Below are 72,089 nucleotides of genomic sequence, written 5' to 3'. Positions count from 1 at the left end.
AGTTTGGCTTTTGATATTTTCAGCTAATGATGGGTTTACCCAGATGGAGGCTTACTGTGAGTCGAGACGTGCACTCAGTACTTATCCTTTTGCACTATCTTAAAGCCACAAAAATCATCTTGAGTCCAATATCCACAGGTCGCCTTACCCACATGTGCTCCCCCTGCCCTGTGAGTTGAGAGGACTTAGACTCAATGACCCTGTCCTGGCAACAAGCACACTTAGCGTCCAGATTTTGGTTCCTATTACCATTTTCCAATCAAAGAAACCAGTTTGGAAAAATGACCAGTTTAGGACTGAAGCAGGAAATGAGCCAGATGAGCCTGAAGCATCTTGTTATACCAGAAAGGAAGGAAGGAGCTTTCCTTTGCTATACCCGTACAAAAAATTTATATAGCAAAGGAATGCAGGCGTCCACTGAAAAAACTCCCAATGCCTAAAGCTGGAATGTTTTGCATAACAAATTAGATAAAATGATACTGAATTGTAACCCAAAATGTAAAATAAATATGTGTGAGTCCAAACTAATATAAATAGAGAAAAGAGATATGTTTCAAAGAATATATTTATGTATATTGCCAAAGAATTTAGAATAATTTATGTAGATAAACTTCCTTCAAGGGGGTGGAGCATAACACACCACCCCTTAGACGTGGGCTGCACATAGTGAATTTTTCCAAAGAGTGCAATATGAAAAGAGAGGAAAAGGAGTAAATTTATAGTGTATAAAGCTAACATACACCACCCCCACCAGATGTTCAAGGTCAACATTAACAGGGAGAATAAGTGTTGATGGTCTGTACGCTTAACCTGATTTGATGAAAACAACAGTTGGCCTCTGTGTCTTTTTCCCTCAAATCCATAACCCCCATCTAATTATGTGAAAACATCAGAGAAGTTCTAGGTGGGACATGCAGGAACGTTCTACAAAATATCTGACTCCTCAGAATTGTCAAGGTCATGAAAAACAAGGAACATGTGAAAACCTGTCCTAGCCAAGAGGAGACTACGGAGATACTAAAACTAACCAGTGTTTTATCTTGGAGCAGCTGCTGGAACAGGAAAGAAACAGTAGGTAAAACTAAGGAAATATGAGTAAAGTACGCACGCAGCCTTGGTTCAATACCTATGACAAATGGATCATACTAATGACAGGTGTTAACAATAAAGGAGACTGGGCATGGGTACATGGGAACTCTGTTACCTTTGCAATTTCTATTTAAATCCAAAACAGTTCTAAAAAATGAATATCATTTTTAAAATCATAAATAATAAATAAAAGTGAAAAATTAGTTATGACCCTTTGCAATGATTTAAGTTCTAGAAATGTATCTTGAAGAAATCACTGCGCTATATCTTATTGCAAAGCAGTTTTGATAATAGTACCCGCAGCACAGGTGCGTTGTGAGTTCAGCCATATAAAGCAGAATAAGTAGTCAATACATGGTAGTGGGCACTGCTGTCATTCAAAGCTGACTCTGACTCAGGCACAATCCTTAAAGAATAGATAGTGTAGGCCGGCACGTGGCTCACGCCTGTAATCCTACTACTTTAGGAGGCTAAGACAGGTAGATTACCCGAGCTCAAAAGCGAGACCCCATCTCTTAAAAAAAAATAGCCGGGCGTTGTGGCGGTCACCTCTAGTCCCAGCTACTTGGGAGGCTGAGGCAAGAGAATCACTTGAGCCCAAGAGTCTGACATTGCTGTAAGCTACGTTACCATGGCATTCTACCCACACGGCAACAGAGTGAGACGCTGTCTCAAAAAAAAAGAAAGGAAGAAATGAATTGACAGTGTAGTACAGATAAATAAGAAGTTGAATATAATAAAGTATATAAGTAACAATAATTGGCTCCTTATTTACTAACTGTATGACCTTGGCAAATGAGCTAATACACACAGCAATAATGATGATATTGATATATTAACCTCAACATTAACGACAAGATGAAGACAGAATTGTGGTGGGCACAGTGGGAAACAGGGATCTCTTAACTTTTGCTGGGAATGTCTGTGTCTTACTAGTAAAGGTAATAACTAAAGTGTATGTTATGAACGAATATTAAGTAATTCCTTTGTTCATTCAACAAACATTCATTGAGTTTCTGTGTATATCTAGTTTGCTATGTGTCAGGCCTTGGCAGGAGTCCTCAAACTGCAGCCTGCGGGCCACATGCAGCAGGCAGTGTGATTGTATTTGTGCCCGTTTTGTTTTTTTACTTCAAAATAAGATATGTGCAGTGTGCATAGGAATTTGTTCATAGTTTTTTTTTTTTAACTATAGTCCAGCCATCCAACGGTCTGAGGGACAGTGAACTGGCCCCCTGTTTAAAAAGTTTGAGGACGCCTGGGAGGAAAAGACAGATACCGCAACGCATATTGTGATTTCAACACAAGGAAGGAAGCACGGTAAGTGGCTAAGAGCTCAGAAGCCGTCCTCATCCTCCAGCCAGTGTGGAAATGGAGGAAGACTTCCCAAAAGGATGATCTGTGTTTGCTGGTTGAGAATGGACTAATATTTCATGCAGTGGAGACATTAAAAGCCAATCCTAGGGGTGAAAATAGCATGGTGTGCAGACAGAGCAAGAAGCCTCTGAACATTGGTTAAGTATTAACTTCAAGACAGGGAATACTAGACCGTAGATTGCAAGGACAAAGTCCTCAGGACTTCATGTTAAGGAGCTTGTACTTTTGCTACACCATCAATATGAGGGATTATAAACATAACAGTAACCAGATTACACGTACATTTTAGATGATCTGGATGTCATGTTTTTCACAGAAAAACCAAGAAGCTTTTGCAATAGTGCAAGGAAAAGATTATGGTGCAAACTCTCCAGGGTACATTGAGTTTACTCAAAACCTTCAGTAAATAAAATTCTATCGAAAGACTTTACTATATTTATTCTATATATGTTGCTGTCAACATTACTGTCATCAAGGAAATCAAAAGGAAGTAAACTATTTAAATGTAATTTATTACAGCGACATGATTATACTGTTTCTCACTCTGAAGACTTTGATATATACACTCTTTAACAGTGGTTCTCAACCTTCCTAATGCTACGACCCTTTCATACAGTTCCTCATGTTGTGGTGACCCCGAACCATAATTTAACAAAAATAATTTTATGGTTGGGGGGTCACCACAGCATAAGGAACTGTATTAAAGAGTCACAGCATAAGGAACTGTATTAAAGGGTCACAGCATTAGGAAGGTTGAGAACCACTGCTCTATGAGGTCCAGTCTCTTTTCACCTATGCAATCAATTTGCACTTACGACCCCCACCCATCACTCCCACCCTATTTCGCACAACCCCATCACTTTTTGATATTTAATCAGGAGTGATTTACCCACCACATTGCTGTCTTTCCAACTGTTTTTTTTTTTAAATAGTTTTCATCAGTCAATTTCACATCTGGGGCCAAATATCTTTCAGAGAAATTTTGTTTTGTGAATTGGAAAATGTCATCCTACCCAAAGCACACATAAAATTAAATTGCCGGGGTTGGCAGTGAAATAAGACCTAAATGATGGTAAGGTTCTCCCTAGATAAAAGCCAAAGTAGAAGGTGCGAGGAACGCTGGGTCCTCGTACCCGGCTGAGAAGATCATTTTACTGAGAAACTATAGTCTGTAAGTAAGGAGGTCTGTCTGGCAGAGCTAACTTAACTGATCTGTAAACGCACAGATTTTTATTTCCAAAGACTAATTAGATTCAACAGCATTTATGATACTATTCATAAGGTTTTAGTCAGAATAATTCAGAAGATTTCCAAATAAGGGATGACATGAATTAATGTCGGGCATGAAATTGTGAAATAATTGGTCTCAGTAAATTTCTGATGGAGAGAATTTATATATTTTTTGATCTGAAATAAATAAGAGTATGACTAAAGGAAAACAACACATTTTTATTCCATTTCTTTAGATCCTTGTCAGTAGATTGCTTTCTTTACTGCTAGGATTTTCCGTCAGCATTTTGTCTGCAACAGATCGTAGATTCTATAAAGGAAAGTATTGTGCTGGAATGGAAAGTATCCTTGACCATGAATCAAGAGACCTGAGTTCTATTCTAATCTCTGGCCCGAATGTGTGTGGGCATGGACAACTCTCTATTTTCAATTTCCTTATCTGATAAATGAAGATAATGCATTCTCTATCTACTTCATATACTTGTTGTGTGGATCAAATGAGATAATGATTATTAAAGTACGTTTAGAGCATGGCATTTTTTTTTTTTCTAACCGCTGCGATTGTTCACTACCAGTAAATTTACTTAAACGAGTTCTCCACTGGATATAGAAATGAGCTTTTAAAAGATATTGTGATATTTATATCTTCATGAATAATTGAATTTAGTAATCATATATAATGTTCTAAAATTTACTTTGTATTACAAAAGGGAAACGACCATTTATAACTATTTCTTTTCATGAGGGAAAACTTAAATTCATCTAGTATATTCTCATATTGAAAAAACTTTTCCCTATACCAAGCTAATATAAAAGAATTGTATGGGCTCGGCACCTGTGGCTCAAGCAGCTAAGGCACCAGCCACATACACCTGAGCTGGCGGTTCAAATCCAGCCTGGGCCCACCAAACAACAATGACAACTATAACCAAAGAATAGCCGGGCATTGTGGCAGGCTCCTGTAGTCCCAGCTACTTAGGAGGTGGAGGCAGGAGAATCATTTGAGCCCAGGAGTTGGATGTTGCTGTGAGCTGTGATGCCACAGCACTCTACCCAGGGTGACAGCTTGAGGCGCTATCTCAAAAAAAAAAAAAAAAAAAGAATTGTACGGATTTTGTCATCACAAATGTAGTTTAGATAGCTTAGAATTGCTTTGTTTTTATTGTTCTTAAAAAGAACCACATGAACTATCTTCTCTAATATTTGATTGGCTATTAGACTAGTATTTTCTCTCTCATAGAGCTATTAAGGAATGTACTTACTAGGAAAGGAGAATAAAACTTTCCCTAGAAGTTTTAATCTGTTCCCTGGCAACAGATTCTTCTCTTTCTTCTTCCTATATCGTGTTTTCTAATCAGATATTTCCTAGCAGGTGAGAGAAGTATGTAATTACTTTAACAAGTGGTCTTAAAAGGAGAGCCCCAAGCTGCTGCGTAGCAATTTTCAGCCTCTCAGGAAAAGCTGACTTGGAGGCAGGTGCTGTGGCTGGCACCTATAATCCTAGCATTCTGGGAGGCCAAGGAAGGGAGGATTGAGCTCAAGAGTGTGAGACCAGCCTGAGTAAGAGCAAGAAGCCTCCACCTCTACTAAAAATAGAAAAATTAGCTGGGTGTCATGGCGGGCACCTGTAGTCCCAGCTACTTGGGAGGCTGAGGCAGGAGGATCCCTAAGCCCAAGAATTTGAGGTTGCAGTGAGCCATGATGACAACACTGCACTCTAGCCAAAGTAACAGAGTGAGCCCCTGTCTAAAACAAAAAAATAAGCTGACAGAGATAATGGCCCCCAAAGGAACCTTGATTTGCTCCAGCATTGAGGGGGACAGCACAGACAGGTGTTCACTTTTGGACATTGCCTAGGAAAGAAAAAAAAGAAGGCCTCCGGGGAGAAGTAATTCCTATCCAGTAGTAACAGTCATTGGAGGGAGGGGTTGTATCCTGTTCATCTTTGTATCTGTGATACTAAGAACAATCTGCCAATGAATAAAAGTTCAATGTAGATGACGAATGAGTGAATAAATAAATGAACAGATGGATGAATAACTAGGTGCCATAAATTTACATAGAATCATAATAATCAGTGGGATAATTTTCATCTTGTATCTAGGTGTTTGGCCACTTTGGAAAGACTGGAAGGTTGGTGATACTTAATGCAGCACATATGCTCCAAGTTGCCACAATTCGCCCAACCGTGCCACGCACCTGGCTTGCCACGCATCTTCTTTGGGGTCGTCTTGATCTCTTCTTGTTCTGATGTAGTCCTGGCCAGTTCTGGGATGTCCCTGCTCCACTCTCTCCCTCAAACCTGGGCAGGTGCAACCTCTGCCCTGGGCCCTAATTTTCACAAGCACACCAACAAGTGAATGAAGAAACACACTAGAATCTCTGCAGCTGGTGGCTGGTGCTCTGCTGGTGCAGCCTGTGACCCCCTCGACACCCACTCGTAGGCTGAGCCCCATCCAGGTTCCTAGGAAATGTTCTCCAACCTCTCATCCTATGTTCTGTGAGACGAAAGGCATCCGTGTCTGTGAAGTCTGTGGGTTGTGCAAGCGGGGAGCTGACTGCTGCTTCAAGGCATAAGTGCTTAGGGAGAGAAAAGACGGATCAATTAACATGCCAACTTCTTCCTCTGATTACCATTTTCAGTAGGGTGACGTATCCACTTTCTTGCTTCTCTTTTCAATTGGGGGGTCTTAAAGGACTTCATATACTCATGCGGTGTTTGCAACAGTTCTTGGCAACTGAAGAAAACTGGCATGTGGGATCATGCACACTACTGTCCAGTATGGCTGCTGTGGGCGCGTGTTGCCTAGTGGGCACCAAAAACACAGCTGGTCCAGCTGAGAAGTGCTGTGAGTGTAAATATGCTTTCATGTATTTCAAATTTTGAAGACTTAGAATGAACAAAGAATGTAAAAGACTTCATTACTTATTTTTATATTGATTACATGCTGAAATATTACAATCTATTAGAGTAAGTAAAATATATTATTAATATTAATATTAACCATTTTTTAAATGTTTATTTTTAAATTTTTCTAATGTGGAAGGACTTTAATGTAAAAAATTAAAAGTATGTGGCTTGCACTGAATTTCGCTTGGGCAATGCTAATCTAGGCCACATATATAAAATGTGATACTGATTTTTACATTGACAACCAGATGGACATTCACTGCTAGGTTTTTTTTTTTTTCTGTTCATATTCTTGAAATAGACTTTTAAGACAAAAGTAATGACATTTGGTTCATTTTCACAAATTGCACACTAGGTGACATCATACAATTACTGAGGGAACTGTAGGCAAACAATCTGGTCATAGGAATTTGTTTTGTTTTGTTTTAAATGAAAAAGCTGTGTGAAATGCATAGCTTTGATTAAAATTACAGATAGGGTTCCCTTCTCTGTAAAACTCCAGAATGCTGGCAAAAGGCAGTGCTGGCAAAGTATTAATGCACATGGAAATGCTATTCTATGTTGGCTTCCAGAAGTAGCCCTAGTAAATTCTATGCACCAATGCATTGGCTAATAATGATAATTTCAGTTTTACTATAAATTATTCTAAATATCACTTAAGTACTTAAAAATTAGCGCTTGCTCCTTTCTAGAAGCTGTCTAAGGCAGCTGATGCGTAAAGCACCTCAACTAGACTTTCAACTAGTCCAGCAGTTCAACATGTGCTCCTCAGGCCACAAGCATCGCCCTCCACGCCCCTGACTGCACGACTCTCCCACTGGAGATGTTTCGTATTCATTTCTGCCTTGTAGCAGGCAGCCCGGGAGAGGGAGAGAAACTTCCGAAGCACGACGGTCAAGGACGGTTCCTTGGAGTAACCTCAATTCTAAGAATGATTACACAGGTGTGGGGAGTACAAAGCCCCCGCCACACGGAAGATCAAGGAGCTTCACTCACACTGCCAGTTCTGTGGGGATGCTTCCCCTCTACATCCTCAGAAATCATGCTCTGTTTGCAATATGACCTACTGCTCTGTTGGGCAGAGTTCTCATTCACACTATGTTAACTTTCCTCTCAGTCTTCTCAGCCTTCATGTAAATTGCTTATCGTGTTTCTCTAGTTTTCACTGAACACACAGGGCAAAGGCAAAGACTGAAGCAATCATTTCAAAAACAAGAGCTCACACTAAAAACACACATGAGCATCAAACATTACAACGTAGGCTTTCTCCCGTCTTTATTCTGGGAAGGAGGAATCCTCATTATCATCTTCCTCGTCTTCATCGTTGAACGAACAGGGGGTCTCACCTCGGGACTCAGAGCAGTGAGAGGCGGCAGTGCTGGACTGGTGACTGTTTGGGGCCAGGAGCTGCCCGGTTGCTAAGGCCACTTCAGCATCCAAGCATAACCCTTGGTTTACACTTGATTGGGGTAAGGTGGCACCAGAGGTCAGGTCTAAATTTGAAACTGATTGGGTAGAGTTCAGTAGTAGTCCCTGATTTAGCCAAGAAGGTCCTGTGGAGATATCTGTGATATAACCTTCTAAAGCCTTTGGCACCAGGGACTTAGCAAGTTTCAGATCCTCCAGAGAGCACTTGCCCGATTCCAGGCCAAAGGACATTCCCATCTGCTTCAGTACTTCTATGTCATCATGGATTTCAAAGGTGTTGTCGAAATTAAAAAGATATTTAAACTTATCACTGGAGATGCTGCAGTCTATAACTGTTTTTCTGCTTGTATTGATGATAATAAATGGCAACTGGACGGTGGAGTTCAGAGCTGGAGGTCCCTGTTTCTGCTGTTCATTTTGACGATTTCTCTGTACCAGGTTTTTGAAAGCAATTTGCTGCAGGAGAAGCTCTTGCAGCTGGGCCCGCTTCTGCTTTATCCGTTCTATCCGCCGTTGCTTCTCCATCTCCAGGTTTTGACATTCCTGAGCAGAGTTGGTAGGTAGGCCAATCCACTTGATTTCTTTTTCTCCTTTGAAATTATGTTCATTGCCGTCAGCACATTTAAAGCATCATAAACTCTTCGCCTAATGTTCTTCTGATCATAAGCCGAATCAGCTGCCAAATGGTTATTTGAATTGGTGAACTCTGACACCAGCTCATCAGCTACTTCATTATATGATGTTGTGCCTTTTTGCTGAACTTTCTCACACACTTTCATTGAAAAATGTCTCAAGCCTTTTCCATTTTTATCTCCTTTTTTGCTTCGTTTACTTTCTGAAAAATCAGAGTCTAGAAATTCTCTAGCCCGTTTCCTATCACCAGGGACCCAGCCAGCAGCTTCTGCTATGTGTGTGAGTAACCATTGCTGGTGCAGGGGTGTATGGATTCCCAGTCAGAACGCTTCCTGAACTGGTTAGTCTCTATGGTGTGCTTATAATCATTTGGGGTCCAACATTCACATTTATTGGTCCTAAGGTTTTTGGTAAAATCTTCGTTGGTGAGTTGGTGCTGGGAACTAGAAATACAACAAATGAAATGTTACCTGGTCTTGGGAAGCATGCCTCTCACTCACTGCTAGGGTTTTGAATTGCTTTATTTTTATGAAAATAGCTAATAAGATTTAATTAAATTTTCAAGAAGTCAATTTAAAAATTTAACTTTATTTAGAAAATACTGATTTAAAATGTTCATATGTATGTTTAGAGTTTGCATTTTGACTTTTAATTTTAACAGGTCATTTAGAATATTGAAAAGAAAAATTACTTTTTGGAAAAATGTATGTAAAATAATTTTAATTTTATATTTTAATTTTTGCTGAAAATATATTCAAATTTTACACTCTGAGTTACAATTACATCACAGTTTCAATCCTTTAGTTCATTACTGTTAATAGAGCACAGCTTATGTAAATATCTTAATTAGAGTGACAGTGATATTTTTCTAATGAAAGTAAGAAAAAGAAATTTATGGAATAAATCAATTTATAAGTAAATTATATATAATGTACTTTCATATTACTATTCATCTAAACTTTACTGGCTCACCAACAAAACTTCCTAAAGTATAAAATAAGAATTAAATTCAAATGTCTTTAATATTTTGACAACCATCAGTAACATAAAATCATAGCTTTAAACATATATTCCAGTTTTGTTATGAATGTACCATTGTAGCAGGAGGATAGAATATATTTTATTTTATACCTTTTCAGCCTGGCATTTAAATATATAGACAAAAAATGTGTGGGTGTCCATTTACACTCTTGCCTTGGAGCTCAAGATGTTTTCTAATCATAAAGGGGACCCAGGGTTACCAGAAAGTGCTAAGTAAAACAGGCTATTCCCCCATGAGATTCCACATCACAGCTGATACTTCGTGGCTTCTGAGGCTTACAACGCTGGCATGGCCTCTCCTGGTCTGCCTGAACCAAAATAGAGTCCCTCACCCACCTGCATATTTACTCCCAATGGACGGGATGGACCTAGGAAATAGGTGGGTAAGAGAAGGAACCTGGCCATGTCCTTGAACATGTGTCTTCCTACTTCTGCCCTTTCCAGGGTGAATTAAGCAGCCTGGTTGAAAATTGCTGAGATGGATTTAAAACAAGCTCAGAGCTTCTGCAATACCTGCAACATAATAGTGGAGGTGCCAACTCTTGGTAGAAACTGGGTCAAAGGGTGGAGCAGGTAGAAGTGATGCTCTTTAAAGGTGCATCTGCCAAGTGAAGTACAATTGAAGAGCGAGACTTGGGGGAATCCAAAGGGAAACTTACACTGAGTTGTTTACTAGGTTGATTCTCTCACATGCAAAATATTGTCATTTTTGGTTTTGCTCTGTGATATTTTTCCTTCAGAAAGTCGATATGGACTTATTTGATATGGTTATATTATAAGACATACTTCTTTTTCAAATGACAGTTCAGGATTCTAAATCACCAACTATCAAATATCAAAATTGTATTAAACTACTATTCCAGAGAAATTTACTTTTTAAAAAAACCTCAGTAATAGGTTTTTAATAGCTCACTAATACAGGATGCTATGTTCTACCCTTGAACTCAGATTCCTCTTTCCCTCATTTTTAAAAAATCAGATGGTTTATCTTCTATAAAATACCTGTGTGGCCAAAATAAACATTATCATCTTACCACTGTCTGCTTTTCTTCTCTCTGTCCATCCTGTACTCATCAACAGTGTTGATGGGCAACAACTCTTCAACTCTCACTGTTTTCTTGTCCAGACTGTTTTTAGAGGAAAGGGACCCTCCTAGCCCACTTCTTTGGGTTCTTACAGAACTAGTCGGGCTGTTGAACACTCCCTGTACAGCCCTATCAGATAACACAGGGAGTGAGCTTCTGACAGGTGCCTCATCACTATCCTGGATATCCATGGTGCAAGTGGAGCTCTAAGCAGACCTGCGTTGTGCAAGAGGTTGTGCGTGGGTGGCATCTATCCTCCACCCCAGAGGAGCGCCTGGCCATGTCTGTGTGCTCAGAGGGAAAGCAATCCTTACCAAGCTTGAAAGAAAAGAGAACAATAGTAATGTGTGAAGACATTGCTTCTATCATGAAAAGTTGTGCATTTTATCATGTGAGAAGGAACTCTCCGGGTCCTATGTATTAGAATACAATAATGTATTTTTTAATCGCTAAGGAAAAGTCTTGAGCCTTTTTGCATTTAGTTAATTCGGGGCCCTCACAGAAGATAGAATTAAAAGATAATTCAAAACAGGAAAGGTAAATAAATATTAGAAAATAAAATGTTAATCATTCCTTGCCTTCTATTTAATCTTCAGAAATCATTTTAGAATTTTGGAATACTATGCTTATTATTACAGTTTTATGTTAGTTAAGTTACTTGGGAGTGTTTTTGTAGTTATACATATTCTCTAGGGATTTATGTTGACCACATTTTGAGAAATATTAATTCCAAACAGGTGGCTTCCCTTCATAACGCCTTGCCTAGAGGCAAGTGATAGCACAACCCCTAAAGGAGCTGGCTTCTTTCAGGGGTACTCGGAAGGGGGCGTCTTCAGCACAGGCACTATCAGCTGTGCTGATGATTCCAGGGCGCTGAGTGTGGACAAAGCAGCAGAGCCCCTGGGAATGTCCTGGCATTTCAGAGGAACCAGGGTGAGCCTCTGATTCATGACTGGGGCTTGGGCGGGCGGAGCCCTAATCACTTCTACATTTCCCACCAGCCTACAAGAATGGGACACAGAGTTGGATTTCAAGTGATTTCTAGATTATAAAGACATATGGTAGTTCTTCCACTTTTGAATTTGTGAACTGAGATCCTTCTATTTTATGGCTTATAACACAAGAATTCACAGAGAAAATTAATTATTAATTCTTGGCTTGAACAAGAGGTTATTTCTGTGTTGATCTTAGAATGGTTAGTCTCACAAATATGTAACAGCAGTTTTCACTTCTTTTCTTTTTCCTTTAATTGCAAAAATGGTGTAGTAAAATATACAAATTAAACTTTATTTAGAAAAGGCGCCAAAATGTTATCATTCAAACATAGCCACTATTTTAATGATGTATGTATCCTCAGGTCTGTATATTTTTGTTGACTAGTAACCCATGCTCCCGCTCTGAGGAGTATCATGGGCGCATTTCAGCAGAATTGTAGGGAGCCCAGATTCCTTCCCGCTGTCACCAGAGTACCCTGCCCAGTGGTGGCTTCTGTATTCCCGTTCACAGCCGTTAGTGGCTCTTGCTGGCCCTCATGGCCTCTGCTGCAGCTGGCTGCTGAGGGTGTGGGACTGGCTTTATGTGATTTGAAGGCTTGTCATTTGAAGATTTTCTTGTGTGTCAGGATAGCAGAGTTTCAGCTTGAATTTGGGCTGAAGCTCCCACAGCTTCAGGCCTGTCGGAGCTTGTCTGGGGAGGCTGTGAAGCCAGGCTGTTTTCCTGGAGCCTGGAAAACCCATGAGAGGGATCTGGGCTTTGCCTGCTGCTTGGGCTGCTGAGCATCTGGGGGGAATTGTGAGATACTCTGACAGAAGCCTAATTGAGGAGGGGAGGTATAGAATCTTCCCGGAGAGAATTCATCTTACAGGTGGGAGGGGGGGTCACAATGAGCTCCCCAGTAACACACCCTTAGTCATCAGAGGAGAAAACCTGTTCTGAGTACAGCTTTGTCACTGTCGCTCATTATCTGTTTAAACCAAGTCACATACACTCGTGTTTGGGTCCCAGGCAAGGTGAGAGCTGTTAGTAATACTAAGCTGAGAAGGCATTCACCAAAAACTCTCTAAAACGTTAAAGCACATACACACATATTGCACCGGTGCAACCCTCAGGTTAAAAGTTACAGAGAGGAGATAGGTAATTGGCCACAGATCACCAACCTTTGTTGCTGTGACCTTCAAAGCAACACATGCAGGGTGGTAAAGTCCTCTGTGGTCCCTGGGTAGCCGTGGGCTCTGCTGAAGAATGAGACGAGTGGAGGAACAGGAGGAGGAGGGCCTAGGAGAGCAGGGATGAGCCTTGGAGGAATAATGTGGTATCCATGGGAGCATTAATCGGGCTGGATTTGCTTCTAATCACTAGTGAGACCCTGTAGGGACGCTCAGAAATGCCAGCATCACGCAGGTAAAGGAAATAGGCCTGAAATCTGGGTAGTCTTCACGTGGGGCGAATGCACCTACAGGCTGGGGAGACCTTGAGAAACTTGCATTTCACTAGTGTATTCCTAGATCCCTCGGAGGGATATGTAGGCTCAGGAACCCACACAGGGAGGGTGCCGCTGCGGTTAGCTGCTACCTGGTCAGAAGTGTCTGACCCTTTGGGGTCTTTCCCTGTGTGCCTGACTTGATAACCTTGACTTACTATTTTTCTCTGACTTTTACTCAGCACATATTCATTGGCACATCCTCTGAGTGTGGAGGTGTACAAATGAGCAAAACATACCTTGATCTAGTACTTCTAGAACACAGACCCTGCTGTGCAAGACAGACAAATCCATTCACTGAACGGTTTTAATAAACACCTACCACAGGTTAGAGACCCCTCAATGGCTTTTGGCATAACAATGAACAAGTAAGTTAGGATGTCATTCTCCAAGAGCTTATGCGGTGGGGGAGCCAGGAAATAAACACAGGAATAAATCAGAATAGCTACAGATAGCGATGAGACCTAGGCAGGGATCTGGCCTGGAACTGGGGCTGCCGCAGGCGGGAGGCCAGGCTCGTCAGGCGCTTGACACCTGCCAGGGCTGACCCCACAGACCTGTGAACCTGCTCAGGGCAGAAACCCTTCACTGCCTCCCAGAAGCTGAGGAGCTGAGGGAAAAGGGAGGGGTGGGCTGAGACCGAGGAGGCGGCCGGGCTGCACCTTACTGCTCCCTGAGCACGAGCACGGGCAAGAAACTCCCAGGACCCTCAGACGCAGCAGAGCACCGCGGGGTTTTCGGAGATTTGGAAAGCGGGCTTAGCAGGTGGACGAGAGTGAGCCACGCGCAGGCGCACGCCTGAGACGCCATTCTGTCTCCAGAATATCTTCTAAGCCCTGGGGAAGTATTTGGAGCTCCCAGTGCGCTTTCTCATTCTGTTTACTGAACTTTCACCCCTCACTCACTGTTAGACAAATATAGACCACATTTTGCTGTATAATGCGCACTTTTTTGCCCAAATTTTTGAGGGAGAAATAAGGATGCGCGTTATACATGGGTCGTACTAATGCCATGTCTATAAAATGTTTTTAATTCTTTTATTTAGCTTATGTGTTAGAAGTGTAACTCTGGACAGCAATAATGATATCTATATGCACAAAAAATGACTGGGACACCGAGGTCGCGCCCCCCACGCCCCGGCCTTCCCGACACGGTGGCCACCACCGTCCTGGAGGGGGCTCCCCACCGACAGCGAGCGACAGATCGCGCTGAGGCCTCGCAAAGGGAGGGCGGAAGTGGCCACGGTGGCGCCCCCTTCCCTCTGGAGAGGCGCGAGGTGCGGAGCCGGCTGCTGCGGGGGGACCGGAGCGAGGCCCGGCGGCCGGCGAGGACCCCTCCAGGTCCGTCCCCATCCCACATCTGCTCTTTTCCTATTCCCTCCCACGGCCATCGGTGGGGACGTGGCGGTGGCCGCTCCGCTGAGAACCCGGCTGGGCTTGTTTCCCAGGAAGCTGGTGAGGGGCGGGGGCTGGCGCTGCACACACACACGCTCGCGCACACGCACACGCACACACACACACACACGCGCCTGCCCCTGGGTCCCACACACACACGCGCCTGCCCCTGGGTCCCACGGTGGATCCCCGCCTTTTCTGTGCTGCCTCGTCTCTCACACAGCTGGCCCCATTCTGAGGCCCCCAGGACCCAGCGCTGGGGGGAAGATCCCTGAGCGGAGGTCTGGGAGACCTGGGCTCTGAGACCCAGTTCTGCAAGTAGCCTGCTATTCTGACCTTGGGCCTCAGTCCCTGTGAAGTTTCTGTCTGTGAGGGAACCTGGCAGCGAAGCAGGAAAGCGCAGGGGTACCTGAACCCACAGACTGTAATTTTAATCCTTTGACTCGTCCAAACCCCAAGGTGTTGAGTTGGTATAATTCTGCAAACTTGCCAGTAGGAAGAACCATCCAGAATGCTTGTTAATGGGACGGACACCTTGGTCTTTCTCCTGGAGAGCTGATTCAGTGTTTTGGGTGTGGGTCAGGAGTCCCCTTTTAAAAAGTCCTCTGGGTGATCTGTAGGACTCACAACTTTGGGAACGGCTGGTGTTGCGCATTCTGATGTTACTGGGTGCCCAGGGTCTGGGTGGCTCAAGGAGGTCACGGTCTAGTCACTAAACAGAAATGTAAACGCAGAGCACCTCACTGGGGTGTCATCAGGGAAGGCTCCTCCTCACTGTGGTGTCCAGGGGGACCGCAGAATGGGGCCAGCTGTGTGAGAGAGGACGCAGTCTGGACAGGGCAGGGATCTACTATCAGGAGCCTAGAGCAAGCAGCCCCAACCCAGGTCCTGCACGCCAGCTTCCCAGGAAATAAGCCTGCTGGGGTTCCCGGTGGTGTGATGCAGCCACAGTCCCACCAACAGAAATGGGTGGGAATAGGAAATGAGAGGATGCAGGAAGGAGGATAAGCCAAGAGGGGAGAGTGGGGGAGGTCAGGCCTTCAGGTCATCTGCACCACTCTCACCTGCCACCTGGGCTTGCTTCCGGCTTCTCTGCAGTGCCAGCCCCACACTTTGCACTCTTGTGAGAGAAGGAGCCACTAGGTGGCCACTTCTGCCCTCCTTTCAAAAATTAAAATGAAAGGTTTTTTCCTGAAAGTTTGAGCCAAAATCATGGGTGTGCATTATACATGGGAGCACATTATACACAGCAAAGCACGGTGTGTGTACGTGCATGCGTGTATATATAGTTTTACATAGTTATATTAGTCACTATACATATTATTATAGTCACTATATATAATGACTAATATATATATTACAGTTTATATGCTATGGAGTAAAAGTTTGTGTCCCGGTACCATTCTTATGTTGAAACCTAATGACTAATGTGATGGTGTTGGGAGGTGAGGCCTTTCGGATGTGATCATGTCATGAGGAGATCACCCTCACGAGTGGAGCTAGTGCTCTTATAAAAGGGCCTCCAAAGAGCTGTTTTGCCTATTTTCCCAGGTGAGGACTCAGGGAGAAGGCACCATATATGAGCCAGGAGACATTCTCTCATCAGACACCAAATCTGCCATTGCCTTGGTTTTGGACTTCCCAGTCTCTAAAACTGTGAGAAATAAATTTCTGTTGGTTATAAACCACCAGTTTGTGGTATTTTGTTATAGCAGCCTGAATGGACTAAAGATAAATAATACATATATATATCATCCTTTTCTAATTATGGTAAATGTCTTTGCTCTCAAGTCTACTTTTTATAAATATAACAATACAGTTCTTTTAAATAGAACAAAACTGGAGTGTTAATATTACCTGAGTTATCTAAGGCTACCATATTCAAAACAGGATGGTATCAGAGTAAAGATAAATATATCAGCAGTACACAATAGAAAGTATGTAAGTAAATCTATATATATATATATATGGAAAACTCACTGTTAACAAACATACAAAAGCAATGCAGATGATAAAAATTTTTCAATAGGTTACATTAGAAAAATGATATATCTGTTTGCAAAAATAAATTTGGATCATTCCCTTATACATATATAAAAAACTTAAAATGGATCATTAACCTATTTGTAAAATTCTAAACATTAATACTTATGGAAGAAAATCTTTGTAACCATGGCAAAGCTCTAGGGTTTGAGTACGAACAGAGGCTTACATACTGTTTGTCTAAATAGTTAGATAATTTCCACTGGTGAGCCTGTCCCCGGCTGAATTTTCAGCTATCCATTTTGGAGTGTCAACGCTGTGAGTCTGAGGGAATTTATAAAATGCCCTTGTTTGATCCCTTCAGACAGCTGATGATAGGAAGCCCAGAAAAGTAGTGATTTGGCCAAGAATCTATGCATCTGACTGCTAGGCTAGTTTTCCAAGATCCAGAGTCCAGTATGTAAAGACAGTGGAATGAGGGGACCTAGTCTAGTGTAGCTTCTTCAAACAAAAGGCAGTGAAGCAAAGACTCAAGGAAAAACTGACGAGGTGGTAGGTGCTGGAGAATGAAGAGGACTATCCAAGGTAGAGGATCTGGGAAGGATGCCTGCTGAAAGAACCGGACGCCCAGTGGGTGGCAGCAGGTGTGCTGGGGCACAGCTAGTGGTGGGGGCAGCAGCGTGCTGTGAGATGCAGCTCCAGAGGAAGGTGGGAACCAGATGGCGTAGAGCCTCAGAGACTGAATCACAGATGCTGGGCTTTGTTTTAAAAACAATAGGAGAACACCAAGGACTTAAACAATCTGATTTATACTTTCAAAGGATCATTCCAAGGAAGGTAAAAGTAAATGTGAAAAGATAAATTGGGAAAGCATTGCTATCATCCCCGTAAGGAAGAGATTATGATGACCTCAACTGAGTAATGACAGACAACAGGAAGAATCTATATGGAGCCAAGAAACATGGGAAAAAATGAATCAGAAGAACTCAGTATTAATTTAGGAACAAAAAAAAAAACTCACATAGCAAAAATATTACCTTAACCTGTAATCGATATTTTAAAATTATCTTCTGTGTTCCCCAAAGACCATTGAAACTGAAATCTGCTATGGCTAACAGTATTCTTTTGTTGTAGGCAGCTTGATAAATGCTCATGGGGTAGAAGATCAAGCAAATTCTTCAATTTTAATAAAAAAATTATAAAAATTTTGTATAAACAAAAAATCAATATTTTGCAATATAGTTCCATCATTTTTTCATACAGTTTTCAAAATCCAATGATTTTGATATTTTATGCAGCACATTTTAAACTCGGACATTTTCACTGGAAATACCTTATTTGCATTCAAATCTTACAAAATATACAGTTGGAAAAAATAATTAATATACTTAAATTGCCCCAAGTTTTCCAATAATTACATCAGGCATCAGTTTTTAAATTTACATCTAAATGTAATTGAAATTTAATTTATTTAAAAATTCTGTTCTTCGTTTATTTTACACACATTCAAGTGCTCAGTAGCCGCAGGTGGCTAGTAGCTGGTATTGAGTTGCACAACTTCGTGGTAAAGACGTTTGGTTTTATTCTGAGGTGGACAGGGAGCACTGAAGGGTTTTGAGCAAAGGAATGACTTAATATGATTTAAGATTACTTTCCCATGCTGGAGAATAAATTGGGGTGAAGAGCAGCAACTGGAAGACCAGCCAGGAGGCTACTGAAGGTTGCATTGGGTAAATGATGAAGGTGCCTCGAACTAAATTGGTAGCAATGGAAGAGGGGAAAGTGGGGGGAATCCGGGATATCTGACCCAACCTGCTTACGAACCAGTTACGAGTTCAGGGATGACATGAAAGCTTTGGGTCTAAAAAATTGTTAAAAACGAAGTTGTCTTACAGATATTGTAAGAAGCAGATTTGGGGAAGAAGATCAGGCCCGTTCTTGTATATTTTGAATTTAGTATGTCTATGCAGCATTTAAGCGGGGTTGTTAAGTAGGCAATAGGTATTTGAGTATGGAGTTCATGAGAGAGAGCTCATTTGGAGATACTACTACCAGGTAAGTAGTATTTAAAGACAGACGACTGGAGGACACCACCAAAGGATGGCGTGTACATAAAGAAGTGCTTGGGTGAGGTTACTCAGCAGCAGTAATTTCGGGAAAATGCAAGCTTTGAGATGAAGCCCCACAGAGATCAGCAAGCATTGGTGGAATGGTAAACTCCCTGCACGCAAAAGCTGCATTAAACAATAGAGCAAAGTAAGTGATTAGCCAACCATAGTACACCACATCATTTCACCTTGCTGAGGCAGAAAAGCATAGCCAGCAGATATGGAAAAATGCATTACGTGATGCAGGGTTCATGCTGGCTGGGTGCCTGGTCAGAACTGGGAACGTGAGAGTTCTAAGCTGCAGTTAGTTTCCTCCAAATACACAAAATTAACCAATCTGTCCTGCCATGGAACGTATGTCATAATGCTGTCGTTTAGCAAATAAAGAGAAACCTTCTCCTTGGACAACCACAAAGCCACTTATCAACACAGCTTCTCATTACCAGGGAGGTGTTTTTCCCCTTAAGTGGGCCAGTTCCGGCAGGGCAATCACGCCCGGCATGTGGGTTCTGCGCAGAATTTTGGCAAAGGGGAGAGTCTTGACATAAGACAGAGCGAGGAGTCATTTATGGGCGTAAGCAGAAGCTCAGGGACTCTCAACACCGAGACTCGGAGCCGGAGGAAGGGCTGAGCGTAGTGCTGGGATCTCCACATCCCTCCGGAGCCGGGCAGTGAGGACCGCGGGGGACCAAGGAGTGGGGTGGCGGGGTGGGTCAAGGCTCCACCCACGGTGCACCTTTCAGATCCCGATGCGGGGAGCAACCGTCCCGCCCCTATTTTCCTCTCACCGAGTAGGTCCGCCCGGGAGTGGCAAAAATTCGGCCTGGTTAAACTGGAAGGTGCAGGAAAGACGGCTGACAGGCAGCCTCGGAATGCCAGAGAGCCGGAACACCGCCCTCGCAGGCGCCACATGGGCGGGGTCAAGGCCTGAGGCTCTTCCGGGGCGGGGCTCTCTAGACGAAGGAGGAGGGGCTGCCTCCTCACACGGGCCAGTCACGACAGGCGCTTTCACGTGATGAGAATTGGCCAATAGGAGGTCGCGGCGATAGCGGCGCGGAAATTCAAACCTGTTTGCGGAAAGGGATTTGGGTTCCATTTTTTCTTCTGCTTAGAGAGGCTTCTTGTAGGTGAGTTCTGCCCTCGTGGACGCACCGAGGTACCGCGGCGGCCGGTGTGTCTGCTGGCCAGCTGCGCCGGTCAGTGAGGGTTGGGGGCGAGGCAGGGGCGGCTAGGAGCCAAGTAGCCGACGTAGGGCGCAGGTAAATTAGCTGGAGGGGGAGGGGAGCACCGCTGCCTCGACCAGTCCAGGGGAGGGGCGACCCGGAGGTGTTCTGAGCGAGTAAGAAGTGGGTGTGGACCTGGCTGGAAAGAGGGAGTGATGGGGCACCTGCACACGAAATCGTTTCCCAGAAGACTGTCTCCTGTCTGGCGGGTTAGAACTGGGAGAGAAGTTGGAGGCTGCGTTCTGACAGTTAGCTTTCAAACCTAAGAAGTGGGGTGATATTTTGCTACCTACTTTATCTTCCATTTTTTGTTAAACTCGAGGACGGGGCGACATTGATAGCAGTGACTGAGTTAATGGGCTGATGTTTGAGAATCACAAAGACGCTGTTGATAGAGACTGCAGACACGTCGTTGACCAAACGCCGCCTCCTTACAGATGACCCCGGGCTCAGCACCGTACACGATCACAGTAGATTCTTGATATCAGAATAATTAAGGTAGTAAATCATGATTCTGTTACATATGCCCAAGAGCAAACCTGCTGATGCCCAAGTCATCAATAAAGACCTGTTATATTGTTCATGTTCTGCTTTGAAAGCTCCTGCAATGTGAGGGGTTACTTACATAAGACAGGTGGATAATGGTTATTCTTATGACCTAAAAGATCCTTATCTCTATATGTCACTACTGGTATCTAAACCAAACAAACACTCCCTGTTTTTAAAGAATGACTGCATTTGCAGATGGCCCAGAGAAAAATAATTATGCGAAAGGAAGGCATTCAGTGGACAAAAGAAAATTGAAAATTTAAAAGGAGCAGTAACAAACCAATAGTGGAGGCAGCAAATTTTGTGTTGTGCAGTGACTTCTGGTAGCTTCATTGACGTTATATTGGAGGAAAAGATGTCCTTGGACTATGAAACCTTGCTGGACAAATCACAAAGGCATGTCCTTTGTTTTTGTACACATAGCTCCACTGACACTACCCTAACATCTGCATTTACATGTCACAAAAATAATGCTTAGTCTTCTGGGTTCCACCCCTTCCCTTGATGTTAATAAAATAAGAATTATGACTAGTTCAATTTTTTTCTTAGAAATGGAGTCTGAGGATTTAAGTAGCAGAGAATTGACAATTGATTCCATAATGAACAAAGTAAGAGATATTAAAAATAAGTTTAAAAATGAAGACCTTACTGATGAGCTAAGCTTGAATAAAGTCTCTGCTGATACTACAGGTGAGGTTTTCTCTTTTTTTAAAAAAAATAATGATTTCATTGAGTGTCTTCTAAGGTAAGGGAATGGGATGTTAACCACTATATATTACACAATATAATCTCAGTAATTGATGTTTACTACTGCAACACAATTACCGTATTTTAATCCCTTTGTGTGGAAAATACTCCACAATTTTCTGCTTGTTTTAAAAAAAGAAAGCTAACATTTATTACACTGTGCTTAGAGGTAGTTTTTTAAACTTAGTTATTGTTAGCTATTTCTGCTGATATGCCTTCCATCAATACATAACGATTTATTCCATTCTTTTTTTTTGCTGTGAACTAAAAACGTCTTACCAATTTGAATAAAATGATATATAAATTTAACATCAAATACTCTATTTTTGATTGGAGAATCTTTCTATTACTTCTTTGGCTCTTTTTTCCTCTGTTCTCTCTTAAACCCTGTTCCAGCCACACTGGCTTCCCTGACTGTCCCGCGTGTATGCTGGACCAGCTTATTCCACAGTGCTTTTACGCTTGCTTTATACCTTGAACACTGTTCCTCAAATATCTGCCCACTCTTACCTCTTTCAGATCTTTGTTTAAATATCATCTCAGTATGGAAAGGTAAGTATCCAATGTACTCAATTCTAATGTGAAACCAGATGTGCAAATACATGTCCACACAAGAGAAAAAAAAAACAAACACAATTAAGCTCAAGTTGGGGGGAGGGGGTAGAAGGGAAGAGGGAGAGGCATTGGTGTGCTCTTAACTAACAAGCACAATTTAAGTGTATACAGCACACCTCCTGGGTGAGGAGTACAACTACAACTTGGTGTATATATATGTATATAATCACTGTGAGGCCTTCTTTAACTTAACTATTTAAAACATCAACCTGCTGGGGATGAGTTTGTGTTATTTTTCTCTGTAGTATTGATCACTTTATATATAGTTTACTTATGTGTCTGTTTATTGTCTTTCTCCTCCACTAGAATGTGAGCTCCTTTAGGGCAGGGTTTTTATCTGTTTTATTACATCCATAGAACTTAGAAAGGTGCTTGGCACTTAAATATTTGCTGAATGATGAATTGAATAAAAGTGCCCAAAGTTTAATTGCCCTAGGTTTGTGAAGTGTTAGCTCAGAAGTCTGATCCTTTACTATATTCCAAATGGCTGAGGTCATTTGAACAGTACCTTTGGATTATATCTGTAGTAACCATTAAATGCATGAAGATTGAAAAATAAATGAAAGAACTTGGGATCTACTCGTAGTGGCAGACTACATTTGCTTTGAATCAAAAAGTGAAAATGGTAATTTTGTTGACAAAGTCTTAGTAGAGTGTTGTTGTACTTCATCATGTCTATTTCTAACAGAGCTTGTGCACCAAGGTGGATGAGGTGAGTGCTTGTTTAAATCCTGTTGCTTAGCTCACTCAAAACTGTAAACATGTAACATTGTATTAATCATCATGATGTAAGACATCACATTATGTATTGAGGAAGGTTCAAAGATACTTAAAACTTCTTTCTAGATGAGAATTTATATATTCACTGGGCTACACTGTAGTGGATGTGGGGCATCAGGAATACTGGTGGTAAAGACACTAATGTCCGATGCATTGCGTAGAGGAAGCCTGGGGTGCTCAGAGACAGGAATACATCTGCAAAGCACAGGTGGAAACGTTATTTTTTAGACATTTCACAGATTAGTTCTAGGAAAGCAATCGGAGATAAAACTGGAAAATTAGGTTAAGCTCAGACAAAATTAAGTTTAAAATAAAAAAGCAAAGTTGTGATTGTACTATATTTCGGTAGAAAGCAGAAAGAAGTAATTTTGCTTGCAAAAGTAAAGATTTGAGCTTTGTTGAAGGTGACTGAAGCTGATAGGAGGAGTGATAGCTTCTTTGGGAAATCTGAATTTGATAATGCTTAGTAATGCTTAGTATCCTCAACAGACGACTGACATTCAAGTTGTCATTTAACACAACTAACATTAAAGAAAGTAAAAAGTAACATTACAGTGTGAAAGTTACGATTGCGGTTTCACAGAGAGAAAACTGACAGCCACAAGAGGTCCTATAAATTCTGAATGTAGACCAGGGTAGCTGTGGTTTTGTGGGAGCGGAGATTACCAGGGCCTCCAGAAGTGTAGGTAACTTGGAGAGAGAAGAAAATGACCCTTTCTGTTGCTTTTTTTTTGTAAAGTTGTTTTGGTTATTTTACAAGTAAGTTTGAGGTATATGAAGATATTGTTATACGGGTGAAGTTGTAAAGAAAGTTGTGTTAGGATGGGGGGGGGAATATATTTACTGAATAAATCATTGATGGAGAATTTTCCAAGAAAGTTGGTACAGGTAGTGATTGGGGAGAATTAGGTTTTCTTTGGATAGTCAGGGTACTAAAATTATAATTGTCCTGCTATAGCATGAAATCTTCTTAGATTACATGAAGTTTTTAAAGGCTACTTGTTTAAAAAAAAACCACTTATTTCTAAGTTTTTTCTTTCCTTCAAAATATATCTTTTTCAAGTAAAACATACCCTCATAAAAGATGTATATATTGTAAATAAGTTATTATATTTATATGCATTGTTAAAATTTTTAGAAAGTATTACAAGGAGTCTATGTGCAGTGATACTCAGAATATTTAAGTGCTTAACTCCAATATGAAGGAAAAATGGAATTTGGTATTTGTTTTATGTCTTCATTCTGTTGAAATATGTTTTGTTTCCCTCATTCAGATAACTCGGGAACTGTTAACCAAATTATGTTGATGGCGAATAACCCGGAGGACTGGTTAAATTTATTACTCAAACTGGAGAAAAACAGTGTCCCCCTAAGTGATGCTCTTTTAAATAAATTGATTGGTCGTTACAGTCAAGCAATTGAAGCACTTCCTCCAGATAAATATGGCCAGAATGAGAGTTTTGCTCGAATTCAAGTGAGATTTGCTGAATTAAAAGCGTAAGTATTAGCATTTTAACTACATTAAGTAATAATGTAATTTTGTTGCAAAGAGGGAAAATGAAAACATGTTGTCAGGATTACTATGAGAAAGTTAATTTTTGACGAAATACTTTTGCTTATAACTAACAAGGGGCTAACATAAACTCTTTACTGTGTAGACATTTCTACAAATGTTACATGTTTTCACTGCTTAAAGAGATTATTTAAAAATAAAAGATTTAATTTTATTTATTTTTTTAGAAACAGAGTCTCACTTTGTCGCCCTCGGTAGAGAGCTGTGGCATCACAGCAAACTCCAGCTCTTGGGCTTAGGTGATTCTGTTGCCTCAGCCTCCCAAGTAGCTGGGACTACAGGTACCCACTACAACGCCTGGCTGTTTTTTATTGCAGTTTTGTTGGGGCTGAGTTCGAACCCGCCACCCTCCGTGTATGGGGCCAGCACTCTACTCACTGACCCACAGGCACTGCCCCCAAAGATTTAATTTTATAGAGAAAAGCAATATCTCATGTCCTTTGGACAATAGAATGAAGAGTTATCAAATTAGGTGACTGTGTCCTTTTTCTTAAAATCCGACTGGAATTTTTATTACAGTATTCAAGAGCCAGATGATGCCCGTGACTACTTCCAAATGGCCAGAGCAAACTGCAAGAAATTTGCTTTTGTGCATATATCTTTTGCACAGTTTGAACTGTCACAAGGTAATAAGAAAATGTCAAATCCAAATGAAAAGCTTACCTATTATAACTTACATCTTAATACTAAATCATATATATGAAGTGGCTATTTGAGGCCAAAAGCTTTAAAGTTGATCAGATGAGAATATGAGGGGGGAAATGCCACCTACACGTCATGAAGAAAAGTAAGCCTGAGTCTGCACTATTACTTGCAGGAAACATCTAAAGGAAGGTGGTGTTTATAGGATGAAGGACGTAAGACATTTAGGCTAGAACTTAGATAAACTTTTCACAGCATGAAAGTAGACATCAAGATATAGCCATAGCATTAATTGGTAGATTTCCTTTAAAATAAAAAGTAAACTATTTATTTCTTGTTCATTTGGTTTTTCACGGTGTAGACCGTTTGGGTTAGACCAGGACAATTTTCCCTAGACATTTTTAGCCTGGCTGTTTCCTGGTCTTTCCTCTCTCTCTCATTCTCTGGGGCCTTCGGATATACGGTTAGTTCACCCTCTGGCCAGGTGTTCCTGTTTTCCTCCTGCTTTGTTTCTGTTGCAATTTTAATCCCATTTACCACCAGTGATAAACTTATTATCACTATTGGCACAATCTTCATGAGGTGCCCAAAGAAAGGCTCAATCACTGGAGACTATTCACCAGGTTTGTGGGTGGAGAAAGTAACCCAGAGGTGGCTTGAGAACCCTGAACTTTCACCTATTCAGGCGATATCTGAGTCCCAGTCATCTGAATCATTTTATCCAATCTACCTTGTGTATCTTCAGCTGACTCTTTAAAATGCCATCCCTTTCTGCCTATAAATATGGATTCTTCCTTCTTGCTTGTTAGACTAAGTTTGGCCAGGCCTTTAAGACTCTCTCCATTCTACTTAAAAAAAAAAAAAATTAAGGTAGTATATGGCCTCTCAATAGCAACTACAAATTTTATGTCTTTAGAACACTTAAGTATGGAAAATCTTAAATCGAGTTACCTATTTTAAAAAGGAGTAAACTTTATCCACACCACTGTAAGGTGTTAGTAGCCTCAAGGTCAAAATTGTGATTATTTTGAGCAAGGTCATGAGGGATAAGCTGTCAGGAAACATGCAACATCCCGGAAATCCTATGCATAGCCTTGCGTGTACTTTTGTAGGGGCGGAGGACAGTCCGTGGTTTTTATCAGATTTTTAAAGGAATCTGTGGCCTTAGTTAATAAGCTTCTTAATTATCAGTTTAGTCTAAACCTTTCTATCCTTTGCTGCCCTAAAATACTCAGTACATGAAATTCTATAACTATTCTCTATAAATGTAGACTTAACCACTATCAAATGTATTTATATTTTTAAAAAATGTGTAAACTGTCAGGAGCTAAAGGTCATCCTTTATGATGATCACATATATTCCTAAGTGCCAAGTGCATGACATAGTTCAGTGGCTCCCATAATGTTGATAACATACTCTGAAGGGTAAATCAAATGCTAGAGTTAAATTTGTACTTGAAAGAAAATTTGTCTGGTAATCTATCTGTAGTCAGAAAGGTAATTATGGTTGCTCTGTTGTTTTGCTTTCCTGAGATAATTGCTTTATTACACTCCTGTTACTTCTGAAATTGGACAGTGGTGACAAATTAATGTACAATTATATTGATTACATATTACACAAGGAAACGATTTTGGCATTGATTATTATTAGGAGAGAGTTGTTTGTGTAAGCCTTGGAATAAATAGGCTTATTTAAGTCTTTCACATTTTTCCTGGGTCCTGATGACTAAGTATTGGGGGAGGGGTGCTGGTGAAGGTTGATGCGTAAGCATGACAGTTTTTTTTTTTTCCTTTGTAGGTAATTTCAAAAAAAGTAAACAGCTTCTTCAAAAAGCCATAGAACGTGGAGCTGTACCATTAGAAATGCTGGAAATTGCTCTACGGAATTTAAACCTCCAAAAAAAGCAGCTGCTTTCAGAGGAAGAAAAGAAGAATTTGTCAGGTAACTGTTAATGTGTGCTGATACCTTTCTGTGGTAGATAGTATTGTAAGTCAGGATTTAGGATAACATTTCATAGAAAAATGTCATTTATGTAGTAAGTTCAAAATCTAAGATTAAATTGTAGGTGTCAAAAGGAGGTAAGACTTAGAATTAAAAAAGTCTTCACAGTGCTGTTGAAATTTATCCTCTTTTTTTTTTTTTTTTTTTTGGCTAATCAAACTCTCATTAGTAATGCACTAAAATCAACTCTGCACCAGGCATGGCGGCTCATGTCTGGGAGGACAAGGCAGGGGGATTGTTTGAGCTCAGGAGGTCAAGACCAATCTGAGCAAGAGCAAGACCCCATCTCTACTAAAAATAGAAAAATTTGCCCGATGTTGTGGCACATGCCTGTAGTCTCAGCTACTTGGGAGGCAGAGGCAGGAGGATTGCTTAAGCGCAGGAGTTTGAGGTTGCTGTGAGCTAGGCTGATCTACAGCACTTTACCCAGGGTGACAGGGACTGTGCCTCAAAGAAAAAAAGAAAAGAACCCACAAAACTCTAAGCAATGGCTTTTTGCTTTCAGAAATAGAGAATGTGCTCTTACTCTGAGGAAATAGTTTTATAATTAAAGAGCATTTGAAGAAATAGTTAGAAAATTATCTTCATAACATCTTCATGTGTGCATGTCTTACTTAAGGACAAATATTTACCATGAATTGACTTTTAAAATTCTTGTTTGTCAGATGACCTTTTTTGTGCCTTTCTCATCTCCTAAGAAATTTAATCAGTTTCAAAATTTTTATAGCATCTACAATATTAACTCCCCAAGAATCATTCTGCAGTTCATCTGGGCACTTGCAGAATAGGAACATCAGTTGTGATTCCAGAGGACAGGCTACTAAAGCCAGATTTTTATATGGGTAAGGAAAGTGAAACAGTTTTTTAAATGTATGTCATCTGTATGAACAAATAGAAATACATCTACATACACGTTTTCATGTAAATATGATAGCAATGTTTAACAGTGGAATGGAAATACATATTAGTATTTTTCTTTGAAAAACTGGGGATGTTTTCTTTCTGTTTAGGGAGAACATGCCCCCACAAGATGCAGAAATAGGCCTTCGGAATCCCTTGAAACAAGCTAACAGAACTAAATGGGTAAGTTAATTTTAATGTGCTTTGATTAAGGTGGTAGTAGTGAACTCTTTATTTCCAAGTTGGTTACTTAATCTTTCAAAACATTTTTAGTCATGTCCATTTGGAAGAGTCCCAATTAACCTGCTAAATAGTCCTGATTATGACGTGAAGACAGATGGTTCAGTTGTGCCAAGTTTTATAAGAAGGTATGTTGAGTTTTAAATTTTAAATTTCTTATTGGTATTTGAAGATTTGATGGCAGAATGGTCTTAAAGTCTTTTACTGGGTAATAGTTAATTATAATATGATGACATTTTTATTCAGTTTGGAAGTAAAGGCTGTCAGGAGCAGAGGAACTAGTGAAGAAAATGACTCTGCTTTTTCACTCATTAAAAGTATTTATTGAAGGAATCATTACAAAATCAGGAAGCGTGCTGGAAAAAATACTAAGTTAGCACGCACACATCCCAGGGGTGAAGCTCCTGATATCTGGGCATTCCTTGCTGCGGGTAGCTTCTCTGCTAAGAATCAATTCCTGGTGTGCTTGAGAATTTCCTTAGCAAGGGGTGGAAGGAGGTCTGGGAACAAGGGATCGTTCTCAGGAAAGAGTAGCTATCCGTGAGAAAGATGATCATTAAGTCACATGCTTCATCGTCCCAGGCTTCAGCAAGGGGGACGGGTTAGATGGAGATGGAATACTGGTCATCACATCCCGTGTCTTCCCTTTCCTCATAAGAAATAACAGTACAACATTCTAGTTCAGCTAAAGGAGACAGACTTTCTGGTCGATTCCTAACTCTGACCACCATTTATAATATTACTTATACTGAAAAAGTTTCCTTAGTTTCCAGAGAATCATTTTGCACGTAAACTTTAGGAACACAATTGATTGTTTTTAGTTGATGTCTTCTATAATTAAATTCATACTGTATTTTGGCCTTGACCAAATATTGATATTAAAAAACCATTTTGGTTGTCAAAGTTAAGTTCTAAAATCTGGTCACCATGTCTCATCTTGTGCATCTCCATTTAAATACCTAGCTGAAGAATAAAGGAGACTTCCTTCCACTCCAAAAAACAACAACAACAAAAAAACAAAACAAAAGCTATTTTCCTGGCACCTGTTATGGTAGGCTGTGCTAAGTACTGTGGGAGCCCACACGAGAGTTTATACGCGGCTTCTTATCCTTAAGCTATTTTCAATTGGAAATGTAGTTTACCCCTGTGTACTTTTCCTTTCCCACATTTTTGCCCTGACTCCAACTGTTACAGACTAAACAGCAAAGACACTGGTAGTCATCCACCACTCTTGTTACTGCCTAGCACCTAATCATTTAGCTTAGTCACTGTTGTATGGAAATTGTGTCATTTCTTTTAGAAATGTCTTTTTAAGAGATGTTTTCACAGCAAAAAAGTATGTAAATTATTAAAAAGGCAACTTTAAAATTAAAAAAATATACATTGGAAAGATTGATTTCAAAATTAATATTAAAATTCTGTTTCATGGATAAAAGACAGACCTTGGGATCCGAATGCCAAGACGTGGCTGTGTCTGGATCTAAATCAAGTGGAAATGATTCCTGTGAATTGAGAAATTTAAAGGTATTTCAATTTTTAAATCTTTATATGAAGCAAGAGTTCTTGATCTAGGATTCACGGAGCATTTTCTGGAGAAAGGGTTGGTAGTTGATGTATCTCCAGTAGTGTTCCTGATACCTGAAGACATGAGGTATCCCCTGTGGGAAGGGGTATGAAGCCCTGGACTGTGCTTCCCCAAGGTGAAATGTCAGAATGAGGGTCCATGTCTCTAGGAGGTCTGTGTCTAAGCAGATTAATTGATGGTTTTGGAATATATGGCCGGGGAGCTGTTCCCCCCCCGCCCCCGGTTTTGTTTTTTGGTATGTTTACTCATGATAAATGCATCTTTGAAAAAAATGAGTAAATCGTGTTGGGGGCAGAGGTGAGGGCATAGTAATCAGTCCTGACCTTGTGTTCGGACAGAGAAACTGTGCGGACTTAAAGAAAGGAAATAATTTTAGTTCCTGGTGTCCTATGGTTTTTAGGGGTTATATATTACTATTCTTACTGTAATTAAGTTAACCCCCTGGCATCACTATGGGGATCTTTTCAATTTTGTACTTTGGTAATGCCTCTCTCCTTAATGATCTGTGCTTTAAAATATTATTTTTTCCTAATCATGGCTATTCTAGAGAACAGTGCATGATTGTGTCAGAAAGTTTACTCTTCCAGATGTAGACTGACTACTATCTTAGGGTTATAGAAATGTTAATTTTGACTAATGCTATTATCTTTGATGGTAAAATAATCATCGTAATAAAATACTTAAATTTTTCTCTTGTCATGAGGCATATTCTGTGTTGGAGTCAAACTTACTAATCTTTTCTATTTTATTTATTTTTTTGAGACAAGAGTCTCACTCTGTGCCCTGGGTCGAGTGCCATGGTGTCATAGCTCAAGTGATCACCTTGCTTCAGCCTCTCAAGTAGCTGGGACTACAGGTGCTGCCACACGAAGGGCAAATTTTGTATTTTTAGTAAAGATGGGGATCTCACTCTTCCTAAGGCTGGTCTTGAACTCCTGAGCTCAAGGGATCCACCCTGTTGGCTTCCCAGAGTGCTAGGATTACAGGGGTGAGCCAGCCCTCCCAGCCAACCTTTTCTCTTTTTAAGTGAAATATATTTTAGCAATTCAGTGTGTCCATTGAAAGCAAATTGACAAAATTTATGGTCAATTTAAGGACCCATCCCATTGCTCTAAATTAGTGGTTTTCCACCTGTGGGTCGTGAGCCACAGGAACTGTATTAAAGGGCCACAGCATTAGGAAGGTTGAGAACAACTGCTCTAAATCAATGATTCAGGCAGTTAATCTTGCTGGGAGGGTTTGAGTCTACATGTGGTTATAACATAATTTTGCTAGCAGGCTTTTCACATAGATAAGGCTTTGTTAGTATATTAAACAGTAAGACAAATTGGGATTGCTCCTGTTTATGGGAATTTATTTTTATTTGGTATCTTTTCTTTTCATATAGTCTATTCAAAATATTCATTGTAAGGAACCTCTGGTGTCAGATGAGAAGAGTTCTGAACTTCTTGGCGATTCTATAACCCTGAAGAATAAAACTGAATCAAGTTTTCTAACTAAATTAGAAGGTAAGAGTGACAATCAGTAGACTTATTTCTTTAATTAAGGAAACCGCCTTATAGCTTAAGAAAGCAGACTAGCCACCTAAGAACTGTGTTTTGAGACTGTGTCTGTTCTGTTAACTTGTATTTCGGTTCATTTGTATGGAATGTATGCAAAGTACTGAATTCTGCAGCACGGGACACTGATTGGCCTAAAAGGTGCATGAAAGGAAGCATGGGGATAAAATACAGTGAAACCGAGGTTTTCCCCAGTCGGCTTGACAAACATTTTTGGGCATGGACACAGAAGCTGTTTTTTATGAGACAACTCACACTTTCTTTTTTTTATCAAACATTTGATTTTCCACCACCATGGATATAGTGATAAATTTAGGGAATTAATTTGATTTAGGGGAAATAAGGAAATATTTTGTGAAGGAGAAGAAGAAATTTGAAGAACAATTAGGATTTACATGGGGGAAATATCAGTAATAAGAGTATTTCAGGTGGAAGGAATAGCAGACAAAAAGATAAAATGTTTCAGAGCTGTTGTGGTATGGTGCACAAAAACACACAACAGCAAAAAGGAATGCGCTCAGCAAGATGTGGCCACACATCAGCACAGACACGGCTGTGAGACCTCACCAAGCTTTTTGTACCGTGCTGCCAAGGTAAGTGCACAGTGGTGAGTTCATGAACTTTATTGTCAGGCCTTGTGTGACAACAGCTCTGATGGTCATTCTAGAAAAAGAGTTCCAAAATTGCTTTGAGGCACGGAGTAGATGCTGGTGTTGGTGCTTCCCAAGGGGAGCACTTGGAAGGTGACCATAGTGATACTCAGCTGTGAGGTAGATAGCACTTTTTCTAGGTTGAGTTTGAGAACTTAATTATCAGTTCTTTGTCTTTTTTTTTTTTTTTTCTCCCTTTCAAAATGACTGAGGAAGAACTTTGAACAATGTGAGGCTTTTCCGAACATTTTCCTAGGACTTGGCTGATTTTAGTCTTGAAACTTTAATGTCCCAGAGAAAGCATCAGTCCCAGGCAAACAGGGACAGCTGGTCACTCTGGTATATTTCACCATTTAATTGGGAATAGATTTTTTTTTCTTCCTAGTATTTGGTGGAAGCTGTTTGTTTTGTATTTTCTTGGCATGTACTATAAACTAGTATGATTGAGAAAATCATCTTTATCAAATTGCTTTTTAGTAGCACTCATTAGACACTAATGTTTTCAGTGAATACTTGTTGAGCGTCACCACCATTATACTTTACATACAGTCAGAAAACTGCCCAAGTCCAAAGGGACAGCTCAGTGAAATACCATGAGTGAATTCACACTTGTAACCAATATCTAACTATAAAACTGGAACATTACTAGCATCCCAGGAACCTCCTTGGTCCCTTGTCAATCAAATACCTCTCCTTCCAAATACAGTCACTGTTATGACTCATAACATCATAGAATGAAGTGATACAGTGTGTGTTCCTGGGTCTGCTTCTTACACCCTTGTTTCTGGAGCTCATCCATGTCTTTATGATATCTAGTTTGTGGATTTTTATTGTCACATAATGTCCCAATGTATAAATATACAACTTGTTCATTCAAATGTCCATGGATAACATTTTTTGTCCGGTGAATAATGCTGCTGTGAACTTTTGGTGTCTTTTTGTTCACATGCGTATTCCAAGAGTGGGGTTGTTGACTCACAGGAGGACGTTGCCTGTGTTCAGCTGGGGTAGCTGGTGCCAAGTGGTCTCACCAGCATGGCGTTGGCCTTGCTTCACATTCTTGTCAATTATTGCATTGTTGGCTTTTAATTTTAGGCATTTTCATCCTGCTAAGTGGTGTCTCATTGTGCTTTTAATTGGCATTTCCCTAAAATCTGCTATTGAACACCTTTTCTTAGGTTTATTGGCCATTTGGATATCCTTTTGCAAAATACTTGAGTCTTACTGACATTTCTATTGGGTTTCCTTTCTTTTTCTCATTGAGTTTGAATAGGAATTTTAATGATCTAGATGCATGTTCTTTGTTGGATTTATGTATTACAAGTACAGTCAACTCACATTTTGTGGTAAAGACTGGATGAAAAGCAATTCTTAATTTAAATGCATTTGAATTTATCAGTCTTTGCTTTTGTGATGAGTACTGTCTTCGTCTTTAATCTTTCTCTACTCCACAGTCATATTTAGATTTATTATTTTACTTTTCATATTTAGATTTGTATTTTCCTGGAGTTTAATATTTGTGTGTGTATAAGGTCAAGTGTCAGGATTCTTTTTTTCTTCCCTTGTGAATATGTGGTTGACTTGGCATCATTTATTGGAGAGGCCCTTTTTTCCTTCACAGAATTGTTATACATTAGGTGATTCTGTGTGTGGTTTCTGACTTTGCATTCTTCCCCATTCTGTATTTATTTTTATCTGTCTTTATGCTAAAGACTATGAATACTATGCCTTCATAACTGCAGTAAGTTATGAAGTAAGTAAGAATGAATACTGCCTTCATAACTGCAGTAAGTCTTACTTTTCTGTCAGTGTAAATTTTCCAACTTTGTTCCTCTTCCTGAGTATTTTGGCTATTTTCAGCCTTCTGGATTTCCAAATAGATACTAGCATCAATATTTTAGTTACCACTTTTAACAAAAGGGATTTTTTGTTTGTTTTGAGACAGAGTCTCTACTAGCCCTTAGTAGAGTGCCCTGGCATGACAACTCACAGAAACTCAAACTCTTGGGCAACGCCCAGTGGTTCTCAACCTTCTTAATGCCGCAACCCTTTAATACAGTTCCTGTGGGTTGCGACCCACAGGTTGACAACTGCTGAGTGATTCTCTTGCCTCAGCCTCACAAGTAGCTGGGACCACAATGCCCAGCTGTTTTTTTGTTATAGTTGTCATTGTTTGGCAGGCCTGGCCAGGTTTGAACCTGCCAGCTCCGGTGTATGTAGCCAGCGCCCTAACCACTGAGCTACAGGCGCTAAATGGGATTTTAACACAGATCTAATTGAACCTATAAAGAAATTTGGAACAAGTCAACATCTTTATAGTTAATTTTTCCAGTCCACTAACCTGGCAAATTCTTTCATTCATTGAAAATATGGGGAGAATTACTTTCTTTCTTTTTTTTTTTTTTTTGTAGAGACAGAGTCTCACTTTATGGCCCTTGGTAGAGTGCCGTGGCCTCACACAGCTCACAGCAACCTCCAACTCCTGGGCTTAAGCGATTCTCTTGCCTCAGCCTCCTGAGTAGCTGGGACTACAGGCGCCCGCCACAACGCCCAGCTATTTTTTGGTTGCAGTTTGGCCGGGGCCGGGTTTGAACCCGCCACCCTCGGTATATGGGGCCGGCGCCTTACCGACTGAGCCACAGGCGCCGCGCGAGAATTACTTTCTTTGTAGAGATCCTATATATCTTTTGCTAGATTTATTCCTGTATATCTGATAGTTTTTAATATAATGATAACGAACGGTATCTTTTAAAAAAATCATATTTTACTTTTTGTTAGCATATAAAAGTACAATTAGATATTAATTAATTAATAGATAACTATCTTAGATACAGTGACATTGCTAAATCCACTGAATAATTTTCCTATGGATTGTTTGGATTTTTATAGGTACACAAGTATGTTGTTTAAAGATAGGATAGCTTTCTTTTTTTCTAATCCTTTTCATTTTTATTTCTTTTTTTTTATTTTCTTTATTATAATTGCTAAGATCTCCAGTAGAATGATGATTAGAAAGGGATGATAGGTTATACTCTTGTCTTAGGCCTTATTACAGTGTTTTACCCTTAACACATAGTGTGATTATTGCTGGAGAGGTTGTAGCTACTCTATCAAATTGAGTTCTGTTTATACCTAGATTACTAATAGGTTTTTTTGTATGTGTGTGATTGGATGTTTGGGTGTTGAATTTCATCAAATGCTTTTTTCCTGCATAATTCCTTCTCCATTCTGTTACTATGGCAAATTAAATTGTTTCTCAAATATTAATCAAACTTTGCATTTAGAAATAAACCAAATGCGGACATAGTTGGCTATCTCTTGTATGTCAAGTGCTAATTTGTTTAGGGTTTTTGCATCTAGTATCATAGAAAAGAATGGAATTTTAATATTTATAGAATATTAAATATATTGTGGTGGTGGACCTTTGAGAGAGTAAATTATAGGCTACTATAAGGTACAATTTTTGTGTTAAACAAGAAGCTTATGAAAAGTGGTGAATAAGCTTCTTTTTATTAGTAAGACTTGTTTATACCATTTATGTGTTATTAAGATTTTACTGATTTATTTATTTGTTTACGGGTGAAGACCAGGAGCATTTAAATCTAGAATGGTCTCTGAATAAGCTCTGAGTAACAATTTAGGAAGGTGACTGTGTTGCGACTTTATAAAACTGACTTGTCAGTAGCTGGCTTATAGCTTTTAGTTCCTCTCTTTGTTTCTAAAAGCAGAATACGATACAGTTTGTAACACATTCTATTGTTCAGACTTAGTTTTATTATTGCAACAAACACATTTTCAGAAACTAAAGAGCACCAAGAACCTCAAGTTCCAGAAGGTGACCAGAAACAGTGGCAGTCTAAGAGAATGTCGGAATGCTCGCACCTGAACCTTGCTGTACCTTCAAATCAATGGCAGATGCCGGAGACAGCCCGAAAGGTTCATACAGAGGTGACTTTCTTTTCCGCTAAAGTACACCATTGCTGTTGTTCAAAATACATTCCTGAAGTTTGATGATTGTGTTAAATGTTTTTTTCTTTTATTAAATGCCTATATACTATATTTAGTGGAATAGTTTATTTAAAGGATTTATTGTTTACAAATGATCAGCAGCCGTCTAGGTTCAGTGTGAGCATATGTCAGACTAAGCTCTTCTGTTTTCTATATGAAGGATGGGTGCAGGCCTTGGGTCGATCCAGTCCCCAGCCTGATTGTGTGATCAGAGAGTTGTTGGAATAAGCCACACCCACTCACTCACCATGTCTGTCTGCTGTTGTGCTGTAGCAGCCCAATTAAGCAGTTAGAGACCACTCGGTCTGCAAAGCTTAAAGTGTTTACTTTCTTGTCCTTCACAGAAAACTATGCTGCCCACCCCCCCCAACTAATGCAACGTTGTCTCCAACACTGAATAATTTCCTACGGCCATGCTCAGATAAAAATTTAAAAAGTGGATTCTAATTCCATCATTCTCAAATATTTGGGTCTTGGGACTTCTTTATACTCAGTCACCTAAAGAGCTGTTCTTTATATAGGTTATGTTTATCTCTGTTTACTAACTGCATATTAGAAAGTAAAATAAAATGTTTAAATGTTAGTTGGTTTATTAAAAATAATTATAATACACTCATGTGTATTTAAGTACATTTTTATGAAAAATAAGGATTTTCTGAAACTATAAGAATGGCATTGTTTTACAGTTTTTGCAGATATCTTTAACCATTGGCTTGAATTTGCTTTTGTATTCAATGTATTTCATTATAAAATGTCATAGAGGCTCTGGAAATTTCCAACATAAACTCATGAGAAAATAAAAGTGAGACGGGTGTATACTGTCTTAGTATTATTATAGAAATATTTTTAACCACTCAGACCCTTTGAAAAGGATCTTGGGGACCTCCCCCTTCCCGGATTTCTGGACCACTGATTTAAGGAATAGACACAGATAACAAATGTTAGATGGTAAGGATCCTGACAGGTTGACTCTTGGGTCATATTAAGTAAGTATCTCCTTTTTTCTTTTTGGAACTTTTAAGCTAATAGGATGGTAAGGAAACTGAAAACCCTTTATGGATCTTTAAGGGAATGCAGATCAAAACCACGGTTAATACCACTTCACATCTACCAACATAGCTATAATTAAAAAGACAATGACAAGTGTTAGTGAGGCTATGGAGACTGTTGGACCCCTCAGATGCTGCTTGTGGGAATGTAAAGTAGTGAAGTCACTTCGAAAAACAGCATGGCAGTTCTTCAAAAGGTTAAACATTGAGTTATCATCTGACCCAGCAATTCTGCTCCCAAGTTTATAGTCAAGAGAATTGGGAACATGTATCCACACAATTATTTATACATGAGTATTCACAGCAGCATTTTCATAATTGCATGAAAGTTAGAAATAACAAAATATCCATCATCTGTATGAATTTATAAACAAAATATGGTACACCCACACAGTGGGATATTATTTAGCAAAGAAAAAGTACTGAAGTTCACAACGTGCTCAGTGAAAGAAACTCAGCACGAAAGGTCACGTGTTATGTGATCTCATTTAAATGAAATGCTTAGAAAAGACTGATCCCAAACAGATGGAAAGTAGATTAGTGCTTTCCAGGGACTGGGAGAAGTGGGGTATGGGGAGTGAGACCACTCATGGTATGAGGTTTCTTTTTTATTTTTTTCCTTCAGTTTCATAATTTTTTTTTTATTAAATCATAGCTGTGTACATTAATGCATTTATGGGATACAATGTGCTGGTTTTATATACAATTTGAAATACTTATAACAAACTGGTTAACATAGCCTTCACCGCACTTTCTTAATTATTGTGTTAAGATGTTTATATTGTTGGACGAGGAAATATTCTAAAACTCGATAGTGGCGATGGTTGTACAACTGTGAATATAGTAAAAACCATTGACTAGTACACTTAAAAAGAAACTTGAAAGAGTGAAAAGTAGGAAGTATTAATAGGAAGGATTTATCCATTGTGGTTCTTGAGAGTATAATGAGTGCAGTTACAATAGAGAAACTAATTTAATTTCTGCGTGTACTTCTAGTAACTAAAACAGTCTCAAAATTGAAGGGAACCTTTGTGGACCTTAGTGCTCAGTTACTCAAAGTATTCAAGCAAAATGTGGTTCTCTGTTTGATGGAGATATGGTACAGCCGGGGTCCATACTTTCTGTAAAGGGCTGGCAGGCTTTGCACCATTAGAACATGAAAACAGAAACCACAGACAATAGGTAAGTAAACCGGCATAGCCATGTTCCAATAAAACTTTGTTTACAGAAACAGATGACAGGCTAGATTCGGCCTGAGTCTGCAGACAACGAGTTGCTGACCCAGCTGCAGAGGGTATTCGCTTCCCATTGTCTGGGATTTTTACAAGACGAATCCTACTGACTATCTCTCCTAAGGAGAATGCAAAATAGGCATTTGCCTTTCCAAATTTTGCTAAATAGTTTTTGGCAACATGGGGAAAGGGAGAGATGTAGTTTTATAGAAACTACAGTTTTAAAGAAAGGCTAATTTTTAGAAGCACAGAGCACTATTTCAGATTTTAAAAGTTTTACACTTCTATTGAGGAGGGTGTTAGATTCTATTCTGTTAAACAATTTTATGTGCCTTCCCTCTATGTTTGAGGAGAAAGTTCAAGGCTTAAGAGTTCGTAGTGAAAGAACTGTACTGAAAAGTTACTGAAAGTCTGAATTACATGCACCTACCTATTTTATTATGCTTTTATATTTCATAGTTTATTATTTTCTTTTAGTACTTGTAATGTTTGTAAAACTGTTGAATAGGTGTCACTAATTAAAGAACTCACCATTTTTTATTTTGTTTTGGCAGAAACATACCACTTTTGAGCAACCTGTTCATTCGGTTTCAAAGCAGTCACCACCAATATCAGCACCTAAATGGTTTGATCCAAAATCTATTTGTAAGACACCACGCAGCAATAATTTGGATGATTACATGAGCTGGTAATTACTGTTGGCACTTGGGAGGCAGGGTATAACAGTAGAGTAGCATGGGCTTCTGGCTTGATAGATGTCAGGTTGAATCCTGCTCCTTTACTTGTTTAAAGACTTTTCCAAATTCATGTTATTTTTCTCAGTATCAGTTTTTTCATCTGTAAAATAGGAAGGGGGAAGTGGTTACCATAATACATATTTGTAAGGACTGCTGTGATTGGGGGTGCTGGTCATATTGTGATCTGCACCTACAACCTGTTAAGACCCTAAGGAGGCAAAACTTCTTATACCACCCCAGACACCTCTCTGAGAGAGAGAGAGAGATTTTTTTTTTTTGGCCGGGGCTGGGTTTGAACCCGCCACCTCCGGCATATGGGACCGGCGCCCTACCCGCTGAGCCACAGGCGCCACCCGAGAGAGAGAGATTTTAAAGGTTAGCATTCCTAGAGCAACGGACAGATAAGTTTTTTAGCTGAGGAGGCCTTAACTGGAAGGTGCTAGTTTCTGGAAGAGGTAGGCTGACTACTGCAGATAGCTCTGGGGGTGTCGGAAGGCGTAGGATTTGAGAGGATGGGAGCGAGACGGGTGAAGGCCTTGGTCTGTGCTGACTCACAGGGAGCATGAGGGACGCTGCAGCAGCCACAGGGAGACAGTTCAGAGCAAGGAAGTACAGGGAGGTGGTACATGGAGCCTTCTGCTAGTGGCTGTTTTGTTGTTGTTGTTATTGTTTGTTTTGTTTTTCATTTTGGACTAATGTGAGGATGCAGACAACTAGGTTACAGTGTTTGAATCCGTTAGGTTGAGTCCCTGTGCTGGTTGTGTCCCGCCCTCAGGATGTGTGCCCTATACCCTTACATTGTGCCGCCCCCAGTTTGAACCGAACTGAGTTTTTCTCTTGTATGGGCGTGAATTACTTCATCTCCTGGTTTCATATTAGAATTAAGTACATTGGATACTTGCTTCTCCATTCTTGTGATACTTCACTAAGGAGATTGTGTTTCAACTCCATCCAGGTTAATACAAAAGATGTGAAGTCACCATCTTTTTTAGTGGCTGAATAGTATTCTATGGTAAACATATACTACAGCTTGTTAATCCGTTCTTGGGTTGATGGGCATTTAGGTTGTTTCTACATCTTGGCGATTGTACATTGAGCTGCGATAAACAATCTAGTGCAAATGTCCCTATGATAGAGTGATTTTCTTTTTTTTTTCTTCTGGGTGGGTGAGCAGCTGTGTTTTTAGAGTCTTAGAGCATAGCTTAAGTCCATCAGGCCTTTTGCTTTTAATTTTCAAAATATAATCCTTTTTTTTTTAAGTAGAGCTAGGCTTAGAGATTTTATAACCCAACCTCTTACCCATTTAGTACAATTTTACTGTATGTTGCCTCATTTTATTGTATTTGGGGAATTTTAAGGAAGGCTTGCTAACTAAAATAGTGATATGGGTGTCTCCTGTGTTTTTATTTAATACTAACAAATATTTATGCAGCTCTTTGGTGCCGAGCACTGTTCTAGGTGCTGAGGACACGGTAGCAAACAACTAATGTGTGCTCGGCAGAGTGAAGTTTCAAGGCCAGACTCTGACATGAATGCTTTTCAGATGTTCCTAGCAGGCCGTTAGAGAACATTATTGTTAAAAACACTAAAAAAATTATGATCAGCCATAAACAGACTTTAGCCTTGTCTAAATTCTTATAAAATAATCCTAAGTCCATATTTTAAATGCCATCATATTTATGTTACTAACAAGGATTTCTTGTCTGGGTCCAAAAAATTATGTTCAGAAAGAATTCTCATAATAAAATATCAGTGGTGGGATATCTAGAACAAAGAAATAATCGTCTGCATTATGAAAAGTAACTTAGGTTCGGTTTGATATAACACCTTTAAATTCATATCAACCTTCTAAAACAGAGGAAAATGGGTTCAAAATCTTGTTTTTAAAATTTTAATGTTTTAAATTAAAAGGAATCTTTCCTAGTTTTAGAACTCCAGTTGTGAAGGATGACTTTCCACCTGCTCATCAGCTGTCAACACCTTATAGCCAATTTGCCTATTTCCAGCAGCCACAGCAGCAGATACCTGCGACCCCACTTCAGCATTTACAGGTGTGGTAAGCTCTGTGTGTGATGCTCTATGTGAAGGTACACTCAGTTTCACAGATTTTTATTTTTGTAGCATCTAAGTGTCAAGAAAGGTCTTAAGTACTTGTCCCTTCTTACTCCCCTCAGGCAAAAGTTTTCTGATATCCTAATGAGTGTACGCCTAGCAACTTTGCGAGGTTAGTTATTAGTAACGAAAGTTAACTAGGCCAAAGGATCCCGTTTGAATAGCTGAATAAAATTTCTCTTATAGTCAGGGTCACATTTTATCCCAGTTAACTATTTTTTAGTGAACAGCTTCATTTCCTTTGTTAATTATTGTACAGTTCGTTTGAGAAAGTAATTTTTGAGAATATCAGAATAACAAGAGGGGCGGCACCTGTGGCTCAGTGAGTAGGGCGCCGGCCCCATATGCCGAGGGTGGCGGGTTCAAACCCAGCCCCAGCCAAACTGTAACAAAAAAATAGCCGGGCGTTGTGGCGGGCGCCTGTAGTCCCAGCTGCTCGGGAGGCTGAGGCAGGAGAATCGCGTAAGCCCAAGAGTTAGAGGTTGCTGCGAGCCATGTGATATCATGGCACTCTACCCGAGGGCAGTAAAGAGAGACTCTGTCTCTACAAAAAAAAAAAAAAACAAAAAGAATAACAACAAGAGGTACTACTAGAATGCATTATAATTGTTATAAACTTAGAGGAAAAATTTTTTGCTGGTGAAGCAATTACATTGCTGTGTGAAGACAAGTTAAGTACTCTTGACACTAATAACTAAAATCAGTTTCTAATAACTATCTCCGAGGCAGTTTAACATTGGTGGAAAACACAGGCCTTGCAGGCAGCCAGACTGCCCAGGCATCGATCTGGGCCTCACTACTTAGCAGTGCTGTGAGCTTTTGCAAGTTACAGGACTGTCTGCTTGATTCATCATCTATAAAATAAATCACAGGATGGTTGTGAAGAGTAAATTAGTTAATGTGTATGTGACTCTTGAGACAGAGCATGACACTTAGTAAATAAGAAATGTTGGCAGCAATTTTTATTGAAATAAATAGCAAAATTGAGTAATTATAAAAGTCAACTGATTGAAAAACGTTAATTGGCAGAAGGTGGAACGTGGCTCTCAGGAGCTGGGGGAGGAGGGAGTGAAGAAGCGGTGGCTAATGGGCAGGGTTCCCTGTGCAGCGACAGTAGGGCTCCAGAGGTGGATGTCGTGATGTTTGCACAGCACGAAGGGACTTAATTGCCACTGATTGGAACATAAAAATGGTTAAAACAGGAAATTTTATGTTATATATATTTTGCCATAATTTAAAAATGTAATAGACAAAAACAATAGCTAATAATGGATTATACTAACCAATGGGAAAAGGTAATAGTGTTTTGAGAATTGAAACAATATAATAAATTACAAAGGAAAAAGAGAAAAATGATCAAGTTTGCCCATACACTGATTCTAAACACGTTTACAGAGCTATTGTTAGTGTCAGGCTCTGTTTGAGTTGAAATCTAAAAGGCGATTATAATTATTTAGGTGGTGACGAGTGAAGTGGCTTGGAGGAGTCTCGGGGAGCTTTCTAAAGGGGCCGGCATCAGGAGGGAGCTAAGAAGAGTCCACAGTGGCCAGAGCTCAGGAAGGAGTGGGGTGAACAGGAGTTTCTGCTGGGCCCTTACATTTAACCCTGGGAGGTCTGTGAGGCTGTGGACAAGGTTGAACAGGGAAGGGAAATGATCTAATTTGTAGTCTGAAGATCTGGCTATGGTGAGGTGGGTAGACCAAGGGGTGTGAGGTGTCCTGTGTGGGAAACTGAACGTCTCATTGGTGCTGAATCAGAAATAAGTTAGAATTATTTTATTTATGCAGCAGCCAGGGGAGAAGGACATTAAACTACTTTTTTCCCACAAACATGTTCACAGATTAAGTTTGAAAGAAGAGAGAGAGGGGAGGCCCAAAAAGGGCGGGGGCTGGTTGGAATTTCAAAGCCTGATATTTTCTTACAGGAAACATATTTTATGACTCAACAGCGTCTCTGAACCCCAGCAGTTAAATTAGGATCCTTATCTTTTTGTTTAGTAGAAGGAAATGACACGAAAGATTCCACCATTTAGACTCTAAAACAGGACTTAAACTAATGTTTATTTGGACCTTGTTTCAGCTTGGTTTATCAGCTAATCAGGCATTCTTTGTTTCAACTTCTTTATCAGCTCAGATTAAGTCCTCAGCGCACCACCTGTTCACTGCATTTGTAGGTAAACAGACACATCCTCCAGAGACATCCAGGAAGAGATGAGGGGCACGTTGTACACAATATAGTACACCGGTTGAAAGTTTGCTGAGGAAGTTGCTAAAGTTTTGAGAAATTAAGTAACTTGTTGAAGATCACTCAGCACAGAGAAGGGAATTGATGAAAATTTGCATTTGTCTGATTGGCTCGGAGCTCTCAGCAGCCTTAGTGCTTTGCTTCCTTCATAATGTGATGCTAAATAAGAAAAAGGAATATAGATAGAAGTGTGTGTGTGTGAGAGAGACACACACACAGGGTGGCCGTAAAGTTCGTGTGCAGTTTAAAATAGTGTGCAATTTAAAATGCACACAACCACACTGTATAAATGCATAGGACCACCCTGTCTATAGGTACATGTATGTGTGAATGGAAGTAAAGCAGTATAAGGAAAAAGAACAGAAAGGGAACATGAAAAATGATAAAAAGTTTTTATCTCTTTGATTATGTAGAGCTAGTTTCCTTTTTAAAATATTATAATATACATAACTACGTAAGATTTAAGATAATTGAAAATAGGGAGCAGTTTACCATACCAATTGTAAGGTAGTTTCTTATGATATTCTTTGAACCTTTATTTATATATTATAATTATTTAGATTTCAGCATCCTCGTCAGCAAATGAATGCATTTCAGTTAAAGGAAGAATGTATTCCATCTTAAAGCAGATAGGAAGTGGAGGCTCAAGCAAAGTAAGTATCTTATATATTCAAGAAATGAATACAAATATTTTAAGCTTTTTTTCTTTTCTTTTTTTGTCTTTTTACCCATGAGGGCTTTTTTCTTCACTCTAGGAGCCCAGGGTAGTGTTGAGCCAAAAAGGTGGTCTTACCCTGCCCTCCTCTTCCTGCCGGCCCCACAGGGCACATCTGTAGATCTCGTGCTTCCAAATTTCTTCTCTAATAATAACATGGCACTGACTGGGGTGACAGGTGACCACTACGTGTTATCACAAAAGAATCTTTCCAAAACCAAGTCAGACCATGATGTGAATTGCTAATATGCTTAGGACCATTCTGTAAGGATTTTCACGAATGGATTTTGTTTTAAGTTTTTAATTTCACAATCAGTTTAATAACCAATAAGTTTCTGGAATTAGATTATTTTCTAAATTTACATGGTTCTAATTCTCTGTGGATAGAAGCCATCTTAACCATTATTTAAACTTAATCATCTTTAATTATCATTCTATTCTCTTTTTTTTTTTTTTTTTTTTGGCCAGGGCTGGGTTTGAACCCACCACCTCTGGCATATGGGACTGGCGCCCTACTCCTTGAGCCACAGGCGCCACCCCATCATTCTATTCTCTTAAATCTACTTCATTTTCACCTTTATGATTCTCCAGAACAACTAATCAAGATGCCAGTGATGTATATTTTTGCCATACCTAATTCTTAGCTTTGATTTGGGGTTACTCAGCAGCAGTTGAGACAGTTATTATTTTTCTCTGTTGATTTTTTTTTGTTTTCTCACACTGGCCATTTCTATCGCCTTCCTCTTGCCCTTGACCTCGGTGAGTTACTGCCAACGGCACAGTCCTCAGCCTCTTTTCTTCTTTCTCATAGACTTACTCATTCCAGTGATGTTCTGCGGGCTCACCATTTTAAGTACCATGTATATGCTACAAACTTTTAGATTTATATTTCGAGCTCAGACCTCTGCTTTGAATTTCAGACTTGAATATCCAGGCTGGTTCTGCATTTAAACATCATGTCCAGCACCACTCTTGCTCCATGGGCTCTCCCATTTCTGTAAATGCCACTTCATTCTTCCAATTTCTTGGTGAAAAAAATGGACCCCTCTTACCTTCGTGCACACATGAGCTGGTCAGCAGGCCTTGTTGGCTCTGCCTCTGAGCCAACTGTCTCTTCAGCCCCAGTGGCATCACTTTGGTTGAAGCAACGATTGTGTTTTCTCCTGGATTCTCACAGTAGATTCTCTACAGGCACCTGCCACAACGCCTGGCTATTTTTTTGTTGCAGTTGTGATTATTGTTTGGCAGGCCCGGGCTGGGTTCGAACCCGCCAGCCCCGGTGTAGGTGGCTGGCACCCTAGCCTCTGAGCTACAGGTGCTGAGCCTCAGTCTTTGAATTACCCAATTTAACTGCTTTGATAGAAATTCTTCAGTTAATATTTATTACTTATTAGTTCTTTGGGGGTTTTAATTTTTTTATCTTATTAGTTATTTGGCTACATTTTCATAGTGCCAAGGTGTTCACACTTAATTATGAGAGGTATTCATTCAGCTGCATGTGTTCAGAGCGTGTAGAGTAGTGTTAATGGTGTTTTAAATGTTGTTTTCCTTGGAGTGTAATGAAGTAAGTGTGATTAAGTCAGGGTCCAAGTGGTTAACGTTATGACTGTCCTGTCTTTTCTGAGTTCACTTAAACCAGGCGTCCTCAAACTTTCTAAACAGGGGGCCAATTTACTGTCCCTCAGACTGTTGGAGGGCTGGACTATAGTTAAAAAAAAAAAAAACTATGAACAAATTCCTATGCACACTGCACATACCTTATTTTGAAGTAAAAAACAAAACGGGAACAAATACAATTCATACCACTTCATGTGGCCCACCGACCGCAGTTTGAGGACACCTGACTTAAATTATCATTTAATTTAATGATTATGATGGAGTTGAAGAAAATCAACATGCCTCCGAGAAAAGCATGCTTTATGAAACTATTTATACCATGTACATTCTGCCTGTTCCAAAGTGGAGGTAGTGGCCAACTTTTACTATGTAAGAGCATCTAGAGTGGTCATGGGGCTGACCAGTGTGGTTAAGACACTGCACTAACTAGTCCCCCTTTCCTTAATTTCCCGTGAAACTAGCAAATCATAACACTGATGCTGTCTCTGTGAAGTGGAAATACGGCTTATAAATACCTGCATGCAAAAAGTTAAAAGTTTCATTTGTTCAAAACTTTGGAATCTTCTTATATGAATAACTTTAATATACTACAAGTCTGTTTTCTGGTACGTCTGATAAGTTTGCCATGTGTACTTTATTCTGACCTGAATGTCTTGAATGCTGACTCCAGCACACTCAGGACGCTGCAGACCTCGGCCAGCTCAGTCATCCGCCCAGCCCGTGTAGTAGTCCTGCTAACAACATTTAGTCTTAGAGAGACTCAGGAACTTATCTGAGGTTGGGCTACTGATAAGGATGGAGCTGGAATTCAAACGCAGCTTTTTCCTTCTGGTCTTAAATTTTGTATCTTAAAATTTTGGGGGAGGTATTTTCTATAATCTTTAAATTCTATTTTTATGCTCAAAAATCATCATTGCACAAATATACCACTTCATACCTTATTAAACAGCACACCAGTAAGATACAGTATCACATTCAGGGTCACAGGTGTTGATTTTGTACCACACAACAGTAGGTGTTCTCAGTTTCCTGAGATTTATGAGGCTGTTTGCCTTATAACTACGTATGAAGTGGCTTTATCCTGTTATTTCAAATTCCTTTCATCATTTTCATTATTATTTTCTGTTGCCTCTTGCCCTATCCCTATTTTATGGTCCATCTCCCTCTAATTTGCTAAGTAAAGCCAGGAATGCTTTGTTAAGAGATTTGTGCTTAAAAATGAAAAGAAACTGACACTTCCCTAAAGGCTTTCACTTACACTTGGGCTCTTTTCTTATTCTTTCCCAGTATCTGCTGAGGAGTCAAGGTCAATGATGTTTTCCTTAAACATTTGTCAAAGGGGATAAAGGAATACAGTTGTTCTTGTGTACGCTAGTATTTTGTTTTTGAATCTGGGATTTTAGAAGCATTATTCCTGTGTCCTGTTTGCCAAAAATTAGACACATTATCAGTGGGTCCAAAGGACTGTTATGAACACATGTGAAATGCAATTTTTTTTTTTTTTTTTAAATATAGAAAGTTGGTTTATCCCTTTGGGCTGTTGACTGCCCACTATATAGGTGGTTAGGGACAGGCTACTATTTTTAGTATTTGTTTTTCATTTTATACTCAAAACAAGCCCAGAAACTTTTAGTTATTTAATTTTAGTTATTTAGTTTTCCCTTCGGCATTTTCTCAACCTAAAGTTGTCTAATAAATGTAGGAGCTTCTGTGAAACACGGGAGAGTTCCTGGAGGTTGGTCTGCCTGGGCAGGATAAGGAAGACCTATGCCCTTCCTCATTAAAAAGAAAAATTCTCTGATGAATTCAGAAGCATTGTGGCAGGGTGTGAACAGAGCACCCTAAACTTTTCTCTTTGTTCTCTGATGAATTCAGAAGCATTGTGGCAGAGTATGAACAGAGCACCCTAAACTTTTCTCTTTGTTCTCTGATGCATTCAGAAGCCTTGTGGCAGGGTATGAACAGAGCACCCTAAACTTTTCTCTTTGTTCTACTACCACGTAGGTATTTCAGGTGCTGAATGAAAAGAAGCAGATACATGCTATAAAGTACGTGAACCTGGAGGAGGCGGATGCGCAGACTATGGAGAGCTACCGCAACGAAATCGCCTACCTGAACAAGCTCCAGCAGCACAGTGATAAGATCATCCGACTCTATGATCAGTAAGAATTCTTTCTAAATTTACAAAGAAAATTTTCTGCCAGAATTCTTCAGGTAAATACTTAGTAAATCTTAATTGAGAGAACCTGGCTATTTACTGCTTTGGTCCTTCGTTTTGAATTGCAGTGAAATCACAGGCCAGTACATCTACATGGTAATGGAGTGTGGAAACATTGATCTGAATAGTTGGCTTAAAAAGAAAAAATCTGTCGATCCGTGGGAACGCAAGAGTTACTGGAAAAATATGTTGGAAGCTGTTCACACAATCCACCAACATGGTATTTAAAAATCTCTTTATATGTGCAAAGTTAGAATATGTGTTAATAATGCCATCTTAGAGGAATACATATATATTTAAGGCATTGGTTACTGGCATCTTTAACAAGATGATCTAAATAATTGAAAGTATATTTAAGGATTAGGGAACAAACCATTTCTTAAAATACTGTTATTAATCTAGCTGGGCACAGTGACTCACACCTGTAATCCTAGCACTCTGACAGGCCAAGGTGGGAGCATCACTTAAGGTCAGGAGTTCAAGATCAGCCTGAGCCAGAGCAAGACCCCTTTTCTACTAAAAATAGAAAAAATTGGCTAGGCACAGTGGCATGCACCTATAGTCCCAGCTACTTGGGCGGCTGAGGCAGGAATGTTGCTGTGAGCTGTGCTGTGAGCTGTGATGATGCCACAGCACTCTAGATGGAATGATAGACTGAGACTCTGTCTCACAGATAAGTAGGATAAGATAAAATAAAATAATAAAAGAATCGAGTATCCCAAAGAATATAGGAGAATATCAAGTCTCTTATCCATAATGCAAAATGTCTTTGACTCTGTGTTAATATAGTCCTTGATTCTTAACTCGGATTAGAGCAGATCTGAGACTTTGGGGTGCAGGCATCCTGAAAATATAGCTGGTTTTACTTTTTCACTGTCAGGCCTACTTTCTTGGTTTGGTTGTACTTGTACTTGGCCTTGACTCTTTTTAAGGCTTTTCTCTGGCTTTGTCCTATTTTTTTTTTTTTTTTTTTTTTAAATAGCCATTGACCTAGATAATTGTAATTTATCTCCTCATCATCTCTCTATGTAAGTTAAGAGATAGCTCACCAGTAACTGCGGTCTTACCATCTGGCACTGTAGTTTACAATGCTCGCTAGTGGCCAGGGAATCGGAGTGGTAGGATAGATCCTGAAACCACACTGCCTGGCACTGGCACTGGCACTGAGCTGTGTGACTGGAACAATTCCCTAAATTCGCACTGTCTTGGTTTCCTCACTTTCTTGGGGATGATAACCGTGTTTGCTCAGCTCTGTGCTGAGGGTGAGGTGACTCGGGACTGTGCAAGCAGTGGAACTCGGGACAGTTCCTGTTTCATGATCAGAGCTGTGTGTTTGTAGAATATATACACAGTTATTATTTAATTGTATTCACTGCCTCCGGGAAACTACCTTACCTGCACATTGTGAAATGTTTGTCCTTGGAGTATTGTACATTGTCTCATATTAAAAAGGATTTTTATTTTGAAGGCATTGTTCACAGTGATCTGAAACCTGCCAACTTTCTCATAGTTGATGGGATGCTAAAGCTAATTGATTTTGGGATCGCAAACCAAATGCAACCAGATACAACAAGTATTGTCAAAGATTCTCAGGTAAGACTTTGAGGAAATGGTTGGATACTTCACAGCAGAGATCAATTTCTTTTTACCTATGTAGTATTATTTGCTAATGGTTATGATATTTTTTACCTCCTTCATCTTTAAAGGATTTTAAGCCATTTAATATGAATATATACTGTAAGTACAAAAAAATCAAAATCATGATCATGTAATTAAGAAGAGGAAGTCATGACCAGATAGAATGTATCCAGCGATTTTGAATGCCTTTCCTGTAGCTGAGGTAGAGACACTGGAATACCTGCCTTGGAGATCACATTGGTTATGATCTAAAATTGTCCTGAGACTTGGGCTCAGAATTTCTTGATAACAAAGGAGGAATTATGGTTACCTGTTTTTCATTGTCCATGAGGTCAGGTTATTTTTATTCTTCTAGAGAAGCAGAGCTTTCCCTATATGTGAAGTTGGAAAAACATTTCTTAAGATGTGAAATAGCTGACTTGACGACGGCCCCTGAAACTAGAGCTGTACAACAGCAAGACTAAAAGGCCATCTCGCTTGGAGCCCAGATGATGCATCCCACGTATACGGGTTTCTGATGTGGGTCTGCCTTGATCCTGAGAATAAAACTGGGCTTTGGAAAGAGGAACAGATGGGTGGCATTGCTTTCAAACACTTTTATTTGACAGTCATTTCTCTTTATATCAAAAGTGTAGTTGAACAATGAGTTGTAAATCAGCTTGTCCACCTTCTGTGACAAGAGCCTATGTTTGAAAGCAGAACCATTTAATTTATGTATTTGTTTATTTTAGAGACAGGTTCTTACTTTGTTACCTAAATTGGAGTTCAGTGGTGCGATCATAGCTCACTGCAACCTCTAACTCCTGGGCTCCAGTGATCTTGATAACCCTCCCAACCCTCCCAGCTATTTCACTGTGGTATGCCACCATGCCCAGCTAGTTTTTAATTTTTTGTGGAGATTGAGTTTTGCTATGTTTCCCAGGCCTGGCCTTAAGTGACCCTCCCACCACCTCAGCCTCCCAGTGTGCTAGGATTACAGGTGTGAGCCTCTGTGCCACGCCAAACCATTTATTTTAGAATAAATGAATGTGGTGTCAGCTGGTGTAATTCTATTATAGAAACTCATGTGATTTAGATGCCCATCCCATTCCATCTCAGTCTGGACTCGGGCCCAAGTAGTACTGAGAGACAGACAGATGTTTCTATATTGTTTGTCTGATTGATGGGTTTCTTTTTAAACATGTTGAGCCTATTCTAGCACAAAAATGAACCATAATCAGGTCCCTCCGTTAATAGCATTTTAGCCTGCGCAGTTTCTCATGCAGACATTACTAGTAGTCCACTGTGATCGTAGGAAAAGCACAGCATTCTGAAGACGTCTGTCTTTCTGATCACGCCGCCAATTCATTAAGGCGGACTTGTGAAGAAATTTAATTTATATCTTACCATTGTTGGCAGTTGTTCAAGTGTTCAAGTATATAACCAGAATCTGTAAATATCCAAGTTTCCAAGAATCTAGCATTTATGTTTTTAAAAAATTTAAAGCAGAATAAAATATTTTCAATGATTTGTGTTTCTCTGACTTTTCACGTAGGTTGGCACAGTTAATTATATGCCCCCAGAAGCAATCAAGGATATGTCTTCATCAAGAGAGAATGGGAAGTCCAAGTCAAAGGTAGCATAAAGATTATTTGCATCTTAAGTTCTAAAACATTTTAGGCTGTTACAAAGACACTGCTGTCTTTTTTTTTTTCTTTCTGACTCTTCTTGTTTGTTTGTTTGTTTTCTTTATTTGTTTTTATGAGACAGAGACTCACTCTGTTGCCCTGGGGCTGAGGCAGTGGCATCATAGCTCACAGCAACCACAAACTTTTAGCTCAGGTGATTCTCTTGCCTCAGCCTTCCAAGTAGCCCCAATGCCTGCCTATTTTTAGAGACAAGGTCTCCGTCTGGCTCAGGATAGTTTCAAACTCCTGAGCTCAGGCAGTCCATCCGCCTTGGCCTCCAAGAGTGCTAGAAATACAAGTGTGAGCCACTTGCCCAGCCCTTCCTCTCTGATTCTTATATTAAATAGTTTATTTTGTACCATTTGTGAATTTTACATTTACAAGTATAGCTCAAGTATAGCTACTTTTCCACTTATTTATTTCACCACCTCATAGAGCTTTGTGTTAACCCAGTTGGTGCCCCTTAACAGGGGCCCATTTTGCCTGCCAGGATGCCTTGAGTTTCTTTTTTTTTTTTGTAGAGGCAGAGTCTCACTTTACTGCCCTGGGTAGAGTGCCGTGGCGTCACACGGCTCACAGCAACCTCCAGCTCTTGGGCTTATGTGATTCTCTTGCCTCAGCCTTCCAAGCAGCTGGGACTACAGGCGCCCGCCACAATGCCCAGCTATTTTTTTGTTGCATTTCAGCCGGGGCTGGGTTTGTTGCAGTTCACCCTCGGTTATATGGGGCCGGCGCCCTACTCACTGAGCCACAGGCGCCGCCCCAAGTTTATCTTGTATCTGACATCAGTGTGATCAGGGGATGTGATACATGTTGCTGCCCCCGAGTCTGTGTTCTTGTCAGGCTTGGCTCTGCCTCTTCATTAACGTCTGTCTTTGGCTAAGTGACTTAGCTTGCTCAGTTTCCTTATCTATAAATTGGACTTATCAACAGCACCTGTAGTAAAAGACATTGAGAATTAAGAAGAATATAAAATACTTAATACCTTGTCTAGCTCAACATCATTGCTTGATAAATATGCTTTTATTTACTAAATTATATTTTCCTTCCTAGAAAAATTATGGCTTTTAAATTTTTTTCAAATTACTTGCATAAAATTTTGTCAAATGTTCTCTCTTATAAAATTCTTCTTATATCTGTTTAGCCTCTACTTTTCTCCTGAAACTTAAGATTTGTTGTCTTTTTTCTTTTTTTTGTTTCTTGATTGGAATTGCCATGGTTTCATTGATCTTAAAGAACCAGGTCTTGATTTTGTTCTTGAATTCTGTTTTTATTTGCTTTATAACTTCTGCTTCTGTCTTTGTTAATTTCCTCTGGTATTCTCTTCAGGCTTATTTTTTCCCTAGCTTCTTGGTTTATACAACCAGTGTAATATTTAGTTTTATTTTTCCTTTTCTGCATTTGGCTTTATGCGCCCATTTCTCCCTGTTCCCTGACCTCCCACAGCTTCCTTGGGTAAGATTTCTCTTCTCTGGAGTGCATGTGGTCATGTTTCATTTATAACCATTCTCACTTACTATGTCCATTGTGATGTTTGGTCTTATTTATGTTCTTTTTAAAGTCAAAAGAATAATTATATTATGATATTGCTTTGGTCTTTTTTTCTAATGAGATTTTAACATAGTGAACATTTAATAAATATTTATTAAGTATTTTCTATAAACAGAAATTATCTTCTATGATCAACCATACTCATGGTTGTATAATTTAATGCTCATGACAATGTATTTTCTTACTTATATTTTAGAGGTAGGGAAACAGAAACAATTGCCAGCTAGTGATTAGACCAGGATATACATCCAGCCTAACTTGATTCTGTAGTTTATGCTCTTAGGGCTGTATGATGTAAACCACCTTTTAAAAATATGCATTCTTTTAGTTTATGTAAAGATGTATTATCCAGGCTTGGGGCCTGTGGCTCAAGCTGCTAAGGTGCCAGCCATATACACCTAAGCTGGCAGGTTCGAATCCAACCCGGGCCTGCCAAACAACAATGACAACTGCAACCCAAAAATAGCCGGGTGTTGTGGCAGGCGCCTGTAGTCCTAGCTACTTGAGATGCTGAGCCCAGGAGTTTGAGGTTGCTGTGAGCTGTGATGCCACAGCACTCTACCCAGGTCAATAGCTTGAGGCTCTGTCTCCAAAAAAAGTATTATTCAATAATTCAAGGGAAAACAAATAAATTTAAAATTTTTAGTTTTGTATTTTCAAAACTGTCAAGAATAATATTTTATCTCAGTTGAAATACTTTAATTGTGAGTTTGTGGAAAGATTTATAGTAAAGCTCATCTTTTTTGATGAAATAACCAAATGTAATGAAAAGTAGAAAAAGATGTTTTATGATTTACACCTAATATAGAACTCATACATTTATTGAGGTTTAATTATAATTTTAAATATTATGCTATATACATATATATACACAAACATTTTAAAGTATATGTTTTATGTTTACATTTGACATTAAAATAATAACAACGTGGTGTTTTTGTTTTTTCTTAGATAAGCCCCAAAAGTGATGTTTGGTCGTTAGGTTGCATTTTATACTACATGACTTATGGCAAAACGCCGTTTCAGCATATAATTAATCAGATTTCTAAATTGCATGCCATAATTGACCCTGATCATGAAATTGAATTTCCTGATATTCCAGAGAAAGATCTTCAAGATGTGTTAAAGGTAATATTAACATACGGATACAGAAGGGAAGTATTTCATATAACTAATTACTTTAAAAAAATAGCTAAAAGGATCAGAATTGTATAACTAGCTTAACTATAACTGTTGTAGCAAATGGAACTGCTGAGTGAAATAGCTTTTAAAGGTGTGTTTTGTTTACTTTGCAAGTGCTTTGAAACTTATTAATGTAACTGGGTATGGTGGTGTGCCCCCGTAGTCCCTACTCGGGAGGCCAAGGCTGGAGGTGAGTTCGAGCCCAAGAGTTCAGTCTGCAGTGAGCTCTGATTGTGCCACTGCACTCTCATCCGGGTGACAGAGGAAGACCTTGTCTGTAATAAGTAGGTAAGTAGGTAGGTAAATAAGTAGATGAATAGATAGATACTTTGGAATTTTGGAAAAGTGACTTGGGGAAATGATCTTACCATTGTTCGAATGGTACATCTAGAAAGCAACTTTTGTAATATCATGCAATCTAGAAAAATATCCTATCAATATCATATATAAAAACCTGCCTTATTTAAAAAAAAAAAAAATCTTTTTTTTATAGTGTTGTCTAATAAGGGACCCAAAACAGAGGATATCCATTCCCGAGCTGCTGGTGCATCCGTATGTTCAAATTCAAACTCAGCCAGGTATTGCTGCTTTAAAAATTTGTTTTCTAGATTACTAGTACTATGTACAAACAGCCTATTAATTATTACAAAAAACAGAATCTGAACAGCTATACTTTTCTCAGGTAAGAGATTATGGTTAGTGGTAAATTACAAGAATGATAATTATTGTGCTGATAATCAAAATGTGTGTTTATCATGGACTGTTATTTTTCTTCTTGGTACCAGTGTGTTATTGATATATTTTATAGGTAGGCAAATGGCTAAAGGCACCACTGAAGAAATGAAACATGTTCTGGGCCAACTTGTTGGTCTGAATTCTCCTAACTCTATTTTGAAAGCTGCTAAAGTAAGTCTATCTCTTCTCTGCCTATATTAATTTTAACTGTTTTACATAGTGGGTTAGACACTCAAGGAAATGGGTATTTCAAAGAGAAGTTGGTCCAAACATATGAAGTATGTTTCTATATTTGGATCCTTCACATGTGTTTTTTGACAAGTACAGATGATTTGATTTATATTCTTATTGTGCACACAGCACAGTTCAAAGTGGATTGTCAGGCTCAGTGCCTGTAGCTCAAGCAGCTAAGGTGCCAGCCACATACATCAGAGCTGGCAGGTTTGAATACAGCCCGGGCCTGCCAAACAACAATGACAACTGCAAAAAAAAAAAATAGCTGGGCCTTGTGGCGGGTGCCTGTAGTCCCAGCTACCTGGGAGGCTGAGGCAGGAGAATGGCTTAAGCCCAAGAGTTTGAGGTTGCTGTGAGCTGTAACGCCATAGCACTCTATCCAGGGCGACAGCCTGAGGCTCTGTCTCAAAAAACCCCAAAAAACCCAAAGTGGATTGTCACATAAGGTGCATTCAGGTCTTACCTGGAATACGGGCAGTCCCTGGGTTATGAACAAGATAAATTCTGTAGGTTTGTTAAGTTAATTTGGTACGTAAGTTGGAACCAGGTACATTTACCTTTTGTGTGTAACAGCTTCTGTTTGTAAGTGAAAGCTGTATGTAAATCAAGTGTTTGGAACTTTGGGACTGGCTGTAAATTTAATATTGGAATCTGTCTTTTAACTCTGCACCTTTTTTTTTTTGAGACAGAAAATCTGTCATTCTGGGTAGAGTGCTGTGGTGTCATCATAGCTCACAGCAACCTCCAGCTTGGGCTCAAGTGATCCTCTTGCCTCAGTTTTTCTATTTTTAGTAGAGACAGCCTCTCATTCTTGCTTAGGCTGGTCTCAAACTCATAAGCTCAAGCAATGCACCTGTCTTGGTCTCTCAGAATTCTAGGATTACAGGCGTGAGCCTCTGCACGTGGCACCTTTTTTTCCCCTTTAAAACACAAAGTCTCAGCTTGGCGCCTGTAGCTCAGCAAGTAGGGCTCCAGCCACATACACCGAAGCTGATGGGCTCAAATCCAGCCCAGGCCTGCCAAACAGCAATGACAACTACAACCAAAAAATAGCTCGGCATCATGGGGGGCACTTGTAGTCCCAGCTATTTGGGAGGCTGAGGCAAGAGAATCTCTTAAGCCCAAGATTTGAGAGCTATGATGCCACGGTACTCTACCGAGGGTGACATACTAAGACTCTGTCTCAAAAAAAAAGAAAACCACAGAATCTCACTCTGTTGTCCAGGCTAGAGTGCTATGGCCTCAGCTTAGTTCACAGCAACCTCAGACTCCTGGGCTCAAATGATCCTCCTGCCTCAGCCCCTAAATACTTAGGGCTACAGGTGCCTGCTGCTATACCCATTTAATTTCTATTTTTTAGTGCATATGGGGTCTACCTCTCACTCAATCTGGTCTGGAACTCCTGAGCCCAGGAAATCCTCCTACCTGGGCCTCCCAGAATGCTAGGATTACAGGCATGAACCACCATGCCCAGCCACTCAATGCCATTATTAACACAACATTTGAATGTATTCCTCTAGCCAATTTTTTTCTTAAATGTATATCTATTTTTTCTTTCTTTCTTTCTCTCTCTCTCTTGCTTTTTATTATATCATAGCTGGGTGCATTAATGCAATCATGGGGCATAAAGTACTGGTTTTATATATAATTTAATATATTTTCATCAAACTGGTTAACATAGCCTTCACAGCATTTTCCCAGTTACTGTGTTAAGACATTTATATTCTATACCTAATAAATTTCACATGTACACCTTGTAAGATGCACCATAGGTGTGGTCCCACCAATCACCCTCCCTCCACCCGTCCTTTCCCCTCCCCTCTCTCACCCCTTTCCCTACTTCTAGGGCTATAATTGGGTTATAGCTTTCATACGAAAGCTATAAATTGGTTTCATAGTAGGGCAGAATACATTGGATACTTTTTCTTCCATTCTTGAGATATTTTGCTAAGAAGAATATGTTCCAGCTCCATCATGTAAGAGATAAAGTCTCCATCTTTCTTTAAGGCTGCATAATATTCCACGGTGTACATATACCACAATTTATTAATCCATTCGTGGGTCGATGGGCACTTGGGCTTCTTCCGTGACTTAGCAATTATGCATTGGGCTGCAATAAACATTCTGGTACAAATATCTTTGTTATAATGTGATTTTTGGTCTTCTGGATATATACCTAGTAGAGAAATTGTAGGATCGAATTGTCAGGTCTATTTTTAGATCTCTAAGTATTCTCCAAACATCTTTCCAAAAGGAACATACTACTTTGCATTCCCACCAGCAGTGTAGAAGTGTTCCCTTTTCTCCAAATCCATGCCAGCATCTCTGGTTTGGGGATTTTGTGACATGGGCTAATCTTACTGGAGTTAGATGATAGTAGTTTTTATTTGCATTTCTCTGATGATTAAGGATGATGAGCATTTTTTCATGTCTGTAGGTCATGCACCTGTCTTCTACAAAGAAGTTTCTCTTCAAGTCCCTTGCCCAGCCTGAGATGGGATCACTTGTTCTTTTCTTGCTAATATGGTTGAGTTCTCTGTGGATTCTAGTTATTAAACCTTTGTCAGAGACATAATCTCCAAATATCTTCTCCCATTCTGAGGGCTGTCTGCTTGCTTTACTTACTGTGTTCTTGGATGTGCAGAAGCTTTTTAGTTTGATCAGGTCCCAGTAGTGTATTACTGAAGCTGCTTCAATTGCCCAGGAGGTCCTCCTCATAAAATACTCACCCAGACTGATTTCTTCAAGGGTTTTCCCTGCACTCTCTTCTAGTATTTTTATAGTTTCATGTCTTAAGTTTAAATCTTTAATCCAGTGAGATTATATCTTAGTTAATGGTGAAAGGTGTGGGTCCAATTTCAGTCTTCTACAGGTTGCGAGCCAGTTCACCCAGCACCATTTGTTAAATAGGGAATCGTTTCCCCCCTGAATGTTTTTAATTGGCTTGTCAAAGATCGAATACCGGTAAGTAGCTGGGTTCATCTCTTGGTTCTCTATTCTGTTCTATACATCTTAACTCTCTGTTAGAGTTTCATAGTTCTCTTTCTAGAGATCTTTCACGTACTTAGTTAGATAAACTCCCAAATATTTCATCTTCTTTGGCACTACTGTGAATGAAATAGAGTCCTTGTCTGTTTTTTCAGCTTGACTGTTGTTGGTATATGTAAAGGCTACCGATTTATGAATATTGATTTTGTAACCTGAGATGCCGCTGTATTACTTGATCACTTCTAAGAGTTTTGTAGTAGAATTCCTGGTGTTTTCCAGATATACAATCGTATCATCTGCGAAGAGTGAAAGTTTGATCTCTTCTGACCGTGTATGGATACCCTTGATCGCCTTTTCTTCCCTAATTGCAATGGCTAAAACTTCCATTACAATGTTAAAGAGCAGTGGAGACAAAGGGCAACCTTGCCTGGTTCCTGATCTGAGTGGAAATGATTTCGAATTAACTCCATTCAATATGATATTGGCTGTGGGTTTGCTGTAGATGGTCTCTATCAGCTTAAGAAATGTCCCTTCTGTACCAATTTTCTTAAGTGTTCTGATCATGAAGGGATGCTGGATATTATCAAAAGCTCTTTCTGCATCAATTGAGGAATCATATGATCTTTGTTTTTTTAATTTGTTTATGTGCTGAATTATATTTATAGATTTATGTATATTGAACCAGCCTTGAGACCCTGGGATAAAACCGACTTGGTCATGATATATAATATGTTTGATGTGTTGCTGGTTTCTGTTTGTTAGGATATTGTTGAATATTTTTGCATTAATATTCATTAGTGATATTGGTCTATAATTTTCTTTTCTTGTTGGGTCTTTTCCTGGTATGTGGATCAGGGTGATGTTTGTTCCATAGAACATGTTGGGTAGTATTTCTTCTTTTTCTATATTTTGGAAAAGGTTGAGTAATATAGGTACTAGTTCTTTTAGTTTGGTAGATGTTTGGTAGAATTCTGACGTAAAGCCATCTGGTCCCAGGCTTTTCTTTTTAGGGAGATTTTGTATGGTTGATGCTATTTCAGAACTTGATATGGGCCTGTTCAACATTTCCACTTGATTCTGGCTGAGTCTTGGAAGGTGACGTGCTTTCAAGTATTGGTCAGTTTCCTTCATATTTTCATATTTCTGAGAATAAAGTTTCTTGTAATATTCATTAAGGATTTTTTGAATTTCTGAGGAGTCTGTTGATATTTCATCTTTGTCATTTCTGATTGATGAAATTAGAGGTTTTAGTCTTTTTTTATGGTTAGGTTAGCCAACCGTTTATCTATTTTATTGACCTTTTTAAAAAACCGACTTTTTGATTTATTAATCTGTTGTATAACCCTTTTGTTTTCAATTTCATTTAATTCTGCTCTAATTTTGGTTATTTCTTTTCTTCTACTGGGTTTGGGGTTGGAATGTTCTTCTTTCTCCAGTTGCTTGAGATGTCCCATTAAGTTGTTAACTTCCTCTCTTTCCGTTCTCTTGAGGAAGGCTTGCAGCGCTATAAATTTCTCACTTAGGACTGCGTTTGCAATATCCCAGAGGTTCTGATAATTTGTGTCTTCATTGTCAGTTTGTTCCAAAAATTTGGTAATTTCCTTCTTAATCTCCTCTATAACCCAGCTATTATTCAGCATAAGGTTATTTAACTTCCATGTTTTTGTATGAGTATGAGTATGCAGATTCCTGTTACTGAGTTCAACTTTTATTCCATGGTGGTCCGAGAAGATTCAAGGAATAATTTCTCTTCTTTTTTTTTTTTTTTGTTAAGTCTTTTGTACATAGATCATATATGCATTTATGGCAATTTCAGTGTGTTGATTATTTGTACAAATTGGAGTGCTTACATCATGCTAATCAATATAGCTTTCACCTCATTTACCCAATTATAGCATTAGGACATTTGTGTTCTACACATGATAGATACAACCATTGCTTTAAATTTACTGAGGTTATACTTGTGACCTAAGATGTGATCAATTTTGGAGTATATTCCATGGGCTGATGAATGTGTATTCAGTTTTGTTGCGATGAAATGTTTTGTAGATGTCTGTTAAATCCAAATGTTGGATAGTTAGGTTTAAATCTAAAATTTCTTTACTTAGCTTCTTATTGGAGGATCTGTCCTACACTGCCAAAGGAATGTTAAAGTCTCCGACTGTTATGGAGCTGGAGGAAATCAAGTTGTTCATGTCTGTTAGAGTTTCTCTTTTAAATTGAGGTGCATTCTGGTTGGGTGCATAAATATTAATAACAAATCTCATCATGTTGAGTATTAACCTTAACAAATATGAAGTGTCCATTCTTATCCTTCTTTACTTTTGTTGGTTTAATACCTATTGTATCTGCAAATAGAATCGCAACACCTGCTTTTTTCTGATTTCCATTTGCCTGAAATATAGACTACCATTCTTTTGCCCTCAGTCTATATTTATCTAAGGTAAGATGAGATTCTTGTATGCAGCAGATATCTGGCCTGAGTTTTTGTATCCAAAAACTGTGCCACTTTAGAGGACAGTTTAAGCCATTCACATTAATGGAGAATATTGATAAGTCTGGTAAAATTTTGGGTATCGAGTTTTTCAAAAGTCCAGTGGACATTTTTAATCCTCTCGCTGCTGTGGAAGTTGGAGTTTGATCAAAAGTTTTGGAGTGAGTTTACTTTTGTGGTAGAGGATTGGGCTGGTCATTATGGAGGATAGGTCTGAGAATGTCCTGAAGAGCTGGTTTGGTTATGGCAAATTTCTTGAACATATGAATGTCATTGAAGTATTTAATTTCTCCATCATAAATGAAACTCAGTTTAGATGGATACAGTATCCGGGGTTGAAAATTATTTTGCTTTAGGAGATTAAAAGTCCATGACCACCCTCTTCTGGCTTGAAAAGTTTCATCAGAGAGATCTGCAGTCATTCTAATATTCCTCCCTTTTTAGGTTATGGTCTTCTTACGTCTGGCTGCTTTCAGAATTTTCTCCTTCATGTTAACTTTAGTGAAGTTAATTATGATATGCCTGGGACATGTCTTACTGGGATTGAGTCGTGCTGGGGTTCTGAAACTGTCTGGTATGTGAATTTCAGAATCTCTTGGCATGTCTGGAAAATTCTCTTTCATAATTTCATGGAGAAGAGCCTTTGTGCCTTGTGAAGCCACTTCATCGCTTTCAGGGATTCCTGTGAGGCGAATGTTAGCTTTCTTCAAACTATCCCAGAGCTCTTGAGAGAATGATCCATTTTTGCTCTCCATTTCTTTTCCTCTTTGAGTGTTTGGGAGTGTTCAAAAGCTTTGTCTTCAGTGTCAGAAATCCTTTCTTCTGCTTGCTCCATTCTGTTACTGAGGTATTCTACTGTATTTTTCAGATTTTTGAGTGCTGCAAATTCTTGCCTCAATGTGTCAAAATATTTAGTGATTTTGTCCTAAATTTGTTGAATTCTTGAGACAACTTTTGAATTGCTCCTCGAGTTTCTAATTTCAACTTTTCCTCCATTCTCTTCATCTTGTTTTCAATCCAAATTTTGAATTTGATTTCTGAGATCTTGGCCATCTGTTTATGAATGGGATCTTCAGTTGCCTCTGCCATATCTTTCCTTTGTGAGGTGGGGTTTGAGCTACTCTGGTTATTCATGTTACTGGAGTTTTTCTGCTGATTCCGCCCCATGATTATATTACACTGTTTGACTAGGTGGGCAGATAAAGAAAAATTGGGTTGGGGGCTCCTGTCGTAGTGATTAACCAGCCCTTTGCCTAAAAGCTGGAACTAGTGTCTGTACTTTTTCCCCTGGAGCTTTGCCAAGGACCCGTACCGTGCTAAGGCCTGAGAAACTGGGGACCTGCTTGGTCTGATGGGGCTAAGTGGTTCTGTCTTGTTTTCAGCTGGTCTCTGTCCTACTCTAGTGAATCAGTTACTCTGGGTTGACGTCTCAGCTGTGGAGAAATACCAGCAAATAAGTCACCCTGCCCCCCACAGGCAACAATTGGAAAAGGAAAATCAATCCTTACCACAACCACACACCCAGGGTACCACTTGGATAGTCCTCAGGCGATTGGCCCAGTTCAAGAGGTCCAAATCATTTTTCTCAGTCAGCACTTGTGGGAGAGTTTGAAAGGTCTCTGGCAACTAGATCACTGTGCTCTGCTGACAACTCAAATATTACTTTCTCTGGTGTTCTGTGAGTTCAGGAGAATCCACTCAGCAAATAGATTGCTTAATCTATTAACCTTCCCTTAATCTATCAACCTTCCCTTAATCTGGGAAGGTTGATGCGTCCTTCCTCACCTTGCACCTCTGTCACAACTAGTCACTGATAATCCTGCAGGGCTGTGACCCAGTTGTCTCCAATGAGCAGATACTCCAGGGATTTGCACCTGCCTGAATCACAGGGAGATCTATGTCTCCTCAGCCAGGCCACTGCTCTCTGCCACTAATCTGGCAGAGGGAGGTGAGGCCTGACAACCTCGGGTGCTTAATGGAGGCTGGGGCTATTTACTCAGTTCCAGCCCCACTCCTAATTGATGTTACTGACAGAACAGAACAACTTTGTGGAATTTGTTTCTGTCCCGGCTATATTTCCCTGCAGAAGAGATGCTGCTTGAGTTCACTGAACCTGCGCCCTCAGGCCCTGTTTGTGCCGCTGCCTAGTCTCAGCTGCAGTTTGTATTCCAGCCTCTGCCTGCCCTCCTTTCTCTTGGCTAATAATCCCCTGAGGGCCGGGTGTGTCCCAGGCTCAGTGAAGCTGTCCTCTGGGTCAGTCCCGCCCTGGGAATCTGCCGGTTTTGCGCGTGCGTATTCTAGTCCCTGCGCTCCGCCCAGGGTGGTATACCCCCTCAGGCAAACCCTTTACTCAGGGGGCCTGCATTTCTGTCCCAGATCTGTTCCGCCAGCAGCTGCCACCAGAGAAGATGCCCGGCTTCCTCTGGTTGCCCAGAGTGACAGGGGTTGGGACTCCAGAATATCCAGAGGCGAGTCCTATTGTTGCCACTGTGCCTGCTGCTCTGTGCCTCAGGGCACCGCCTGTCTGCAGACCTGTCCTCTCCTCACTCCCGTGCTGCAGAATCAGCACTGGCAGCAGCAGTCCATACCTTGTCTACACTTCTCGAGAAAACACCCAAGAATCTGGGCTCTTGGGGGACAGGCTTCCAGACCTGAGAGTGAGAGTTGAGGGGAATGCTGGCAGTTCAGAATTGCAGGTAGAGAATATATACAGTTTTATACAGTTTTATGCCTGGCAGGAGAGTGCCATGGAACCCTAGTAGGGGAAGTAGGTCCAGTTTTTAGAGGGTCTCTCCCATGGGATATAATGAGAGGACTTTTGGACTCTGCTCGCTTGTTTGTGTGGAGTACTCCAAGCCATTCTCATGGAGGACAGGACTCCCGTCCACTTGGTGATGGATTTTGTACCTTTTTTTTGTATCTTGGGGTTGCAGCTAACCTCAGCAGGGTTGATGTGCATTCTTCAACCTTCTCTCTTGGCGCAGCTCTAATCCACCAGGTTACTTGCTGAATTTCTGTCCTTTAAATCTCCTGGACAGGAGCCTCTGTGGAAAACTGGCTTCAGTCAGCCATCTTGACTCCACCCCACGGCATACCCTTTACTCCTGGAGCCTGCCTTCCTGTCCCAGATCTGTTCCGCCAGTGTCTGCCACTGGAGAAGATGCCTGGCTTTCTCTCATTGCCCAGAGAAACAGGGAGTGTCTCTCCAAAATATCCCCAGGGGTCCTTCTGCTGCTCTGTGCTGTGGGGCTCTGCCTCTCCCTCTCCCGTATGGTTCCTTCAGTCCACCGTCTTCTCCTTACCCCTGTGCCATAGAATCAGCACAGAAACCCCATGCTCAATCCACACCTCTTGAGAAAATGCCCAAGAATCTGGACTCCATTGGGGACAGGCTTCCAGACCTCAGTGTGAGAGTGGAGGGGAGTGCTGGGAGTTTAGAATTGCAGATAGAGAATATATACAGTTTTATAGTTTTGTGCCTGGCAGGAGAGTGCTGTGGTACCCTAGTAGGGGAAGGAGGTCTGGTTTTTAGATTGTCTCTCCCATGCGATAAAATGGGAGGATGTTTGAACTCTGCTTGCTTGTTTATAGAAAGTATACTGTGAGCCGTTCTCTTGGGGGAGGGAACTCCCATACGCTTTGCGATGGATTTTGTACCTATTATTTGTATCCTTGGGGTCGCAGCTTGCCTCAGCAGGGTTGATGCACGTTCTTCAACCTTCTCTCTTGGCTCAGCTCCAAACCATCAGCTTACTTGCTAAACTTTTGTCCTTTAAATCTCCTTCTGGACGGGAACCTCTGTGCAAAGCTGGCTCCAGTCGGCCATCTTTTATTTCTTAAATATTTTTAGAGATATCACATGTAATGGCTCTTGTGAAGCAAAACATAGCAGTCAGTATGTTTCTCAAAGTACCTGTCTTGAGCTTTCTAGCTTCCCAATATCTGTTTTATTTAAATTTAAAATAGATTTAAAATTGCAGATGAACTGTATGGCCACCCTGTGCCATGATTTTGGATCTCACTGTCATCAAACACCTAGGCATTTCTAGAACCCTGTGAATTCCTGTTAACCAAGTGGTTTAGTTACCAGGCAGTTACTATTTATGTATTTCAGTTATACCATTATTAAATGATGAGAGCTTAAACAAGATCTTAGCTCTCTGGGTAGGTGTTAAATCACCAAGGACTTTTACACTTTTCTGTCTGAAAGAATTTACTATACATTTACTTTTACATTTGTATTTATGCAAAGTCCATTTTTTTCTTAAATTTTCTCAAGTACTAATGGCTTAATTTCTGACTTTAGGAATTAAAAGTGGACAAAATTTATTTTCTAATTGTTCTATATTTCACATCTCCATGGTTTTTTTTTTTCTTTTTTATTGGCCTGGGTTGCATTTAAACCCACCACCTTCCGTATATGGGACCGGCACCCTACTCTTTTGAGCTACAGGCACTGCCCATGTTTTAAATTTATACCACTGTAATGTTTGAAGCCATTTGTAAATAAAATTGAGATAAATTAGTTACCTTTGTCACTGACGTTGTTTGTTTCTTGAAGGCAAAGATGTCTGTCATCTTCATAAGTTAGATGTTGGTTTATTCTTAAGTCTTTTGTTAAATACATAGATTTTAATGTAAATAATTCTACTGATTTATATAATTTTTAGTGTCTTCTGTTTATTAGTTTAAATATCATCAAAGGATATGTTGTTTGCTAGTGAGTATATTTTATATATAGGAATTTAAGCCTGGCTCTAAGAAAAAGTAAGGGAGATCAAGAAGGGCTTGAGGTTCATGTGTTTGCTTATTAATAACCGTGTGGTACTTCTGTAGAGAGATGGACCGACATATCACGGTAAGTTAATTCTTAAGGCCGAGCTTGGTCTTTAAAGTTTTTTCTTATCTTTAGTACCTAATAATTTCTCACTTATTAGAATAATTAATATAAATAAAATAATTTCTCAACACATTTAGACTATCTTGAGATCATTTACTAATCCGATAATATGCTGAAGTAAAAAAATTACAAAACATTTGTGCTTTCTAATTTCAGACTTTATATGAGCACTATAGCGGTGGCGAAAGTCATGATTCTTCATCATCCAAGACTTTTGAAAGAAAATGGGAAAAAAAATAATTTGCAGCTTCCCATGGAGTGTCAGGTGATACCTGTAGAAAATGTTGGACTGTTACACTCTCAATTTCCTGTGGAAATCTGTAGAAGACAACTTTACTGCGAAGTATTATAAGCAAAAATATTCAGTAGATTATCCTGAAAAGAAAACTTTTCACAATAACAGCCACTAATGACACTGTATGTATTAAATTATAGAATTGTTTTTTCTGTTTTATGCTTTCCTGTAAATGTCATCTATTTGATATCGCTTCACACTTGCAATAACAGGTAGATGACTGATACATAATCTGGAGAACTCTGTAAATAAAGCTTCATAGCATAAACTGACACTAAAATTTCAAACTTTGAAGTTGTTTTCTTCATTCATGCAAGTGTATTATTGGCATGGCAGCAAATTTTTAATTTCTACGTACTGGATTGCGGGAGACGGGAGAGGAGCGGAGTAAGTGCACTTTGAAAGGGAAAAGCCCAGAGAGCGTGGATTCTCAGGTAGATGATTTTCTGATTATTTACAGCAGTTCTTGGCTTCATTCCGCTCTTCCACTTCTCCTGTTCTTCACAGTCCCACGTTTCAGATGTTCCGAGCACCATGTTGCTTGCCGTGTAGGGATCATGAGAAGCACCATCACTGTGTCACTGCCAGGTAATGGGTCATTATAAATGTGCTGCACTGTCTGACCAAATCTAATGGCTTAGTTAAAGGTATCATTTCATGGTAGTCTTGTCCCACGTTTTTAAAAAGATTTTAATAGACTATTTTCTAGAGTGGTTTTTGGGTACCTACCATGAGCATAACGTGCAGAGTTCCCATATATCCCCCCAGAGAGCCGCCCTCCCTCTCAGCACGGCAAACTTAAACATTCCACATGTACACTGGCCGTAAGTTCATGAGCTTTCATTAACGTGTCATCACTCAGTGTCCTTAGTTCCCATCAGCCTCCCTCCCAGTGTTCCTCTGTGACATGTGCCCCCTCTGTGACTTCACACAAAGTGGTTCACATCAGGGTCCCTCCCAGTGTTCGTCTGTGACATGTGCCCCCCACTGTGACATCACACAGAGTGGTTCACATCAGGGTCCCTCCCAGTGTTCATCTGTGACATGTGCCCCCCACTGTGACATCACACAGAGTGGTTCAAATCAGGGTCCCTGCCAGTGTTAATCTGTGACATGTGTCCCCCACTATGACATCACATGATGTCGTTCACAGCAGGGTCCTTCCCAGTGTTCATCTGTGACATGTGCCCCCCACTGTGACATCACACAGAGTGGATCACATCAGGGTCCCTTCCATTGTTCATCTGTGTCATATGCCCCCACTGTGACATTGGACAGTTCACATCAGGCTCCCTGCCGGTGTTCATCTATGACATGTGCCCCCCACTGTGACATTGGACGGTTCACATCAGGCTCCCTCCTGGTGTCGCTCATCTGTGACATGTACCCAGCACCATAATATCACAGAGTAGTTTTCCTGCCTTGAAGACCATCTGGGCTCTGATCATATCTCCCTTGCTCCTCATCCTGGTGACCACCGATACTCTTGCTATGTCCAGACATCATAGGTGGAATCCCACAGTATGTAGCTCTTTCACCCTGGCCACTTTAGCTGCAATTCCTCCACAGGTCGTTTGTGTCCCGCACTGACCAGAGTCCTGTGTCTGGACATGCCCACACGTCTGTACACTCACGACTGAAGCGAACCTGCTTTCAAGGTGAGGCTTGGTGAACGCTGTGAACATCCACACACAAGTTTTTGTGTGGATTTATGTTTTCACCTCCTTCGGGTAAATCCCAAGGAGCGTAACTGCTGAATTTCTATGTAAGAGTTTGTAGTTTTGTAAGAAACTGCCAGCGTCTTCCACAGTGGCTGCTCCAGCCACCGTCTCACGAGGAGGGCGAGAGTTCCTCTGCTCACATCCTCCCTAGTCCTTGAGGTCTGTGTTTTGAATTAGATCATCCGAGTCAGTGGGTAGCTAAATCCCTTTTTGATTTGCATTTCCCTAACTGCATTCTGAGTATCTTTTCATTCTCTATATGTTCATTTGCCATCTGCACCTGTTCTTAGGTCAGCTGTGCGTTTGGGTCTTCTGCCAATTTTTTAACCAGGTTGTTTATTTTCTCATTGTTGCAGTGTAAGAGTTCAGCATATTATGAATAGCAATCCTTTATCCCTGTGGTCCCCAACCACCAGGCTGTGGACCTAGGTGTCCCTGGCCCGTTAGGAACCAGGCCTTACAGCATCACCACCTGAGCTCCCTTCCTCACATCTTGCCCCAGCCACCATCCATGGAAAAATCATCTTCCATGAAACTGGTCCCTGGTGCCAAAATGGTTGGTAACTGCTGCTTTATCAGATGTTTTCCTTGTACACATTTTCTCGAAGTGTATGGCTTATCTTTTCATTATCTTGATTTCCAGTTTTAGCCCCATGGACATTAGTTCTCAGGGTTATTGGTTAAGTTCATGTAAACTTAAACTGTAGTTCTGCAAATGTGTTCATGGAGAAGGTACAAACGTCCAACCTGGCCACATGTGGCCCTCTTTGTGTGTGTGGGTGTGTTTGTGTTTTTTTGAGATGTAGTCTCACTCTGTTGCTCCAGGATAGAGGATAGAGTGCATGGCATCAGCCTAGCTCATAGCATCTTCAAACTTCTGGGCTCAAGCAATGCTCTTGCCTCAGCCTCCCAAGTAGCTGGGACTACAGGTGCACCACCATGCCTTGCTAATTTTTCTATTTTTAATAGAGACAGGGTCTTGCTCTTGGTTCAGGCTGCTCTTGAACTTCTGAGCTCGAGTGATCCTCCCGCCTTGGCCGCCCAGAGCGTTAGGTTTACTGGCATGATCCACCACCCCAGGGTCTATGTGGTTGTTAATAATACTGCATATTGTTTTCTCTTTAAAAACATCTTCTTTGTTTTATTTTTATTTTTTTTAAGATTCTCTTTTCATCTTATAAAAATCATCTTAAAATGTATTGTGTATGTGACCCATTTTTTTTTTTTTTAGCAGTTTTTGGCCGGAGCTGGGTTTGAACCTCCCACCTCCAGCATATGGAGCTAGTGCCCTACTTTGTTGAACCATGGGCACCGCCCAATGACCCATCTTTTTAAATGCTTGTCGTACTAAGAGTTAGAGATTCTAACGTGGGACAAAGTATTCTTTGTCACATCACAATAGTGTCTGAGGACCTGGAATAAGTAACTCAGTCTGTAAATCTCACTATTGAAAGGCACCTGTTTCCTTTGAAATTAAGCAAGTGAGGATGGTTACCTGGATTCCTGTGTTTCCCAAGCTTGTTTCCCATCATAACCGATTGGATTGGCGACACCCTAGCAGTGTGTGAGCCATAAGAGCCAGCTGCATATCCAATGTCCGTGTGTCTCCAGGGCTTTACTGATTTGATGGTCTTTTACGGTAGGTGCTTTGATATGCACACTGATTTTCAGGAGTTAATATATCCTGGTATATGATAAGAAAAGATATTACTGGCAATTTTGTGTTCTTTTACTGGCCTAGGCTCAATAAAGGAATGTTCTCTTAGAAGAGTTTTCTGAGTGTTTAATTTTTTTCCCCCTCTAAATCTGCTTGGAGTTTAATAAATGCATTTTTCACTTAGTGGTTACACAATGTGGCCAAATGGAAGGACCCCCGGACAGGACTCAGGTCTGAGTATTGTCTGATAAGCTTGTGGGCCTGGGCTGGTCACTGACTTTTTTTTTTTTTGCAGTTTTTGGCCGGGGCTGGGTTTGAACCTGCCACCTGCGGTATATGGGGCCAGCACCCTACTCCTTGAGCCACAGGTGCTGCCCCTGACATCTTTGAAAGTTGGTTTCTTAGTAAAATTAAAAAGATGAACTAGATAATCTCGATCTCCTCTCAGTCTTAAATCTATAAAACCCTATATAAAATAGAATATAAATTTAGATGAGAATAGTTACTAAATATAGGAAGAAAGGGAAAACCATTTTCGTATCTATGGAGTAACAGGTTTTTATATGAGTCCAGGAGTAGGAAGCTAGCCATGGGGTTCTGAAGTTTTCTTTCTTCTTTTTTTAAATTTCAGATGAATATGGGGGTACAGGCGATTAGATTACAGTGTTTGTGGCATTTGTTAGGTAAAGTCTCTGTTGTAGTTGTGTCTCTCACCCAGGGGGTGTGCCATATACCCTTACATTGTGCCCATTAGGTGGGACTGCAACAATTCTCTCCCTCCTCCCTGAAGTTTCCTTTCTTAAGAAATCCCAGAAGCGTCCAGAAAATGGGAACTCCTTTCCTCTGAGCTTTAGGTATGTCCCTGAGCCCAGCCAACCTCCCACTGCTCTTCTCCACCTTTACAGGGAAAGGCTACAGAAGTGCCCAGGTGCTCTGACCCCTTCCCCTCCCCTGTCTGCGGGCTGAGTGGAGCTGTGGCCAGAATGGGAGACAGAATATGTGACTTGAATGATGCATGGAGCTGGAACATATTCTTCTTAGTAAAATACCTCAAGGATGGAAAAAAATTACCCAATGTAATCAATACTATTATGAAATCAATATATAATCACCCACACTTTCATATGAAAGATAAAACACAATTGTAGCCCAGAAAGAAGGAGAGATGGGAAGGGGGAGGGGAGAGGGGTGACGGACGGAGGGAGGGTAATCTATGGGACCTCACCTACTGTGTATATCGCAAGGGTAAATGTCAAATATATTAATATTAGAGTATAAATGTCTAAACACAACAAATAAGTGAGGTGAATGCTATGTGAACCAGTTTGATATAAACATTCCAAATTGTATATAAATCAGCACATTGTACCCCATAAATGCAGTGATGTACACAGTTATTATGATCTAATTTAGAAAAAAAAAAGAAGAAGAAGAAGGGGTGGTGCCTGTGGCTCACAGGAGTAAGGCGCCGGCCCCATATACCAGAGGTGGCAGGTTCAAACCCAGCCCCAGCCAAAAACTGCAAAAAAAAAAAAAGGGAGTGTACTTCTGAGAGCCAGGTTAGCTGTTTGTGTCTTGAGGTTTTGGTTTTCTGTTTGTCATCTCTGGTTAGTGGGGTGAGATTGTGGATCATGATCCAGCACTGAGCATCAGCTTAAAATCGGGCCAAGTGCTTAGCATACTGTGAGCAGGAAACATGGCCCAGGTGTCTGTGCCGCGTGGGAGAGGTCATCAGTATTCACTCCCTTACCCTGTGCTGCTTGCTTCTCTTATCCCAGCTCATGATTTTAAAGAACACTCTGTATGTCCAGTTGACTATTCAACCTATGCAAAACAAAACTGACTGCTGTCTAAAGCTGTTCCCCTTGAATTCTCCCCATCTCAGCTGACAGTAGGTCCATCCTTCCAGATACTCAGGCCTGGACCCCTGGAGTCCTCCCTATCTCCTCGCTTTTTCTTACAGCCTATAATGCATCCATCAGGAGATCTGTCGGCTTTATTTTCGAAATCTATCTACAGTTTGACCATTTCTTGCCACCTCACTGCTGCCAGCTGGCTCTGAGAATCACCTCTCACCTGGATTACTGTGGCAGCCTCCTGACTAGTCTCGCTTTTACCTTTTACCCATTGTTGCGTGACCGGAGATGTGAACGAACAGCAGCTTTGCCGTGGGTGTAAACTCACTCCTGTAATTATTAAGTCAAGGAACAGACTACACGGGATGGGATGGCGTGTAGTGAAATTCTTTATTCAGGGTTTTGATTTTATACCTTTCTAGTCACGTACACACTTAATCTATTATCTGTTAGTTTCACCATTACCTCATTTTACCTATCTGAAATTAACTTGAAAGGAAATATCCTGTTATCAACACAATCACTTTTGCAGTAAACATCTTCTAGACGCTGAACTAGTCTCTGGACAGGTATCTAAATAAAGATCACAAAGAAGAAAGTAGCTACAGGCGAACAGAGTTAATGGAAGAGTATCTTTAAGTGTTCACTCAGTTTACTCAGTATGAAGTAACGACTGTCTTTTCCTCAGGGCAGAGCACCTATAGACCTCTGACAATATGTTGTTAATATACGTCAACCCTCTGGCCCGTATCTCTGAGGAAGGGCAGCATGCCTTTTGATCTCAGGCTTCATGGGGTGCACAGCTTCAGAGAATGAGTTTATGGAATTTTTAACCAGGCAAGTCAACTCTGCATGTGTCCCATGGGGGCCAGGTCCCTTAAGCCTCTGGAAAAAAAGCAAGCCATTTTAAACTCACACTGAGTTCACTTTGTGTGCTTGATGTAAGATATGTTTGTTTCTAAATATTATCCTACACCTATTATAATCTATTGTTAATGTGTCAGCCAAAGCAACCTCTTGCCAATGTCACGATGAGATCACACTGTGGCTTTTCCCAGAACCCTGCAATGGGTCTCGATTTCACTCTGACTAAATGCCAACATCCTGGCAGTGGCCTACGAGCCCTGTGTGATTCCATCTCCTGCAGCTTCTCTGACTCATTACCTGCTCCTCTCTGGCTCTGCTTAAGCCACACAGGCCTTGCTTTCTCTCAAACATGCGAGGCAACACTGGCCCTAGAGCCTTTCCTCCCAGCTGTCTCCTACCCCTTCCCACACCTCCATCAAAATCTCTGCTCAGGTATCACCAAGGAGGCCTGTTCTGATCGTCCTCTCCAACAGTGTAACTTGCAGCCCATAACCCCTGCCTCTCTGATGCACATAGCTCTACTTTTTCCCCTCCAAAGTGCATACCTTT

At 40.2% G+C, this 72,089-nt stretch overlaps 2 protein-coding genes across 2 annotated transcripts; one reads left to right on the top strand and one right to left on the bottom strand.

Moving 5' to 3' along the window:
* Nucleotides 1-6,896: 6,896 nt before the first annotated feature.
* Nucleotides 6,897-9,159, bottom strand: LOC128594823 (transcription factor Dp-2-like). Its single transcript, XM_053603670.1, is given in 2 exon segments — nucleotides 6,897-8,622; nucleotides 8,625-9,159. Coding segments are annotated over 2 exon segments (930 nt in total). The 5' UTR covers nucleotides 8,815-9,159; the 3' UTR covers nucleotides 6,897-7,882.
* A 10,700-nt stretch (nucleotides 9,160-19,859) lies between these two features.
* TTK (TTK protein kinase) lies at nucleotides 19,860-65,706 on the top strand. The gene is made up of 23 exons (XM_053603274.1): nucleotides 19,860-19,885; nucleotides 20,304-20,479; nucleotides 21,080-21,220; nucleotides 23,947-24,169; nucleotides 24,765-24,871; nucleotides 26,686-26,829; nucleotides 27,617-27,731; nucleotides 27,900-27,972; nucleotides 28,063-28,157; nucleotides 29,466-29,553; nucleotides 31,002-31,122; nucleotides 35,623-35,771; nucleotides 38,667-38,800; nucleotides 40,774-40,900; nucleotides 43,766-43,858; nucleotides 47,542-47,699; nucleotides 47,824-47,975; nucleotides 49,224-49,348; nucleotides 50,928-51,008; nucleotides 53,563-53,739; nucleotides 54,287-54,371; nucleotides 54,602-54,699; nucleotides 65,301-65,706. Exons 3-23 carry the CDS (start codon nucleotides 21,082-21,084, stop codon nucleotides 65,382-65,384), a joined length of 2,568 nt encoding a protein of 855 aa, XP_053459249.1. The 5' UTR covers nucleotides 19,860-19,885; nucleotides 20,304-20,479; nucleotides 21,080-21,081; the 3' UTR covers nucleotides 65,385-65,706.
* Nucleotides 65,707-72,089: the final 6,383 nt, after the last annotated feature.

This window comes from Nycticebus coucang, chromosome 9 (assembly GCF_027406575.1).
Source record: "Nycticebus coucang isolate mNycCou1 chromosome 9, mNycCou1.pri, whole genome shotgun sequence".
In the NCBI taxonomy this organism is placed as follows: Eukaryota; Metazoa; Chordata; class Mammalia; order Primates; family Lorisidae; genus Nycticebus; species Nycticebus coucang.
The sequence above is the reverse complement of the archived record's forward strand: the minus strand, read 5'-3'. Positions and strand labels throughout refer to the sequence as shown.

Coding starts and splice junctions, on each gene's coding strand:
- TTK (XM_053603274.1), top strand. CDS start 21,082: ATGGAGTCTGAGGATTTAAGTAGCAGAGAATTGACAATTGATTCCATA. Junction 51,009..53,562: donor ATGGGAAGTCCAAGTCAAAG/GTAGCATAAAGA, acceptor GTTTTTTCTTAG/ATAAGCCCCAAAAGTGATGT. Junction 54,700..65,300: donor CTATTTTGAAAGCTGCTAAA/GTAAGTCTATCT, acceptor TTCTAATTTCAG/ACTTTATATGAGCACTATAG.